The sequence below is a fragment of the Chenopodium quinoa genome, unplaced genomic scaffold (assembly GCF_001683475.1).
Source record: "Chenopodium quinoa cultivar QQ74 unplaced genomic scaffold, ASM168347v1, whole genome shotgun sequence".
Classification (NCBI taxonomy): Eukaryota; Viridiplantae; Streptophyta; class Magnoliopsida; order Caryophyllales; family Amaranthaceae; genus Chenopodium; species Chenopodium quinoa.
The window spans coordinates 131,682-203,770 of NW_018744857.1; the positions used below are offsets into that span (position 1 = coordinate 131,682).

General features: G+C 41.2%; 1 protein-coding gene across 2 annotated transcripts; it reads left to right on the top strand.

The window, feature by feature from the left end:
• Positions 1-6,397: 6,397 nt before the first annotated feature.
• LOC110704662 (DNA-directed RNA polymerase I subunit 1-like) lies at positions 6,398-38,470 on the top strand. 2 transcript variants are annotated; one of them, XM_021882480.1, is made up of 21 exons: positions 6,398-6,730; positions 6,858-7,027; positions 7,902-8,061; positions 8,174-8,449; positions 10,193-10,414; positions 10,552-10,731; positions 10,903-11,065; positions 22,825-23,015; positions 24,589-24,849; positions 27,170-27,258; positions 27,352-27,499; positions 27,596-27,814; positions 27,932-28,336; positions 28,449-28,590; positions 31,782-31,984; positions 33,334-33,536; positions 34,177-34,375; positions 34,503-34,759; positions 35,790-35,930; positions 36,396-37,131; positions 37,708-38,470. In XM_021882480.1, the coding sequence occupies exons 1-21, from the start codon at positions 6,713-6,715 to the stop codon at positions 38,284-38,286; spliced, it is 4,962 nt and encodes a 1,653-aa protein (XP_021738172.1). In that variant the 5' UTR covers positions 6,398-6,712; the 3' UTR covers positions 38,287-38,470. The 2 variants fall into 2 exon arrangements, with proteins under 2 accessions (XP_021738172.1, XP_021738173.1); XM_021882481.1 differs by having other exon boundaries at positions 10,903-11,005.
• The last annotated feature ends 33,619 nt before the right edge of the window (positions 38,471-72,089 follow it).

The following is a 72,089-nucleotide window of genomic DNA, read 5'->3' on the forward strand; positions in this document are numbered from 1 at the left end:
AAAAGCTACGGGAAAACAAAACAAAAGTCTAAATATTTAATCTGACTCTCCCCACTATCTAATGAATACGGCTACTTATAGCCTTCAATTCAACTCCTCACAAGATTGGAAACTGACATTGAAATTCGACAAATAAAAGCCCAAAGCAGCCGGCCCAAATAAAAAGGTGTGTGCCACTTAGCATGCTTCGCTCGATCGGGCTTGGGACTTGGACCTTGTTAACTTGAGCCCAAATTCTCAATTAGCTTGTAAAACTTGGACTTGTTCATCAATCGAGCCCTTAATCAACGAACTAATTTCCTTTAACTCGATCTTGGGAAAATGAATATATGATCATAAATTATGATCCGACTCCAATATCATTGTAGTGGTTCAATAAGCTCAGGAATTATCATAATTTTGCAAATTCCTACAAAATAATACCAACTCTACAAAAACACTAGAAAACGTATATTAGTAATAAAAATAGCTCCGTAGAGCTCAAATAAGCACAAATATGACCGTGGGACGGGGAATAAAAATATATATAAAATAGACTCATCACCAACCATCCTACTAAGGTCTCCCTGGGCCTGCTCTACGCAACTTATAGCCTAACCCATGCTCTGAAGGTCCCAAATAGTCTCGGATTCAGGTCTAGGGGGTGGTCGAGGTACCTCATGCTGTGGCTGTGGTGGCGATGGTGCACATGGCGGAGGTCGTGGAAGCCCCTGGGCATGGGCAACTAGAATATCATAAGTATAAGATTCTTGCCCAGGGGGAAAGGCAGTTAGCTCGGGGTTAGGAAGGGGAAGATGGGTAAAGGGGACGTTCCTACTCTCACATGCCACTCTACAATCTGTTGGCGGTTTGGTTTGACCCAATCGAAGCTTCGAAAATAAGACAAGTTCATGAGAGTCCTGCCCCCACAATTGGTCAACCCCTCGTATCTAGACTCGACAAAACCCGCCCTTTTTAAGTGCAATCCTAGTGATTAGGCCTCCAAAGCGAATGGGGGTCTTGACAGAGCCACTACAAGCGGTGGCATGCCTACTCAAATGGGTAATAATGTATTTGACAATGTTCAATTTCCCGTACCTATAAACATAACGCCCTAGGATAGCTAGCTCGTTGGTTTGGGCATTGTGGGGTTCATGAAGAGCTAGGAAACAAGTCCCCAAAAATCTTTGGAAGATTTTAGGGACCGGGTGGTGAAAGGGTCGTGCACTGGCATGTTGCGAGTTTGGAAAAGGCAAACCCGTCAAAGCAAAATTTATATCATTCGATTTATAGTCCTCATGCCATTGAGTAGGGAGGTGGGGATCAAGATCAAACAATTTGGCAAATTCAACATATGTTAAACTAATATTCCTATTGTTCAACCTAAAATGCATAATTGGTCCATTATTTGTTTGAACAACATTTAAAGATGACAAAAATTCACATGTAATTTCACGATAGGTGGGATAATGCATATCAACAAATTTTCGCATTCCGATGTCATTTATAAACCTCCTAACATGTTCAAACAATCCCAAAGTTTCAAGAGTATCTCGATGTAACCACCGAGAGGGAGTTGCCTCACGTTCGTAGAGGTTGATGAAACATTGATGTTGCATCGAGGTTGTAATCCTGATCATCGGCCATTGTTCTAGTTGCAAATCCGGGTCATACGAAGTACTCGACCCCAAACCACGGCCACTTTGACTTCTTGCCCTCTTTGTAGTCATCTTGAATATGGGTCTTCAAATAAATCGGCTCAAAATCGAACCAAATTCGTATAGGAATGTAGAGGATGAAGAGAGGAGTTAGAGGATGTAATATTTTTTGATTTTGGGTTAGAATTGGAGGAGAGATCTAAGAGAGAAGGTAGAGAAATTTGAGGTTTTTAGAGAGAGAAACAATGGTGGAAAGAGAAAGAAAGAAGAAAGAAAGAAGAAGAAAGGAGAAAGAAGAGAGAGAAGAATGTCGAGTTCCGTGGAAATATAGGCGCACCCGGTCGGGCAGCCTTTCGCCCGGTCGGGCGAATTGTATTCTTCGTCTTCGCCTCCTGTTGCGCCCGGTCGGGCGAAAATTTAGCTCAAAATTAGCTTCTTCTCACGCCCGGTCAGACGGATGTTCGCCCGGTAGGGCGGTTTATAGGCCAAAATCCATCTTTCTCTTGCGCCCAGTAGGGCGGGTGCTCGCTCGATCCGACGCGCTACAACACTATGAGTCCGACTTTTTCCTTCTTTTCTTCAATATCTGGCTAACTCTTTTTTCTCCAACCTATACACAATACTCTAAAACACATTAAATTCCCTCCTCTCTTCCTCTCAAAAGACAAAAATAAGGGAAAAACTATTCTAACAAACAAGAAAGTACGGGTTGCCTCCCGCAAAGCGCTGGTTTATCTAGATCCCGCACGACCCTTTTACCATATGTCGATCAAGATGAGATGGAATCGATTAGGTGAAGTAATTCAACTGCACCAATCGTAGCCCTTCTTGATATAAGACAGGTGGTTTCTTGCTACTAGCTGCTCGAGATTTCTCTTTGGCCTTGGATTTCTTCATAATTTTGCTTGATTGAGCAAATGTCACCCTATCGGGTGGGACTTTCACTACGGGCTCAATTTTTGCAACTTGCTCATTTTTCTCCACTTGTTCATCTTCAAACCCAAGCCCTACACAATTTAGAACTCTTTCTACAGCACCCACTTCATCTTTCCATGTAGTAGTTTTTCCTGCAGAAGATGCAACACAAGATACCGGCTCTAAGGGATCTCTAACGAGAGCTTGGGGCTTATTAGGGTCGAATCCACAGGGAAACAAGTCTTTCTATTCCTAATTAATTAAAATAATCTAAACTATCAAGTAACCAAGTTGTTTTTAATGAGAATTAAACTAATAATTAAACTAAAGCAAGTTGATTAAGGGAGGAAAACAATAATAAAAGGCCTAGAGTATAGGTTCACCAATAAATAATATTCCAAGGTAAAACACAACAATTAATCATCAATGCATCAATTAATCAGATGATAAAGGGCTTTCGATACGTATTACAATCACAGAATTAATCCACCGGTATTAAATCGCATCTCTTGAATCTTGAGTTGACCATTTATAAATTAACCTGCCTATTGAAACTAAGCCTAAACATCAATTCTCATCTCTCGAATCTCGAATCAATATTCATAACTCATACAATTAAACCAGCGCTAATCTAATTGCATAACATTAAATCAATCAATAGGAAATCAATCAAGCATTGACAATCAACAATAATAAACTATCCCTTCATATTATTTATGGATCCCCACAAACCCTAGTATAAAAGTACTCACACATAATTAAATCTAAACTAAGCAAAGCAATTAATAAAAAGCATATTAAATCAAAGCAATTAAATTACTGAAAATAAAGGGAGAAGAAATTGTTACCAAAATAAACGGAAATGATGAATTGAATAATATCAAAAGTGTAGAGAGAAAACAAGAATATTCACTAAAAGCTAAAACTAAAAACTAAGAATTTTTACTAATGAAAAACGTCCTCACTTCCTAAAACAAAAACGTATTTATACTTAGGCTTAAAAAATCCTAATTGAAGAAAACAATTAAAAATGCCGAAATTCCTCTTAGAAAACACACGCCTGGTAGGGCGGAGCTTCGTCCGGCCGGGCGCGCCTTTTTGTTCATGTCTTCTTCACTCGTTCCCGGTAGGGCGCGAGACAGGGAAAAGGCTACTTTCTTCTATATGCTTCGCCCGGCCGGGCGCGCCTCAGGGCGAGGGCTTACCCAGTCGGGCGAGCTCTCGGGTAAGCTGGACCTTTTCACTTGGGCTATGTTCTTGGCCCAATTCGCATTTTCTCTTTGGGTCTTAAGACTCGGTCCAATGCCACAAACTCTTCTTCTTTGCTGAGCTTAATCACCAGTTTGATTACTCCAACGCGGTCTTGGGCTACGGAATACGGTCATAATAATGCGATCCCACTCCAATGCTCGTAGTGGCTCAAATAAGTCCGGGAAAATGCTTCAAATCTGCAATTTCCTATAAGACAATACCAAAACTACAAAAACACTAGAAAACGCATATTAGTAATAAAAGTGGCTCCAAAGAGCCAATAATACTCCTAAATATGACCAAGGGACGGGGGTAAATCTCTATATAAAATGAACATATCAACAATAAGCATCACAATATCCTAAACAACAATTTAAATTTGCTCATTTTTTAAATGATTAGATTAAATTTGCTCATTTGTCAAATAATTAAAATATTTTTGCTCATTTTGCAAATGGTTAGAATATTTTTGCTCCTATATGTGGTGTCATGTACCACTAAACCTCCAAAAACCTTGTAGTCTTCTTTCGTTTTCTTATCCCTCCAAAAAAAAAAAAAAAAAAAACTCGTGAATGATGAATCAAGGTCCACTTCAAAATCCCAATAAAAATCCTCTTCATTAGCTTGTCTTTGCTTAAATATATTAATGAGCGTGTTTGCATCACAACCATCGATTTTTTTTTTCCTCATTTCTCTAGCAACGACATTAATTATACGCATCCACTAAACTAAAACCAAGTGCACGGGAACTTCCAGCTTCTGCCCTTAAACACTTATAACCTTCTGCAACACCTACTACACCTCTTATTTTCCGATGCACAAGTTACCACACTTCTTCATTTGTTATCCCTCTTTGGGAACACACATGATGCACTTGTTCTGGAGGACAGAAACTGTGATTATGTTCCACCCTATGCCTAACTACTTCCCATGCACCATTATTATCTACTTTATATCATAGCCCTGCAATTAGTTCCCTAATTAGTTTGCTATATTTCTTATCTTTATTTTCTTTCTTCAAAGATTCTTTATTCCAACAAAACTCTTGCCCTTTAACCTCCCCATTTGATTCACGCTCCTTGTCTTGTAATATCTAACCCCAAATCCTTTTTTGAAAGTATAGTCATTGTACATCTTGAATGCTTCTTCTACTATATTGACTTTTAAACCAAGTAGCTTTGATTCTACAACTTTTTTTGTGTATGTTGTCCAATGATACATTTTCTGCAGCAATATCAACAATAATACATCTACTGTGTTAGCTTAGCTTGTACAACATGATTTGATCATTAGCAAAATGAGCACAACTATTCAATACAACACTAATTTATGCTATCTGTTAATAATGATCAAAATTTGTATAATTAGCAACAAAATGAAAATGAAACGATACTACTGCCTCTAATCATATAAAATATCAATCTCATTAATTTTGTTCATTTAGGTTTGCTCATATGTTTCAATTTGTTCAATTTTCAAGCATGATTTATGTTAAATGAAATCCAGTATCTGAAAAAATTAGAAGCTCGGTATAGAAAACTTAGAAAAATCAGCAATTAAAATAATTTGATCATTAGCAAAATAAGCAGTTAAAATGACCAATTATGAATTAAGCTAAAATTCAATTGATCAATTAAAATGTTATTACTATGCTAAATTAAATCTGCTCAATCACCAGAATTAAAAAATTATGCAGAATTCAGGATCAATTTATTATTATTCTTTGCAAATGCATCAGATTATGTTCAAAACTTACTTTCATTTGCTCAATTGCAGTACAATTAAAATATGTTAAATAATCAATAATCTGATTATGTTCTTTAATTAACTCAGTTATGCTCATTTAAATTCATTTTTGCTTTTTGATGACAAATTTAGAATTCCGCATGAAGTTACTCAAATTATATCGATTAAGTTGCCCAAAATTAATAACAAATAAACTTAGAAATTGATACCTGGTTGTTGCTGATAATGATCAACGATTGTCTGTATTGGAGTTAAAATCAATTCCGCCATTAACGCTAGAATTAATTTTCGAGTAAGCTTGCGAAAAATTGAAGAATAGAGTTATGAGTTTGATTATCGCATAAAGGAAGAAGAAAGTGATCAAATATGTTACCATGTGTCAAGCACATGCAATTATAATGTGCGAATTTACAAAAATGCCCCTGGGTGTACCTAGAGAAAGGTACATTCGGGTGTACAGAACAGGGGCCCAAGATGTTGAGATATTTATCGGTTGTCTAGTATCAAGTATCCAAGCCATGACTATTAATGTAAATATACCTTCTTTTTTTTTTTCCTCATATATTAAGAAAATACACACATATTAAATATTTAATTATGAGCAGGAATTTGGAGATTACCTTTTAGAGGAGTATTTATATGAACGTCTAATGAATATATTCACTTTCATACTACATGTTCTTGAGATAGGAGATGACGATATCATAGTTGCATCTATTTTACAAGTTAGATTGTAATCAATTTGTTTTTATTTTTGGTGGTTTTTATTGTTACTATTTTTAATTTTATATTAAAGGCTATATGTATATATGTGCTCCGTATATTTTTGTAAAAAAAATCATATCCTTAATTAATAATTATAACTTGTGCATTAGCACGGTCACATTCTACTTTCAAAAATTCGAGAGCTACATAGCAAATCATGGCTGCTGCCTGACCCGATATTACAAATCCACCCATTAAACAAAACAAGCCCTTAAAAATTCTTTCACGGGCTAAAACCTCAACTCACTTCAATTCTTCCACTAAAACCCCGCCTTCATTTCTCTTCCTCCCTTTCTCCCTTCTCCCTTTCTCCCTTCTACCACCACCACTTCCACCACCACCTCCTCTTTTTCCCTCAATCAAACCCTTGCAAAATTTCTCAATCTAAACTTCACAATATGAATCAAACATCCGAGGTATTCCACTTCTTTCTTCAATACAATTATTGTTTGCTGATTATATATTTTGAATGTTTGAAAAACTCGGATAATTTTTGTGTTTTATGCTAATTTTGTTGAATTGCGGTTTTTGTTTTGTTTGTAGTCGGCGTCGGAGACGGTGGCGGCGGTGCATTTCGGTGTTATGACGGATGAAGAGATACGGAAGCTTAGCGTAGTCAAAATTACGAACCGTAATATATTGAATTTGGTTGGTCGACCCGAGCCGGGTGGTCTGTGTGATCCTGCTTTAGGTCCATCGGATGATCATAGTCTGTATGTTCCCTTAATTTTCCAAACCTTATTGTTGTTAGTTTTATCTAATTTGGCTTATTTTATTTTTTTTGGTTAAAAAAAAAACTACATGTATTTGTTGTATCTATAGACAAATGTATGTTGGTGAGTTACGAATTCGGATTATGGAATTGATGCTGGAAAGTTTATATTAAGTTTATATTCGGAGTATCTGTACACGGTTTTTGGGAAGAAAATGTTGTAATGGAAATAATGTAGAGGGAATTGGGGCGTGTGTTACGTTGTTGAATAAACGCGTTGAAAGAATGGCTTACCTTATGCTACGTAATTTGCACTATGTGTTGTCCTTGACTGTCTGTGTTTTGGGGCGTTTTGGATATGGGATGCTAACTATTTGTCAATTTTTGTGCTTAATATGGTAAAAGAAAATGGAAACTCCATTGGCATTTTATTTTAAAATGGACAATAAGAGAGTGAGATAAAAATATTTCTGAACTTTAATCAGCAATAATGGTTGGTGCCATACTGCTCTAAGAACTGTAGAATTGTGATCCAAAAAATCTCTCTCAACGGAAAGATTTGGCTTGTAATAACCCTTGTTTTCTGTCTTCTGTGTGTGTGTGTGTGTGTGTGTGTGTTGCGTGTGTCTGTGGCGTGTGCGTGCGTGCGCGTGCCGCGGCGCCTAAAACCCCTGTATTAGATTTATCGAACTCTTTTTTACCAGTAAGTAATTTTTTATTGGACATGATTAAGGGATAACTTCAATTGTGTAGGAGAGGAGGGAAGGAGATGCTTTACACTTGAGTTTATTTACTCCTTAATCATCTTCATGCTGATTATATTTCGTTATTTTGTTCAGATTGCTATCATATTAATAATCTGCATTTCTGTGCAGCTGCAAAACTTGTGGTCATCGTGCCTTCTATTGCCCTGGACATTGTGGTCATATAGATCTCGTGTCATTGGTTTATCACCCTTTATTGTTTGATATGCTCTACAGAATGCTGCAGAATACCTGTTTGGCTTGCTACCATTTTAAGGCACCTCCAGAGGAGGTAATTTCTATAATTGTGCAAATCTTGCCTTGACAAATTAACTTAAAATGTTTTTCTTTCCTTAGAGTTTCATGGTCATCTTATTTTATAATTTCGTATTTTTAAACTACAGGTTGAGATGTGCATCTGTAAATTGAACCTTATAACAAAGGGTGATATTGTTGGGGCCAGAGAGCTAGATTCTAATTCAAGTGGGTATCCTGATGACAGCTATAAAAGCCTTGGTGGGATTTTTGAGGGCCTTAAGCATCGTAACTTGACTTCTTTTCAGCTTACCGAAGCACTTTCAGTCTTGAAAAGTTTATTGAAGAAACGAAGTCCCAAATGTAATCATTGTGGTGCCAAGAATCCTCCCATTACTAAGCCTACATTTGGTTGGTTTCACATGGTAAATTAATTTATGTCCTTCAGCCCATTAAAAACTGCTTTTTTATCGCTATGGTTGTCTTACTAATTGTTTTGTATAGAAGCTACTTGGTGTTTGAAATGCTAATTTGCCCTTGCCACTACCACAATTTCTGAGAATATTGTCTATTCTTTTGAGCAATTAACTCTTTGCACTTATATAACAATCCTCTCTATTAGAACTCCTGTACTAGTGACTAGTGAGGTGACTTGTCACTTGTGGTATGGAATGTGCTCCATTGTCAGTCTACAAGTCTTTCGGTCTCCATAAGTCCACTTGCTCAAATAAAATGAGAAGGGTTATTAAGTAACAGTTTTGCATCGAGTTGATAAAATTTCAGACTGATTTCCATCCTTTAGGATTTACCATATCTCTTTTTTTATTACTATTACTGTGTGAATTAGGATATTAATCAAAATATTAAAATAAAACAAAGTAAATGAAAATAAAATAAATTTTAATAATTAGAAAACTAAAAATGAAAAGAAAGCGTTGAAATTATGAAATTAAGTTAAAAACCTGATAAAGCTGCAAAAATACTAAAATTAAAAGACAAATGATGGAAATAAGAGAAATCAAGGTTAAAACGAGAGAAATAATTGGAAAATAAACCGAAAGACTATCCTAAAAATACCCCTAAAAGTGACATAATTGTCACTTATCAATTACATCCTTTTCTAGTTGTTTTCTTCATATTTTGCCAAATAATTTCTATAATATAGATTATGCATGTGTTTGAATTTATTAATAGGTATAATTGCAAACTATTACTTTGATAATTTGGCACCAATTCCTGGATTTTTTCTATGCCATGTACACATTCGCCATGGAGAAATAGAAGATCATGTTGTGTTCGACACCATTTTCATTATTATGCTGGAAAACATAAAGAGTAATTTTAGTTAGTAATAACTGATTACTCCGAGAAACAATTGAATGTTTGAACATAGTTGGGTGCATTGCGTCCTATCTTGTATTCTGTACTGAGAGCATGCAGATTGAGTAGAGTCCTTGTGGACTTGTGATTTCTTATTGAAATTGTTTTCTTGTAAACATTTGTCTGTTTTACATTTTCTTTTTATTTTTTATTTTATTTATTTTTTTTTAATTTTTGTGTTTATTTTGCTTTTAAATTTCTGTTTAGTTCATCGGATTTAAAAAACTGAACATTAATTATTAGAGTATATCACCAAAAATTTACCTTTTAAAAAATATAACTATGCGTTTCAGCATTATATTGACACATTTGAGGTCTTATCATTATATAATTAATAATAGATCATGGTAGGTTTTACCAATTTATATCAAAATGGCAAAGCAACCAATTATAATGTATAAGTTTGTACCATAATTATAAGTCTGGTTAAGCAAACATTGAAGAGTATGATGAACAGTCAGGGTGGGAAGGGGTGTTTGTTGTGTTAGCAAAGAAAGTCTTCCGCTCAATAATCAATACCCCCCCTCCCTCTTTTGTGCGATTGTGAACTTCTGCTATCCTATTGAGCTTTAATGGTTAAAATGCGGGACTGTCATATTGCTGTTAACACCATGGAAATGTTAACAGAACAAAATCTATGTTAGTACTTTTAATGAGGAAAGTTTATTCTTGTAGCTTCATCATGGATGCATTAACTTTTTTCACAAAAATCTGATAATATAATGAGATTATTAATTTGATCTCTTTGATTTCTTCTTGATATGTATTTTCACTTTCTTATTTAAAAGGGTGGCTTGAATGATAGCAACATAAAAGCAAATATCATCAAAGGGCATAGGTTGGATGGACCTTTGGCTGAAGGAGATGATGATAATGCTTTATCTGAGGTAGAAAATGCTGAGGATCATGATGATGGAAAATTAGCATCGCATAAGCAAAGGAAAAAAAAAGATGACCTGCACCTAGAATTTATGAAGTGGAAAAAATCACGATCTCTTTTACCAACAGAAGTATGTTATTTTCCTTGTTCATATCATTAATCATTACCATTGATCCCATTTATCTCAAATCTTTTCCATTTTTATACTTTTGATGCAGTAGTTACTTGTATACTTAGAGAGACTGTAATTTCCTCCAATAATTGCAGGTTAGAGGAATATTAGAGCGTCTTTGGGAAAATGAGGCTCGATTTTGCTCGTTTGTTTGTGATATTCAGCAACATCAAGGATTTACATCTGAGAAGAAAGCTGCTTTTATGATGTTTTTCTTAAAAACTCTTCTAGTACCTCCATTGAAGTTTCGTCCGCCTTCTAAGGGAGGGGAATTAGTAAGTTTCAGCTGTATAGTCCCTTGCATTCATCTAATCTGGGGCAGTTTCATTGATTCTTAACCATGGTCAACTGACTTAGGAAGATTGCACTGGTTGTTCATCAATGTAAATTTTTTACCCTGGCTTTTATGCATGCACATCTATAAAGAGTTATAATTGTTTTTTTAGGTGATGGAGCATCCTCGGACAGTTTTATTGAGCAAGGTTTTGGAGTCTAATATATCCTTGGCAAATGCTTATGAGCAGCATGCTGAACATAACTTTATTCTTAGTAGGTGGATGAATCTTCAACAATCTATAAATGTTCTTTTCAATAGCAAGAGTGCAGCACGTGAGTCTGTATTTTTGTTTATTCACCTTTCTATGCATAATATATGACTCATGCTGTCATACATGTTGAAACACTTTGATATACCTTGTGTCTTACCTTACCATACAAGCTGCAGTCCATGATCCTCTGCTAATGAATGTTTGTCTAACCAAGGACTTGTTAGTCATGTTGTTATTTTTGGAATTGTAATAAAAGCTATTATTACGTCAATGGCCAATTAACAATCCAACGTTATATTATTATTTTGGGAATTCATATATCTCGATAAGGCCCACTTATGGGATTAAGGCTTCGATTAATTGATTGATATATATCGATAAGGTCTTTTAGCTAATGGAGAGGATCTTAATTTTATGTTTTACTGCAGTTGTTTGTTATTAACTTATAACCCTTTATGAGAAGTGTTTCGGGGTTTTCTGATGTCCTGCGGGAGAGTTACAATTCCGAGACTGGAACCGGACGCCTGTACCTGCAAAATAACGGAGACTCCTGTGAGCTCCGCCTCCAACGGTCAAGTTAGTACCTGATTAAGGAGTAATTAATGCGGAAATTAAAGTAATAAGGTCTCTCTAGGTGAGAGTGTTTAATGTAGGTAATCTGCTTTGTTAGCGAGATCAGCCGGTTATTAGTGTGTTCCGTAATGTTTCTGTCCTCCCCTTAATGAGGATTAAGGGAGGTATTTATAACCTTGGGAAACGTGCCCATCCTAGGTTTAGGTAAACCTAGGGCCGATTGGGCTTCCCTCGGAAGTTGGGCCTGGGTGGCCGGTTTCTCCATTAGGCATGGAGTATGCCACATGTCGTGACATAACAGGTCCAAGGTGGACGAATAAGCGCGTGCCACGTGGCAAGCCCTGACAGTTCCAACTAGGGGACACTTGGCAGGTCCTGATTGGCCCACGTGGCGCATTCCGATTGGTAGGAGCAAAATCCCCTAATCATTTGCCCCTCACAGGTGGCACGTGATTGGTCACGTGTTACCTGTGACAGGTGTCGCACTGTAACGGGCGACGGCCTGCTACAGGTGTCAGTCGGCGAATGGACGAGAGATTTTCCCGCCCAAATTTTGAATTCTGGAAGTGACCCTTCGCCTTCTCACTTCGCCTATATAAGGGAGAGTTGCCTTGAGTCATTTTCACACTTTGAGAACTATTTGAGAACATTCGGACCCCTGAACTTGCTCTGACATTTTGGACTTTTTCTGCCTACCGCCTGTTCTGACAAGCCGACTGCACCGGATTTCCAGAACTTCATCAACCGTCACTCGTTCAGGTAACTCAGTTCTCTTACTCTTAATTTTCTTTTTATTTTCTGAAATGGCACCACGGAAGTACACGACACGACCTAGGTTAGTGATCAGCCGGTCACCGGGGACGGCTGAATCTAGGACTAGGAGTGCCGCCTGCCCTTTTCCGGACCCATCTTTGCCCTTTATACAAAGTCCGACTGTATCTGTGTCTATGCAGAGCAGGATGGCCAGAACAAAAAAGACAGCTAGGATCTCAAATTCAGACGGCTCCTCCCACAGGGTGCCGATTAGTGAAACATCTGACCAGGCGCCAGATGTTGAAGTGAGACAAGGCGGCCTGGATGCCGGCATTTCTGTGGGGGGAGTCATAGTGACCCCTTCCAATTTAACAGTTAACAAATCTGCTCCTTTTCAAAGAGAGGAGGCGGGCCCCTCCGGGAGAGGGGAGGAGTCGTCCTCTTCAGACTCGTCCGAGGACGATTCCTCGTCAAGCTCTTCTGGCCATGCTTCTTTGGGTACAGAAGAGAAAAACAGCCGCCTGCAAGAGGCGAGACTTTCTCACACAGTTGAGAAGGGGGACAATTGGGCGGAACCATCCGCCTCTTACCGAGAGCTAAATACCCCCTACTACTGCACGGTACCTCGGGGCCGAATCACAGCCATGCAAGAGAAAGTGGAGAGCTTTATTGCAAACCACACCATGGGCCCCGACTTTCTAGTGTTTGTGCCGGATCCAGAAGACACAGTCGTCTGGCCGGCTGGTTCCAGTTATGATAGCGCATGCTTTGGCTGCTACGAGGCGGCCATCAAGGCAGGGCTGCGCTTCCCATTACATCCGGCTGTTCAGCGGATTTTGGATGGGTATGAGTTGGGGTTATGGCAGTTAGCCCCCCCAAACTCCTGGGTCAACGTACTCGGCTATGTGGCCGGGTGCGAACTGCACGGGGTGGAGCCGAGCTTCGAGGCTTTCGCCCATATGAACTATCTCAGCCGGACCCCTAAGACAGGCGGTACCGGCTGGTATCAATTAACAAGCCACAGGGGCTACCTCATGACGAGAGGTAAAGCAAACAAGTGGAAGGACTGGCGGAGCACCTTCCTCATCATTGAGAGTTCAGACATTGAGCTGAACAAGCGCTTCAATAGGTGGAACAGGAATCCGCCCCTTCTTGCAGGCGGCCGCAGCATGCCGCCTGTTCCCCCCAAGGCTAAGAAAGAGATCCTTGACAAAGGACTCTTTAAAGTAGAGTCTCAGGGGTACGAGAGCAAGTACCCCTGCACTGCGTCCCGAGCTTCAAGTGGCTCTATGACGAGTACTTTTTGGCCGCCTGTGGCCTCAGCAGTCGGTGCTCAAGAGGTAGTCGGCCTGTCGAATACTCTGTTGTTTCATACATTTGTTGTTTATCTTTTATTAACTTTGCCGTTTGTTTTTGCAGCTGACGCCATGAGCAAAATCACCGCCTCCAAGACTGCGGCGGCCATGTTGCGGGCCTCTATTATGCAACAAGCTTCAACCGACTCCCCCAAAAAGGGGGCACCCTTGGTGAGCTCCGAACCTTTCACCCTCTTTTTGGAGTGTTTATGCATATACTGACTTTTTTCTTCTGTTTTAGACGGGTGCTCCAAGAGCTTCATCTTCCCAACAGCCGGACCCCAAGGCCCGGAAGACGACTGTTGGGAGCTCTCCTGGTTCTGCCAGGAAACAGGTGGCGGCTGAGAAACAGCCGGCCACTTCTTCTAAAACTCCAACTGGGCCGCCTAAAGGTATGAAGTTGTCCTTGTAAATTTTAGACTTGCTCCCTTTGTTACTGAGTCTAATCCGTTTGTTTACGCTTGATGCAGCCGGCCCCCAGGAGCCTGACTTGGTAGACATGGCCAAGTCTATGATCAGGGCAGTTCCTCCAGCTGAAAGGGAGGCGGTCAGGGGTGTCGGCACCCTTGACCTTGACGGGATTGCAGGGGTCCTTGCTGAGGTATACTTAGCATATTTCTGAGTATTTAAATTTCTGGACGCCTGTTTTCTTTTTTGTTTGGAAACTGACGCCTGTTTTTTTTTTTTTGTACTTAGGCCCTGCTCCGAGTTAACGGCCTTCGCAAGCCGCTTGATCGGAAAAACAAAGAGGTAAAGGCTGCAAAAGCTATGGCCGCCTCTGACTGTGACAAGGCAATGTTTCAAATTGCCCAAAATGAAGTACTGACCATTGATATTCTTTATTATCAGGCGCAGGCTACCGCCGCTGTTCGGGCTCAGTTAGAGGCGGCCCAGAAGAAGAATGACGAGCTGGATGCGACCATCACAAATCTCCAGGCCGAGCTGAACCCTCTTCGCCTAAAAATGTACTCTTACGAAGCCATGGAGAAATCCTTGGCCAGCGTAAAAGAACGCCTGGTGAGCCAAGAGAAGAGTCTTACCAAGGAGCTCTCGGAAAAGGCCGAGCAAGAGAAGAAAGAGCTCGTCCGGGAGATGATGGAAGACTCCGCTCAAATCCAGCGCATGACCTGGGGCCGCCTCTTCCCCAGTGCCGACTTTGCCTCTTGGGAAAGAACGTACCGCTAGTGTTCGGAAACATATAATCAAGAGATCCTGGCGGCTGCTGAAGAAGAGGCGTTGGGAGAAGCGTTGGAGGAGGAGGAGGAGCCGGTTGTGGCGCTTGTGCCACTTGGGGGTAAGGCATCAAAAAAGGATGCAGCTGAAGCCGAGTCCAGCAAGAAGAGTGCTGACCAGGCGGCAGCTGCTAATACTGAACTGCCCCCTTCTTAAGCTTAATGTATTCTTTCCACGGCCTGCGTGCCGTTTGCTTTGTATTTACCCGGCCAGGGGGCCGGGGCTTTGAATATTTTGCTGGTCTTTAATGACCGGCTTATTTTTAATGAATTTTTGTTTGCTTCAAATTTGTCCAAGTATTCCATATCTAATATCCAATTGTTTACTAGACCGACTGTTGTACATGGCCGAACGTTGCAGACAGGTACGGATAGTTAGTACGCCGCCTATGCCCCTGGACGACTGGTTGTCTGTTTCCAGGATAGACGATCAGTCGGCCATTTATTCAATCGAACTATTTTGTCTGGATTCTTTTTAGGCAGGCGTGCCTGTCTTTTTGTAATTTTAACCAAGTTGGAAAGTGGTCCGACCAAGTAAATAGAGTATTACCTAGTCGCCAAGGAATTGAGTAGTAAAGATAACAAGCGGCGGGTACCGGTTGTTTCCCTTTATTGCCAATGTTGTTGGCTTTTAACTCATAATTTGTTAACCTAGCAAGAGTAGTGGTTGAGAGCCCCTGTTTGTTAAAAACAGGCGGACGACTCATACCTTTTAGGCTCCATACTAAGTTTGAGTGACTATTAAGTTAACATAGGGGTTACTTAGTCTTCGTCACAATCTAGATTGAGTAGTAGAGGTACCAGGCGGAGGAGGCCGGCTGATCCCCTTGATTTGCCAATGTTTGTTGGCTATTAACTCAATAGGTTACCTAGTAGGAATAGGGGTTTGAGTGCCCCTATTTGTTAAAAACAGGCGGACGACTCAAACCTTTTAGGTTCCATACCAAATTTGAGGGAGTGACTATGAGTTAACGTTGGAGTTACTCAGTCGCCGTCACTTTTGTTTGAGAAGTAGAGGTACCAGGCGGCGTAGGCCGGCTAGACCCCTTGATTCGCCAATGTTTGTTGGCTATTAACTCAATAGGTACCCCCTGCATTTATCCCAAGTAATACAAGCGGTCATCTGACTCAGATGTCAACTGCTACCACTGGTTTGGTTAGTGATAGAGTTATCCTTGTCTCAAAAACGGCTACGTGGTTGCCCTTGGGGACAGTCGTATTGGTGCCGTGTAATTAGTTTATAGAACAATGTTCCACCCAAAAGGGAGCTGCTCTCTGCGACGAATTTCATCCGGAGGGATGCCGTCGGACGCCTGCTACGATGTTGGGACAGGTCGTATTAGTTTTGTAGATTTGATCAAGGCTTGGCGCCTGGTCTGATCATTCGGCCTGTGGCCTTGGTAAGTTCTTGGTGAACGTAGGTGCTAAATAAAAGGAGGGTAGCCGCCTGTTAGGCACAGGGTCGGCCAGACCCTAATCTTTTTAGCTAAGTATTAGGGGGGTGGCTATGTGTTTGGAACCAGTCGGCCATCTTCTTATGAAGAGTAGCCGACTATAATCCCAGGCGACATGCCCCTATTGTGAGTGAAATACTCAATGGAGAGTAGCCGACTGTAAGGGTACAGACGGCATGCCCCTCTGAAGATAGAGTGTAAAACTCAATGGAGAGTAGCCGACTGTAAAGGTACAGACGGCATGCCCCTCGTAGTACAAAATTAAATAGTAAGTGCAAACTTTTATTAAGTAGCTCTTTACTTTACATCATTCAAAAGAAATATTTCTTAAGATTATCTACATTCCAAGTTCGAGGCAACGGTTGTCCGTCTGGTGTTTCCAGACGGTAGGTACCGTCCCTGACTTCCTCATAGATTCGGTAGGGTCCTTCCCAGTTGGGAGTTAGTTTTCCAGACTCATTAGCCCTACCAACTACTTCCATTTTTCTAAGTACAAAGTCCCCTACTTTGAGTGGACGCCTGTGTACTTTTTTGTTGTATGATCTAGTCATTCTTAGGCGATAGATCTCATGGCGCAAGACAGCATTGCCCCTCTTTTCAGGAAGTGAGTCTAATGCCAGGCGCATGGCTTCCCAGTTTGCCTCTTCGTCATATAGCATTACTCGAAGAGTCGGCTCGTAGTGTTCTATTGGAAGAACAGCTTCCGCACCGTAAGTTAGGAGGAATGGAGTTTCTCCAGTCGCCCCTTTTTCAGTCGTCCTAATGGCCCAGAGAACATGTGGTAGTTCATCCGCCCATAGGCCGCCTGCTCGTTCAATCTTTTTCTTGAGACCGTCTGAGATGATTTTATTAAAGGCTTCTACCTGGCCGTTTGCTTGTGGACGGCCGACAGATGCAAAGTAGTTTGCAATTCCTTGGTCACCCAACCAGCTTTTGAGAGCAGGCGTCTCAAATTGGGGACCATTATCAAAAACCATAGACATGGGAACCCCGAACCGAGTGATGACATTTTTCCAAATGAATGAAATTACATCTTTCGTCTTGATTCCCTTTACAGCCTCCGCCTCTACCCATTTAGTGAAGTAGTCGACGGCAACAAGTATGTACCTCCTTCCGCCTGTAGCAGGCGTATATGGACCCAGAATGTCCATGCCCCACTTAGCAAACGGTAGTGGGCTGTGAATGGTAGTGAGGTCAGTAGCCGGACGGTGAATTAGTTTGCCAAACCTTTGGCACTTGTCACATTTTTTCACCATTTCCATTGCATCTGTTTCCAAAGTAGGCCAAAAGTAGCCCTGCCGCCTTGCCCTTTGAGCAAGCGTCCTACCGCCTATATGAGAAGCACAGTAACCAGAGTGAAGATCGTCTAGTATCTCTCGTCCTTTTTCTGGAGTAACACACTTTAAGAAGGGTTGAAGGTACCCCCTCTTGTGAAGTTCTCCCTTTATCATTTCAAAACAGGAGGCTCGTTTTTTCAGTGCTGCCGCCTGTTGAGGATCATCCGGCAGTGTACTGTTTGTCAGATATGCCCTGATTGAATCCATCCAGGTTGAGCTTCTGTCTAGGATTCCAATAGGGTTTTCCTCGATGCTTCTCTTCTCCATTACTTCCCAAAAAACAGTTCGAGGAGTATCAGAGGAGGCGGATGATGTTAATTTTGACAGCGCATCCGCCTGGTTGTTTTCTGATCTCGGCACTTGGATCAGATGGAAATCCTCAAGGGAGCCGACTGCTTGTCGGACCGCCAGTAAATACTTGATCATGGCCGGATGGGTTGCTTCGTATTCGCCATTGTACTGACTCACTATCAATTGTGAATCGGAACAGACGTCTATTTTTCTTGCCCCTGCCGCCTTGCACATGCGGATCCCGGCTAGTAAAGCTTCATATTCTGCCTCATTGTTTGAAGCCTGAAAACTGAAGCGTAGAGCATACTCGTACCTGTCGCCCTCTGGCGACTGACATATGACGCCTGCTCCACAACCATTTGAAGTAGAGCTTCCGTCCACATATACCTTCCATACTTGGTCTGGAACTTGAGAGTCAGGAGGACGAGTCATCTCTACGATAAAGTCAGCAAAGGCTTGCCCCTTCACTGCTTTTCTAGGCTCGAAAGTAACTTCGAGGCTCTGTATTTCTATGGCCCATTTGATCATTCGGCCTGACGACTCCATGATGGTCAGCGGCCGCTTGATAGGTATTAAGGGAGGTATTTATAACCTTGGGAAACGTGCCCATCCTAGGTTTAGGTAAACCTAGGGCCGATTGTGCTTCCCTCGGAAGTTGGGCCTGGGTGGCCGGTTTCTCCATTAGGCATGGAGTATGCCACATGTCGTGACATAACAGGTCCAAGGTGGACGAATAAGCGCGTGCCACGTGGCAAGCCCTGACAGTTCCAACTAGGGGACACTTGGCAGGTCCTGATTGGCCCACGTGGCGCATTCCGATTGGTAGGAGCAAAATCCCCTAATCAAGAAGTACTTGAGCTGTTTTTTACTGTTCCTCAAAACTGAAGTCTTACAACCTTTTCTAGTTTCTACTGTGATATTGTTATAAAAAAAATCTAATTTATAAACTTCATTACAAGACATGCAAGGCATACCCAGGTGCATGTCCTGAGGTGTGCCAGTGCCATTACGTACATGAAGCATTATTTGTGAAATTTTTTTTAACACTATTAAAGAGTGTGAATCCTAAAACATAATCATTTTTTGGTATCTAGTACAAGTAGTTCAAAAAACACTTTTGAATTTTTCCTTAAAAGTGGATTCAGCAAATGATTTATTTTTGTATAGTTTAATCAATAAATATTGTTAGTATTGAAGGTATTCCTCAAGTTGGAAAAAAAAAAATGGTTCATTAAATAAAATGCAAAAACTTGTCATTGCCACTTTATGCCTCGCATGGCTACTAACCTAAGCAGATATGGTCATGAAAAAAAATAAAAATTAAAAAAGAATCTTAAGATAGAATAATTAAGAAAATCAAAACTGAAAGTATATCATATGGAACATAAGGAACAACAAATGAAGCAGTGTAATTAGAGGGACGAAATGAAGAAGTGTTATCAGCTAACAGGTAAGGATGAGCACTCAGTACTGTCAGGATAAAAAGTAACATATGCATTTTCCCCCTGGTGTGTACTAGGGGTGAGCACAACCGGGTACCCGGTCATATTCTCACTACCCGGATCCGGAACCGGTTATGACCGGGTTCCAAGAATTGGAACTGGTCCTGGAACCGGTTAATACCGGATCCAAGTTTCTTGGAATTGGTCCCGGAACCGGTTCCAAGACCGGGTACCCGGTTCTTATTCTTTAGTTTTATTGTTAATTTTTTTTTAGCTTGTAGAGAGGCATTAACCTCTCATCAACACTTCCCTCTTTATATCTTCAACAAAAAACTGCAGACCAACAAAGATTTACAGACAAAAACACATTTATTTCACCATTTTTGTAAAATTAAGCAAGAAACATTCACCACCCAAACGGCAAATTGCATTCACAACCACGTCGCAATTAAAAATGCCGACCAAGTTGATGCCAAGCCAAATGGCAAACTACTTACCTCGAAAAATACAACCAAACCCAGAAAAAACTTCGATTAGTTTGAGCAATTTAGTTCATCATGGCCTCATTGGTGAATAATTGAAGCAACTGATCTTTGCTTGAGGGTCGTTTAATGGTGGTCGGAGAACGAAAGAGAGGAATGAAGACTGAAGGAGGCGAGTGAGCGGCTGAGGAATTGGGGAACAAAAACCCTAAATGTTAATAACTTTTGAAATGTGAGTAAATGAGTTACTGAAATGTGAGGATTTGGGGAACGAAGACTGAATAGGGAAGGCTGGATATTGAAGCCAGTTGGGCTTGATCCTAATACCATTATCCAGTATAATTTGTTTTAAAGAAATTGTATAGTGTATATTAGTATAACTGTGTAATAGTATTGACATAAAAAAAAAAAAATCTGAACATTTACCGGGTACCCAGTGGGTACCGGGTCTGAAATTCCAGGACCCGGTCCCGGAACCGGTTACAACTGGGGCCGACATTTTGGACCCGGTCCCGGATCCGGTGAGACCAGTTCCGGGTCTGGACCCGACGGGTCTTAACTGGCTCCGGGTCCGGTACCGGGTACCCTGGGTCTTTGCTCACCCCTAGTGTGTACCAAAGTAATGTGTATCTTTGTGATTCCATGCTCCACTAATCATAAGTGTGTATATTGGATGGATTCCAAATTCTTATAGACTTTTCAAGTCTAAATATTATCTGAATATTATATTTTGGACACAAAATATTGAGTCCAAATGCAATTATTGTATTATCATTATTATATTATCAATAGGAAAATTGTCAAAAACAATCTTTTAAAGTGACTACTTTATCAAAAACAACCTTATAATTTTTTTTTTGGTTACTTCAGACCTAATTACAAAATTTATTTGTCAAAGACAACCTAAACCTACTTTCCGGCGTTGACCCTCTGATTTCCGGCATTGACCATAGTGTGCTTGTCACGTGACCCTTACTTTTGCTAACTGCACCCCTTCCCCCTCCTGCATCCTTTGTCTTCAACAAAGTTTCAAGGGTTAATTACTCCCAACAACTAATTGTTTCTACAATTTAAAGTCTTCAACCAAGTAATTCCTCAATTTCGAACCAGGTATTGTGCTTCTCCTTTTATGTATAGAAATTATTTTGAAAATTGGGTATTATTGAAAATTAAGTTTTTTTTCCCCAAATTTTTTCAAATTGATTTAATGCAGTAGCCATGGTTTATTTGAAGGATATCAAATGTGCTTTCTGGTCTCCTGAACCTCCTAGATGATGATGCAAGTTTCCTCTTCCCTTTGTTTTTAACCATGGTCGAAAACGTACAAAAAAAAAAAACCCTATAAAAGAGGAAAGTTTGTATGACTTGCATCAATAAATTCTTACGGTATTTGGGAAGTCTTCATTAATGCTTGTAAGATGAGTTGCAAAATGAATGACGAACACTAATTTTTGTCTCCAAATTGAGGGAGTTAAAGAACATGGGTTTTATGCGAGTGATTTGGAGGGAAAATGGGTACATTTTGGATAATAAGAGGTCATGTGACAAGCACACTATGGTCAATGCCGGAAATTAAAGGGTCAGCGCCGAAAAGTAGATTAAAGTTGTCTTTGGCAAAATAATTTTGTAATCAGGAGTAGATTAAAGTTGTCTTTGGCAAAATAATTTTGTAATCAGGTCTGTAGTAACAATTTTTTTTTTTATAAGGTTGTTTCTAACAAAGTGGTCGCTTTAAAAGGTTGTTTTTAACAATTTTTCCTTATCAATATTGATAGACCAAATGTAATCCGATCAAATACAAAGTGTTGGTCAACTTATTAACTTTCCTTTTGGGTCCAATACTTCAATTTAAGCCATTTTGGCCTAGTAGTAAATCCATAAGAACTTTGTGCTTAATTTGAAATGTCACTCACACAAACATGCACATATACTCTGATTACTCTCCCTCCCTCAGTCCACCTCTTAATTGCCTTTGCCAAGAGACATACTTTAAAAATCTATTTTCTGAAAATTAATAAGTCACAGGATTACAGGGACCTGAAGTTTCTGTGTTAATTATAAAGCATTCCTTTGACCTAAAAAGTAGTGTGAATTCATGATATACTTGTTTGAACATGTGTGTCAGTACTAGCATTTTGGTCTTTTAATCTAGAAAGACAGAGTTTATTCTAATTTTAGACAATCATGAATAGAAAGTGAGAAGTTGATTTAAGAACGAAAGGTGTAAATTACAAGCAGCTATCACAGAATATGAAGGCTATGCTAGTCTGAAGGGAGCAAAATGGACAATGTTATGGTGCGATTAGGGGCCCTAACTCTAATAGCCCTCCAAAAAGAATAAAATGGCCTCTATAACTTTCTTTGTGTGATAATATAATGAATTATGTTTTCCTTTTGAATTGGCTTATTTATCTTTCAAGCATATTGTTGAGATTATGAGCATTAAGATAAATTTTTACTTATGTAGTTGGATCTGCGTGTTGGTTATGAATTTATGATAGGTTTAGGAGGCATATGGGAAGAATTTTCACTGGATATCAGCATTCTTGACCATTTTAATGTAGTGTTTGGAATGAAATGGCATAATTGGAGTTGGTCCTCTGGTCAAGAGTTATTGTTTGATAGAGCATCTTTGTTGTTTCCATTCGATGCTATTCTGTAGGGGTCTGTGGCGTTATCTTGGAATTTTTGTGATGCATAACTTAATAGACACAAAATTTTCTCAGCTCTCCTAGGTATTCATGTATTTGTCCCTTGTAAAAAAGGTTGTGTAGTGTTTTGCTAGAGCATGTGTGAATTCATCTTGTTCATGTTAGAAATAAGAATGCAGCAAAATATTTCATCCCAACCAGGCTATTCTGACAGGAGCTGAATGTATGCCCATTTTGGTCTAAATAACAGGTCCTGGACAAAGAGAATTGGCTTCTGGGATATGTCAATCGCTGGAAAAAAAGGAGGGCTTGTTCCGGCAGAAGATGATGGGGAAACGAGTTAATTTTGCTTGTCGTTCTGTTATATCACCTGATCCATATCTAGCAGTCAATGAAATTGGCATTCCCCCGGTTTTTGCATTGAAGTTGACCTACCCTGAGGTGAGATTTGATCTTATCAATTACCATCATGCTGTTTCATGTTATCTTGAACATCTTGGTCTTTTCCTTCAAACTTATAATTGGCCTACTGATATTTTCTATTGGCTGGGGGCAAATGGTTTCCAGACTTGTCATTCTCTCTCTCTCTCTCTCTATACATGTGACAAGTTGACTTTTAATAAGTGTATTAGCTTGTTGCATGTAATAAGAAATGAAGTATGTTTTTTTACTTTATACATCCATTGTAGTATTGAAAGAAGATTATCATGGATAGTCATTTGCAGGTATCCTTTCTGACCATGTATTACACTCATTCTGATTATTTCTAGTAAGAAGTTCAGGAATAAATGGAAATAACTTTTCACCTAAGAGAACAAGTATTTCAAATGAGGAAAAACCATCAATTGGACTGTTATTCAATATAGATTTTTCCGAAATAGCTCCCAAAACATTTCTTGGGAAATAATCCTCACTTACGCGTTATGCCTACTAAAATACTTATATACTCCCTCTGTTCTTTTATAATTGTAACAATTGGGTATTTAGTTATTTACACTATTGACACACCATCATGTGACAATCTGTTGTGATGTTTACGCAAGTTAAAAATAGTTTAGTGGGGCCTTGTTAGATATGTCTCAATGTATACTATTACAATGTGAACATATGAGAGCCAACTTTAGTTTTCACTTGAATATACGAAGTATATCACCTTTTCCCATTCTTTTTGCCTTTACTGTTCATCTTGTGATGTATTCCATTTCTTATCTTAAGTAGCCAAATCTTCATTAATTTAATTTTTTGATGGGAAGATCTAAGGCAATTTTTGCATAGCATCTTATGGCCAAGAGTAGCTCCCTTGTTGCATTGTGGACTCTAGGACTAGTTCGAGACTTTTCGTGAGTTCGTCACTGATCTCAAATAGGTTTCCATGGATGTACTTAGACATTGCATACAATCTACTATAATTAAGATCACATAAATTCTGTTGTTTTTTCTTTATGATATTGTTGAAGATATTATCCTTTGACGGTGAGCATCAAGCTGTCTTAATTTTGACAAAAGTTTGTTTCTACAAATATTATTGGCAAACTAAACATTTATTATTCAATTTTTTTAATTATATTTCATTTGGAAAGAAAAAAATATTCTCTTTGTTGAGATCCCATGTTTTGGTGTACCTAGGATAGGTCTCTGTAGAATGAACTTTTCATTCTATCTATTTTTTTATTTCATATGTGGCTATACTTTCAATGGTTGTATACTTGTATAAGCCTCTATCCAGCTGCATTTACTTTGAACCTGGTTTATTTATTTATGCTAGAGCTCTGGAATTTTTTTTATTTTTTTATTTAGCTATCTAATGTTTTCTTATCTTTTCTCTTTCTTACTGATTAGGCTACATGAACAATGAATTGAACTTGGTCTAATAAGTCATTAAGTGATTACAATTGGATGTAATTTGGTGACCTGAAGAATGCCTCCCCTTCCCCCTCCTCTTTTTATTTTCTGTTGATCATGCTAAGTGCTATTATTGGATATTAAAGTTGTTCGATTAATGTTGTCTACACAGAGAGTGACTCCATGGAATGTGACAAGCTTAAGAGAAGCAATTGTTAATGGACCTGATATTCATCCTGGGGCCACGCACTATGTTGATAAAGTAACATCGAAATTACCACCTATCAGGAAATCTCGTATTGCTTTTGCAAGAAAATTACCTTCTTCAAGAGGAGTCACAACCCAACCTGGGAAGTCTTTCAGTAATGATTACGAAGGGAAGGTTGTACACCGTCACTTGCGCAACGGGGACGTAGTTCTGGTGAATCGACAGGTATTAGGAAACAACAGTTTTTTGAAAAATGGAATGTGGCAGTGGATCTACTGTTGATCTGTTTGTGGGAAAAATGTGATGATGTGTTCATTTATGTGTACTTATATTTAACTTATTTTAAAACTTGTTAATCCTCTTGTGTATTTGCCTATGCGAGCATATGGGAGTCCTTATGGTTAAATGCTTGTAGTTCCCTTCGAGTTGTTGCTACTTGTCTTAAATGAAGAATTCATGAATCAACTTAATTATTTTGATGTTAAAATTGGATTATTACTTTTGGTTGTTTCAACGGTAGTGTGGTTCTGAGAAGTGACTGCAAAATGAGGAACCTGAGAAGATAAATTAATGTGTTACAAAGGGGTGAATATTAGGCTATAGATTTTCTCTTTTGTTATGTATTTTGCTTACTTTGACTTCCCAGAACTTAAGAAGAATTAAAGTTGCTTGCCATTTGCATAAAGGAGAAGCTATGCGGGTTTTGCTCTTATTCTTCTTTTCTTCTCTTTCTTTTAAGAAAATATAATCAGTATATTCTTACCTGGGATTAATTTTTGGGGGCATTTTCTTCTCTTTATAAATCATGTCAGTGTTGACAGTGAAATAGCAAATCCATTATGGAAGTATGTGTGGTTTCTCAAAGCCAATGCTAGTTCAGGAGGAAGGATTAAGTAAAGCCCTTAAAACTATATAAGACTAACGTCTTTCCCTTTATGCTACCGATATGAGAGTGCTTCTGGCCTTTAGATTTATCGCTTAGCCCGTCAGGCTCAAGTCCCATATCGTGCAATTGGTTTATAATGTAGTGTAACACACAACATGGTCTTGCTTTGTAAGATATCTAGGCTTGGGTGACCAGTGCAACATAAGATCCTCCACCATTGGTATGAGGGCACAAAGGGGGGGGGGGTTGATTGGTTGGATATCAATCGATGCATCTTTGGGTGTGCCTTATTCTGTAAGCTAGCTCCAAAGGAGTCCCCTCCCCATATGATTATGAGGGATGAATATATACCATAGAATTGAATTGTCACAGACCTCCCCACCCTCAGCTATAAGGTAAAAGGGTGTCTATATCTTGAAACTAGATTTGTGGATTAAAGGCACTCATCACAGGTTCAAGATAGTTTTCTACTCTTCTTTAAAACATAGAATGATCATTATGTTGATAAATCAGGGTTTCTTTTAGTTTAAGCTAATAAGTTTATCTTCAATAAATCAAGGTAAAAGAGAAATATAAGAATAGATTTTTGGAAACTGACTGTTCTAGTGAGGTATGGCCTGCCTTATCCAATGAATTTCCACACATGCACCAACACTTCCAGAAAAGAATGAGGATAAATGGTATGAGGAGACTTGCTGATAGTAATTATATGCACTAGGCTTAGAGTAATCTTTGAAGTATTATTATTGTTTGTAAATCATTGCTAAACTTGTTAGTGTGGAAGTGAAATCAATGGCTTGAACTTGTCAGCCTCTCATTGTGTTCAAATTATGTTTCTGTATTGATGTCATCCATAGAATAATCCATTTCCATTATCAGACATGATAATCTTTTTGGTCTTGTGACAATTTTTTGATCTCCTATTCAGAAGTTAACTAATCTGTTGTTTAATCAACAAAAAATTTTAACTTTCCGATTTCTGGAACCACCTTGGTGCTGAAGAAAAAGAAGGGAAAGCATTGCTTGTGAAATCATCTGTTCTGCCTACTAGGTCATAGCATCTGAAATCGGGATGAGTCAGATTCTTTTTGATTTATTCTCATAAAGCCTAGATCTTCTGGGGTGAATTACCTCGATGAATTGCGTTGTAAATGGGTGCTTTTATTTATTTATTTATTTTATTTATATTGCCCCTGTTTTTGTGCCTATGCTTGAAGTAGTTTGGATTTTTTGGATATCTGTGCCATGATTTATGTCAGAATTGTCTTTTTGGTCTTGTAATATTTGGGGTCCTGTTTTTTCTCTTCTATATTCCAATTATAATTTTGTATGTCTTTTATTTATTTATATATTATTATTGTTATTGTTATTGTTATTGTTCTTGTTCTTGTTCTTGTTCTTGTTCTTGTTCTTGTTCTTGTTCTTGTTCTTGTTCTTATTGTTCTTGTTCTTGTTCTTGTTCTTGTTCTTGTTCTTGTTCTTGTTCTTGTTATTGTAAAAAAAGAAGGAAATAAATCAATGGATGTGTCTGACTGTTTAGGGGTTGGTTGGGCAATTAGTCAACTGAGCTTGCCTCTTCAGAATACAATGACTATAATATTTTATGTGATTACTTTTGCCTTGGTTTTTAGTCACTCTAATATTTTATATGCTTCTCAGCCGACGCTTCATAAACCAAGTATAATTGCACTTAAGGTCCGAGTCCTGCCTGGAGAGAAGACTATTCGTTTTCATTATGCAAACTGCGAGTATGTTTCCTACCCCCTACAATATGGCTTTGTGTTATGATTCTGCTAGGTTCTTGCTGCTGATACTTGTCACTACCTGCTGACTTTATGCAGTTCTTTCAATGCTGATTTTGACGGTGATGAAATAAACGTTCACTTTCCACAAGATGAGATATCTCGGGCTGAAGCTTACAACATTGTCAATGCTGATAACCAATATATAGTTCCTACTCGTGGTGATCCTAAAAGAGCCTTAATTCAGGTTCTTATATTAAATGAGGGTCATATGATTGATTATAATTTACCTTAATCTGTCCTCAATATCTTATTTTTCTCATATTTTCATACTTGTGAATAGGATCACATTGTAGGTGCTGTACTTCTCACAAAGAGAGATACTTTTCTTACCTTACAAGAATTCAATGAACTTCTATATATGTCCGGTGTGTGTTCTTCTGGCGCATCATCCCTAAATGCCAAATCTGGAAAGAAAATATCTGTAGTAGATGCAGAAAACGTTATACAGGTTCATCCACCTGCTATAATTAAACCACAGATGCTTTGGACAGGGAAGCAGGTTTGAATTACCCTTATGAGATTTCTCTGTAGTAATATATCAGTCTTCTGTATTTCTTGTTGTTAGCTCTCTAATTTTCTGAATAAAATTTGACAGTCTATAATCGCTCCTGTGTAGGTTATAACTGCCATCTTGAATCATGTAACGAGAGGTTCTTTACCATTTACTGCAAAAAAGCGTGCTAAAATTGCTCGAGAATATTTTGGGAGGGATGAATCCAAAAGGAAGAATGATGAAAATCTTAAGACAGCTGAAGAGGGTTCTCAAAAGAAAAAGAAGAAAAGTCGGACTTCTAAGAAGATGATTGCTGGAGATTCGGCAATAAGCATTCAAAGGGACCCCAGCCATAGCATCGATGAAGATGTTGTGTTCGTTTACAAAAATGAGCTGGTTCAAGGGGTTATTGACAAGGAACAGTTTGGGAAGTTTGGTTTAGTTCATACTGTGCAGGAGATGTACGGGTCTAATGCTGCAGGAACCTTGCTTTCTGTACTGAGTCGTGTATTGACAGCTTTCCTGCAGGTGGCTACCCAACCTTCTTATTAGCCTGATTTTCACCTAATGCGAAATGATTTGTGTACATATGTACGTGTTGCATTTTGACTTATCTTTATAAATTTCTTGTGTCTTGTAGTTGCATGGTTTTACCTGTGGAGTTGATGATATTCTCCTATTACAACCTTATGACATCCTGAGGAAAAAATTGCTTGATGTTTGCCATAATTGTGGCGAGGAGGTTCACCAGCAATTTATTGGCCGCGAGAAAGAAGGTTTAGGTACATGACAATTCTTCAATGCAAAGTTCTTGGCTATAGTATGTAGCTTTGTGTTAATTTATACACTCCCTACTCAAAAAGGAAAAAAAAAAAATTAAATTATTTCTGTCCTAGATCTAACATAATTTCAACAAAATTTCCTTTACAATCTCAGTCAACTCCTTACAACTAAAAGTGGGTGGGAGTATATTAGGCTATCCAATCATATCTGTTCTATATCAGGAAATTTGACAACTTTACTCAAAGTCCAAACATCCAAAAACATTTTTGTGACTATTATCTTAGGATGAAGATAGCATGAAGTGATTAGGTTGAGAATGTGAGATTAGTTTTCTTTGAGATTGTGCACTGTATCTTATCCCTATTTTATACTCCCATTACTTAATTGAAAACTGTGCAAGGCATGTTGTTGAGCCTTTTTATATAAAGAAAAGGTAAGCTTGATAAAGCTGATTTCATTGTCAAATCACATATCACTCTGATGTTTGTTAGAGCAGTACAATATGTTGAGGTTTCAGTCACATTCCCATTGGGTATCATCTGCTTATTCCATATAAGATGGTTTTTAGACTTCCATATATTTTATAGTAGTATTCTCAAATACTCCTTCCGTTTTTTTAAATGCTACACTTCCCTTATTCAGCCGTTTTTGTAATTGACACTTCCTCTTTTGGAGATCCCTTACATTTTAACGTTACCCACCAATGGTCCCCACTCTCACTTATTTTATCATTTCTCACTCCTTGAATGGTCTCCATTCCTTGTCACATCCCTTTACATTTCAATAAATTAAAAACCCCACTATCTTCTCTTACATTTTTTTAGGTAAATACAAGTTTATAACAGAGATAATCAATTCTTGTTTATCACAGGGGTACTTATGTAGTTAACATGACTTTGACTTAACTGCCGTTTCCCATTCTCTCTCTCCTTGACATTCTCTTTCCTGCTTCAACCTTGTTCAATGGCAGAAATTTAATGACTTTTCAGTCTTCACAATCAAACAAGCGAAATCAATAAAGCTTACATATCCTTTAGGGTTAACCATGCCCTTTATTTCTCCCTTTGTTATTAGGGTTTTCTTTTAAGATGCCAGAAATGGTTTTGTTGGCGGAGTCAAAGGTGGGAAGAAGTAGATGTACAAGAAGGAAGAAGAAGATGAATAGGAAGAAGAAGATAGGAGGAGGAAGATGATGAATTTTGCAAACGTTTGCTAATGCCCGTCATCTCCATCTGTCACTGCCATATGACAAATGAAGTACAAAATATATTTTTTTTAATGGGCCAGCGTGGAAACCAATGCATTTGTAGTACACTAATTGTGTGAGAGAAACAACCAGGTTTATCTCTGTTATAAACCTGGGCTCCCTTTTTTTTTATTTTTTTTTATTTATCCTACATCCCTACCTACCCCACTAGCATCTTATTTTGATTTAAATCAATAAAACCCCTAAAACTCCTTGCATTTACAACTCTAGCATTAAAAAAAACAGACAGTGCTTTATTGTGGTTACCATAGGTTTTTTCCATAGAGGAAGGTTTTTATATATATATATATATACTTCCTCTTTTTTTTTTTGGTTGCATCACTTGCCTAAAAAAGAAGTTTTAAAATAATTGCATCAATGTCCTTTTTAACTAATAAGTTCTCTCTATCTCTCTCCTACCACATGGGCCCCATTTATTTTTTCTCTCCACTTTCTGTACCCAAAAATTGTCTAGGAGTCTATGAAAACAAAAGTGATGCAACTAAAAAAAACTGAGGAACTATATGTAGTTAGGATCCGGGGAGAAGTATGCTTATGGTGAGAAGCGTGAGAAATAAAGGTACATTGATTATATAAGACTGATACATCCAATGTGTATTATAGATACATTGAAATAACATCATATATACATCAAGCTCTTTTCCTCCTTTTCCCTTTAAATACGGGCAAATTGGCAATACCCACCTTCACATGCCCATTACAGAAACTCACCTCTTTCTCAAGTCTCCTTAGAACTCAATTAGCTTCATAAACTAGTTAATAAAATTTGAAAAACAAAACCCCCTCTTTTTGTCTTTCTCTGCCAACAAATACATCATGATATTGCTGCAACTAGCTATAAACAATGACCTTGGTTGAAAAAGGCATATAAAATTTAAAGACAATTTATGAGGGGAAGAAGCAGAGATGAGCACAACAAATAAGATGCTAATAAATATAGAAGAATCGTATAGATACAATAGAATTATCTTACACATACATCAACAACGCTCAATAGATACATCAAAATTATTTTAGAGATACATCAAAGTTATTTTGGAGACACATCAATAGCATTTTCGTTTAAAGTTTACAAAAACATTTTCATATCTGATCGTAAAACTATAAAATAAATTTGATGTATAAATTGTTGAAATAAAGCATTGAAAATGGAGGAGAGTATGAAAGAGATTAGGTCAATAGCTTGCAAGGCCAAAAAAAAAAAAAAAAATGGAGGAAAAATAAAGGGAAGAAAGGTAATAAGAAAGGCACGTGTACCCCATATACAGCAAGGTACACTTTGAGCTAAATCTTTCACATAATTACCAGCATGCCATTAATGAATGGATGATATGAGCCATCAGATTAAACTAGTCCAACGGTTGACAGCTCTTCTCACCCTTCTCACATAACATCCCCTTTTCACAATGTGTGTATATATATATATTATGGAATTCTCAAATACTTTATTGCGTTCTGTCTGTTGCTGGGTTTATGTGCCACCGAAGTGTTATAACAGCTTTCATGTATTGTAGTTTCTTTTAAGTATCTTCCTGGCTTTGTTCCTCTGTCTCTTCTCTCGTTAGGACACAATAAGATGGGTATGGAGGAACAGGTTATTGAACATAGATTCACATGAAGGGTTTTCTTTTTTATGTTCCCTCTTCGGCATCACTTTTAGTCCACAGTAGTACTTAACTATAATCCATGAGCTTCTATGTTCTGAATCTTATTGGCCGTTTATCCTAGATTTCTAGTTGAAACATTCAATGTATGTCTGATCCTTTTTCTGGACTTAAAGTCGTCCCTTTAGTTGATGAAATAGCTGTAAGGGGCTTGCTGTTATGCAGTATGTTTTGATTCTGTAATTATGACACTCTAATAATGTTAGTTGTTTTGTTTCTAATACTTTCTGATTTCATTTGTGTACCTCTTTCTGTCCAGAATTTTCAGAGATGCAAATCGAAATTGAAAAAGCAGTTCGGCGTAATGGAGAATCTGCAATAGCGCTTCTTGATGGGTTGATGAGAAGTAAGCTTAATACACTGAGCTCTGCGGTCACTAAGCTATTCCCTGAAGGACTAATTAAGCCTTTTCGGAAGAACTGTCTTTCTCTCATGACACTCTCTGGAGCTAAAGGTGGCACTGTAAGTTGTTGACTTTATTGACTTGCTTCAGTTTGATTTTCTTAGTGCTTGGATATTTTTCTACTTTCTCTAATTTAATATGAATGTAAAAGCCCGATGTAATTTGAGGCACAAAGCATCTCAAAGGCTATGGTATAGGGAGCAAGCGAAAGGTGCAGCATCGTACTTGCTGAGCCTATGCTTATAAATGATTCTGAAATTTAATACGATGAATGCTTTTTATCCAGCATCGTAATAATATTAATATGAGATGCTTATACTCTGATATACGTATCCCAATAATAAAAAGCAAAGAAATTAGAATGAGAATAATTGTTGTTTTAATAAGTCTTTACCTCATCTCCCCCCACCCAGCACATCATATGTTTTATGGTGGACTAGAGATGTGTGTTGTATAACGCCTCACACTTCATTCGAGGCACGCTGAAGCTTTGAAGTTGAACCCTAGGGGCCTGTGATGATTTTGTGCCTGGAGAAATTAAATTTTTAGTGCTAACGACACTGTTGCACTGTGCCATAGTCACACACTAAGTAAGGCGTTTGGTTTTACCGCTGCCTTGCAACTCTCAGATCCTCGATAAGTTTTAGATGTCTAAACTGTATTGAATGTCCTTATCCTTGGATAAATTACAACTTTTTAATTTGTCTAATGAGTCAAGATAGGTAGTTGCCTGCTACAAATGGGTTCACTGGTTCAGCATATAGCTAATGTTCATGGTTTGTATATAATTAATTACACAATAAAGGTTCATAAGGATGTTACAACCTTGTACAATTAGAGGTGACAACAATTGCTGAATTATAATGTATTGTGAAATGAAGGAAGAATACTTGTTGGACAAGAAAATGATGTCATTTAGTTTGCTTAACATAGCAATTGTTTCATAAGTACTATATTTGATTTTATATTGTATTTGGAGTTACAAAGTTTGCATTCCCATTTCCCATAGTGGTATTGTGGTATATATATAAAGTAGAGTAGACCTCGTAGAATAACTGGTTAAGTTTCCAACCAAAATACACTCAGGGATCCCTGTAGAGTTTTTGTGTTACTTGGTAACTTGAGAACTTGAAGGCATCTCACTATCTCAGTGTGTATGTTTGGAATATTGTAGTGCTCGGGCTTTGCTATCTCATATGATGAAAGATAATGGGTGGAGCTATGCAATAGGCATAGTTCATTATGATGGATTACTGCTTTGTTGTTTATTTATTTACATGACCCTTACATCCTTCTAAAATTGCGAGTTTCTCCTAGATTCTCCAAGACTGCTGGTTTCTACACTTGTTGCGTTTGTGCTGCTGTCATATTAATGCTGATTGATTCAATTTTCTTTAACTTTTGGCAGTTCAACTTCCAACAAATCTCTCTTTTGTTGGGTCAACAAGAGTTGGAAGGGAAACGTGTGCCTCGAATGGTTTCTGGAAAGACGCTACCTTGCTTTGTCCCTTGGGACTGTTCAGCTCGAGCTGGAGGATTTATCAGTGATCGTTATCTTACTGGTCTTCGCCCCCAAGAATTTTATTTCCACTGCATGGCTGGTCGTGAAGGGTAAATTTGTTCAGTCCTTGCTTCTCAGGTGTACAACACTAGTTTAAAATAATTCCTCTCCCGCCTCCCTTAAAAAAAAAAAAACAATCGTGTGGAAGTTTAGAACTCTTAAAAGTATCTTAAGTAGCAGGAAAATCCACTTATCAGGAAGTAAACAGGCTAAGCTGATTTTGTATTGCTTTTAAGAAAAAGTCACCTACAGGCTTTGAATCTTCCCCTGTGGGACCGAAAAATTCCAGGCCTATGTTTCTGGAAAAAAATGAACATTAATTGGATTGTTTTCCTTTTTGTTCCCCAAAGAGATCATATAATATAAGTAGGAATCTAGTTTTTCGTTGGGTAGGACGATGCAGTTCCGAGTAAACTGTTATCAAATAAAGTGAGCTAAAGTTTCCTTATTTGTTTAGAATTTAGATAGTCCATTGTATATGTGTGACCTTGTTTTTCAGAATGGACTGCGTAGCACATTTTCTCTTGACTGCGACTTAGGGCTCTGATGAGGGTGTTAGTGGAGACATTAATGACAAGATTGAACAGTTATATTTAAAGAACATGCCACTCATTATTTTTTTTTTTTTTTTTTTTTTTTTTTTTTTTGTAAATGGTTTGCTTTTTATTCATGTACATTATGTTTATGTAGGTTAGTGGATACAGCCGTCAAAACATCTCGCAGCGGATACCTTCAAAGGTGCTTGATTAAAAATCTTGAGTGCCTCAGCGTTCAATACGACTACACAGTTCGTGATGCAGATGGTTCTGTCATTCAGTTCCGCTATGGAGAAGATGGAATCGATGTTCACAAGAAGAACTATATGCATGAATATGAAGCATTAGCATTGGTTGGGCTTTGTTTTTATCCTACAATGTTTTATTTTAATTTATTTAAATGTTATTTTTATATATTTATTTGTTATTATTTTTGATAGACTAGTGACATGTTAACATTAATTTTTGATTCCCTTCCAGAATCAATCGCTGATTGTTAGCACAAATCCTTTAAGTCAAATCGATGATGGATCCTTATCCAAGTACATTGATGAAGATAATGAAGTACCAAATCAACTTGCCAAGGAAGCCAAAGAATTCTATAAAGGTCACCCAAAGGACCGTTTGAACTTTCTAAAATTGGTTAAGAACAAATATTACATGAGTCTTGCACAACCTGGGGAGCCTGTTGGAATAATTGCAGCTCAGTCAGTTGGAGAACCATCTACACAGATGACGTGAGTTCTTTATTCCTCCTCATAGTAGCTATGTGTTTGAAATTTTTTGTTGTAATCTGCAGTTAAAAAGCTTTTAATATGTGATTCAAAAGTTTCTACATTGCATTTAAGTTCAAGATAGTTGAAGCAGATATATGGGTTAAATTAGCTCTTTATGAGCATTTGGTTTTCCGAACATGCAATCAATGCAACAGTAGATATAATGAAATTGCTCTATAATACATTACTTTATTCGTACAAAGAAATGCTGAATCCCAATGGACCTGCAGTTCACTTGCAGAAGAGGTATGTACATTATTGATGATACTCTGCTTTAACCTGCTCCAAGCCATATGCCAATGTCCTTCAAAGGAGTTTGATTGGACTAAATTTTCTCAAATAAATCTGAAATTAGATTTTAGTAAAGAATCTTCTGATAAAGTGCTAGATTTTTTTCAGTACTTCTTGGATTGATGTTTTGGAGCTGAGATTTCTACTCGGGTAAAACTCGATGTTTGGAAATAATATTAATGGCACCACGATTCTGAAACTCAAAGTTAGCTTATTATTGTCACCTTCTTAATCACAAGAAGTTTTTGAATGGATGTCTGAGTCTTGAGAGAATCGTATATCACTTTATTAAAAAAAAAAAAAAGAAAAAAAGAGGTTTGAATGGGTATCTGCAACTACTCATGTCCATGTAGGATCAATGTTCTTTGATTACATCTTTGTTCTTCATAAGCTGACTGCCAATAGATTTCTCTTTAATTATCCTTAGAAATTGTGTTCAGATTTTGATCTTTGTAAACTTTTGTATGAATGTATTTTTCTAATGGTATTATTATAGCCTCTTATCTGAACCTGTTCTGGCTTCTGACCCATTGACATTGCCTCAAAACTATGTACTAGAGATTTAGCTTGAAATGGACAAAACATGCGTAGTTATCTAAATGTTTTATTGCCTAGTTATAAGTAACATTCATACTATCCTTTTTTTCATAGGAATCTTCTAATTGATGCACTTTTTGTATCTGTGATTATGAAACTTCAGATTGAATACATTCCATCATGCCGGTCGAGGTGAAATGAATGTGACACTGGGAATTCCACGTCTGCAGGAGATATTAATGACTGCATCAAAATCTATTAGGACTCCAACTATGACGTGTCCTTTGCTTAAGTGCAAAGCTAAGTGAGTTCTATTTTCCTGTTTCTCCTGTTTTAATCTCAGTTCACTATGCATTGGTGGAAAGTTGGAGACAGGTATGTATTGATGTGTAAACATAACCATAGCAAAGCTAGACTTAAGGTTATAAAAGGTGAACAAAGTACAGAAGGACTAACCTAGGGGATTGAAAACTTTTGTGCCTGTGGAAACTTTTAGACAGAGTTGGATATGTTTCAAAATATAACATATACGCTTCAGTAATAATTAAATACATAAAAAGTAATTCTTTTCCTAGCATTAACATTTTTAGACTTCTTCAAATTCACATTTTCCATGCAGAAATAGAGAATTAATTCCTGTTTGTTCTGCTGTCACATTCCTAGCTCGAATTTCTTCTGAACAACTTATTGCGTATAATGTTGCAATTGTATATCTATTGATATCCTTCTTTCTGGAAGTTTTGCTGATTAGTATATTTGACATTTCCAGGGATGATGCAGAGCAACTTGCTGCGATGTTGAAGAGGATCACAGTTGCTGACTTGATAGAAAACATGGAAGTTAGCGTTGTGCCATTTGCAATTGAGAAACTTGAAATCTGCAGTATATATAAGCTTAAAATAAAGCTCTATGATCCTGTACTTTATCCCCCTCACACTGATATAACATTAAAAGACTGTCACAGTACCCTGGTAGACGAGTATATGAGTGAGATGGAAGTTGCTATAAAAAGTCATTTGCTTTTGCTTTCTAGAATATGTGGTATCAAATCTGAAGCCCAGCCAAAAGGTTCAACAGATATGGATGAAGATGGCTTTAGGAGCCAGTCACAGACAGAAGAAGATGATGATGATAATGAAGATGATGATGATGACAATGATTGCAATGAAGTGGGGGGAGATCATTCGTCAAAGGTACGAAAAAGGAAACAGCAAGATGAGATTGACTATGAGGATGACTCAGAAGAAGTTGAGGAGGGGAATCCTGTAGCTGATCGGGAGAATGGAGATGAAGATGGAGATGAGGATGAAGATGGAGAAGTATTTGAGGAGAATGATGTACTGAAAACCTCTTCTGGCCCTGATTCTGAAGAACAAAAGGACAAACCAGAAGCTAGTCAAAGAAAAAAATCAGATAATGACAAAGCAATATATGTTGACTGTGACGGACTATTTTTTGAAGTCCATTTTAAGTTGTCAAATGAACCACACATATTGCTGGCGCAGGTATGCTAAAATTGAAAGTTTTCTTTCCATTAATTTTTATTATCCTGCCTTAGTAATTGGTTTAAATATGATTGTTTATGACTACCTTTTGAACATAGCTGCTCTTCGATTTGAAACTTAATGACGCTGGCATTGGAGAATCTTCATTTATTGTACCATTTGTATGTGACTAACATTAGTTATGCAGGGATGCCATAGTTAAAAGATTTTAGTTATATACAACCCTTGTGCCAAGTATAAGAGGCTAAAAATAGCATGTTAATTACACAAACCAACATGTGAATTTGTCATAATTTTTCATAACTACTAATATCTAAGGGTATAAATATTTAGGGATGCATATATTATAACTGTAGGTGAAAAGCAAATACTTGCATTTCCAGTATGTGTCTTCAGGTGAGCACTAAAACTGCAAGTGCAAGAACATATTAGAAGTGTGTGCGCTGTAGTAATTTCCTCCAAACTTGAGTATATCCCTCTGAGAAGTACGCATATTGTAGTTGGATCACTATCATCCACAAGATATTCCCTGGATATAACTATGTTTCATTTTCTCATTTATGGTTGTTGATGCAGATTGCGGAGAAGGTAGCTAAGAAAGTTTATGTTAAGACTGCTGGCAAGATTGAGCAATGTAAAGTAGTGGAGCTTCATTTGGACGACTCTGGGAAGGGAGGAATCCCAATGCTTAGAAAAGGTAAAGAATCTCGTCCTGCTCTTCAGACTGCTGGTGTGGATTTTGCCGCTTTTTGGGATATGCAAGATGAGCTAGATGTCAAGCTCATTAGTTCCAATGACATTTATGCGATGCTTAGTACTTATGGGGTTGAAGCTGCCAGAGCGACCATTATAACAGAGATCTTCACAGTTTTTGGTCACTATGGAGTCACAGTAGACATGAGACACTTAACCTTAATTGCTGATTACATGACATATACGGGCGCGTATAGGCCATTGAGCAGAAGTGGGGGTATAATTGATTCGATATCTCCGTTTAGCAAGATGTCTTATGAAACTGCTTCCAAGTTCCTTACTGATGCAGCAGCCCATGGTGAAGTTGATACCTTGGAGACTCCTTCGGCTAGGATTTGTCTCGGCTTGCCTGCTAAAGTTGGTACAGGATGTTTCGACTTGATGCACGATTTGGATGTGTAATATGTCACATTTGATGGCGTACAGATTCCCAATTTTGAGTCCTCACCTTAGATGCAATTCAGTTTATGTGATAAATATGCGTGTAAAACTGATGTAATTTTGGGTTATGTATCCAAATTATGTATTATATTATTATTATTTTACTTTATTTTAATTTTTGCCAGTATAATTAAATTTAAAATTATGTCGTGTATGATCTCTACAATTTAGCCGTTCTAGACAAAAGCAATAATCTTAGTTTTAGGATAATACGCCTGTCAGCGAACAATTACCAACCGCTAGTATAGATTTACCGACTGGTTTCGCTTTTTTTAAAAGGTTAGTAAAAATAAAACTTCTTTTAGTATTTATTTATTTTGACAAGTTCTTACAAAACATCAAAAATCTCACCAAAGAAACAACGCCAAACTAGACCACAAACGTTGTCATTGTCGAGCCTTCACAGCCAACCAATGAGTAGGAGTTATCCACTGACGAGCAACTTTATAGATTCGACAAGCTGAGATCTTGAGAACTTCACTAGAGGAGAAGCTCATGTCCTGAAGTAATCAAACATAGGAGGCGACCAACACCTTTCTGAAAAGCCGTATGAAGACCCTCCAAATAGTGGCGGTTCTAGAAATTTTTTATTATAAGTGTATACACCAAATTAAATATTATCATTAATTTTATTATTTATTATTTTTATTATTATAATTGTTATTTTTGCAACAATTATTATTATTTTGCTATAGTTTTTTTTTTAATTATGTGGTAATAATACAAGTATATGCTAAAATATTTTTCTAAACTTAATGACAATATTTAAGCTATTTAAAACGAAAAAACACGAGTAGTAATAATATTTTTTTTATTCATAATATCCGAAATGCATGTTACAATTTGTACTTCTAAACTACCAAATTACAAAATATTGAAGTACATCCAACACCACATGCATTTTTATCCTGCTTCACCGAAGCAATTTCGGGCTTCACTTATTAATTAGTAAGTAAATTAATGCGGCCATTAGGAGGACCGCTAACCCCACAATGTACATAAAGTACACCCTTATCATCCTCATGTCTTCTTCGAATGTGAAGACGAGTTGATCTTCTTGGTTACTTTGGAACGTGGTGGCCGAATTAATGGTGGTTTTGCTTGGTTTTTCGGGTAAGAAGGAAGATAGAAGGAGATAAGAAATAAGTGGTGAGTGAAAATTTGGATAAGGGTAATGTCCTTTTTTATAGTAAAATGTGTGTACAAAATACCGTATTTTATATGTATATGTATGACTATCGTATAGTATAAAAATACAACATTTTGTCTCGCCAGGAAAATGTGTCATCTTTTTTATGGAGCTATTGTTTAACCCTTTAAAGTATGATTAGTGTATTAGTATTTTCATTTAGAGTGTTAGAATACTTTTTTTTTTATCTAGTAATTTTTACGACCTGGGCACAATACTGAAATTTGGCCAGCTTACCTATAAAGTCCACTACTCCAAAGTCTAATGCCCAACAAAGGTAGGGAAATGACAAACATTCTTTTTTTCCTACAATAAAGATTACCAAACCTAAAAAGGTATTACACGTCATAGCGCTAAAAGAGCCTCCTTGGATGTACACTTTTTACCACTACGAGCCGCAGACTAATATAATACTGCCTTTTCATCCCTTAGTTAATATCAAGTCGGACCAATTGTATCAATAATTATCTAACGGTAATTGAAACAGCTAGATGATATACGCAATTCACACATCACCACCCGTAACATTGCATGCTACTATTCACAAATTACTATTCCCCTTACTATACAAAACACTATTTGCCACTATTCGAACACTATTTGCCACTATTTATAGTACTATGCACTCTGCACCATTATGATCAGTTTTTATTTATAACATTATGCACTCTGTACCATTATGATCAGTTTTGATTTTGATGCGAGCGTCGGCGTAAATTTAGGATCTCTGTTTTATGATATTATTCGCAATTTTGTTATTTGGAACTAGTTTTGTATCCTTTATCAAATTATGATCGATAGTGAATAATACGACTGTGATAAATGTAACTTTGTGTTTTAACAGAGTAAGACAGGATAAAGATTTACACTTTTAAGGTTGTCCGATTAAGGAAATAATTTTTACCCTTGACCACGTCAACTTTATGTTGTTATGACTTTAGGTAATTCACATTATGTTATACCTCACCTTTGTTAGTAAGGGTCATTTTTTCCATTGTTTTTAATACTTGTGTTTATAAGATTTTGTCGTATGATTAGATGTCCTTTTGTAAATTTATATGTACTGTCTAACAAGGGAAAAAGTTAATTTCTTATGAATACATAAGCTCTGAAAATATTTTGTCTGACCCTACTAGTATTGTAACCTTATACCCTTGAGTAAATTTCAGAGCTAATATCTTTGGGAGATGTTTATTTTATAAGTGTTGTTTCAGTACCTTGGTGAGTGTAATGAATTAGAAGATTCATGAATAATCACTTAATTGGTTTAGGTACTCCGTCATATGTATACCGCATGAGTATTTTTGAGTTTTGACATGACTTGGTTGTATATTTTGACATGAATTAGAAGATTCATGAATAATCACTATGACATTTTAACCTTTTTACTATATGATTATTAGAGTCTAATCTAATTACGGTTTTCTTTATTTTAACGGTTTAAGTTTCTTAAAACAGATTAATTAGTTTGTTACACATAAAACAAAAGAATTTAATAAAAAGATTTTCATTATTACCAAAATCTAGATATATACAATTTAAACCCTTTAATTATCGTTTATTTATTTATTTTATTTACAAATTAACCCTTTTATTTTCCTATAAATACCACCCTAATTTTCTCATTTAAACACACCAAAAAAATCCTACAAAATCTCTCTTTAAAAAATCATTCTCTAATCTCTTGCTTTAGTTAAAATCTTTCTAATTTAGCTTTATTTTTAAGTTATTAGCTTATAAAAAATCATCATCTAGTTAAGCTACTAAGAGAGAAGGGCGAGCCCTTCTCTCTAAAATCATCTCCTCTGTTTTTCTCTTTTGTGTTCCTCTTTCAAGTTCTCTTCTCTCCTAGGATCTCTTTCTGCTTCTCCGATCCTCTCTCCTATGATCCTTCGTTTTGGTTTATTTTTTCTTTGAATTAAAGCAAGTACTCCTCGCTCCGCCTCCGCTGCCACCGCGTCGCCTCCAACAAGTTTTTTTAGATCTTGTTTTTTTAACTCTTGCATGCAGCCCTTTGCCGCCTCCGTTTCGATTCTCAGCCTTCCCATCGCCTCCATCGCTTTTTTTGGTCAGCTACCCACTACGTCGTCGTCTTGCAATCTGCGGCATTCGATTGTGGGCGTCCTTGGGTCGCCTTTGTTGTTATCGGGCTCCATCGCCTTCACGCCTCTATTTGGTCAGGCTTGCTTCGTCGCCTTCACCGCCTCTGTACGACCGCCTTCACCACTCGACCGCCAACTTGATTGTCGGTCATCCTTGTTTGTTTTTGTTTTAATGTTTTTTACTCTAAGCTTCTTAGAGAAGCTTTTAGTGTAGCTTCTTTACGAAGCTTTGTGATTACACTTTTGTTTGTAATATTTTTTCCCTTTTTTTTAGTTGCTCTTGTACTTAATCTACTTAGTCTTTCCTGTGATAGGAGACAGGTAGATTCTAATGATCCTTTTCTGTGATAGGGGGATTATTAGGCCGTTTATTTTTCCTTTATAAAAAAAAATCAAGTTAAGCTACTATTTCTATTTTTATTTAAGTATTGTTATTATCTCTAATTCCTATTAAAAAAAAATCAACAAAAAATATTTTTTTTTAAGTTCAAGTATTATTGTTGTTTCGGGGTGTTTTCTGTGTCCTGCGGGAGAGTTACAATTCCAAGACTGGATCCGTGCGCCTGTTACCTGCAAAATAACGGAGACTCCGGGTGGTAAAAGTTCCGCCTCCGCCGATCAAGTTAGAACATGTTCGGATGTAAAAGATGCGGAAAGTAAAGGGGATCAGGCTCCTCTTAGAAGGCAAGTGATCATCCGGCTATCTTAGACAGCCTCGAAATCCGAGCCTTAGCTCTCAAGAAGTGCAATTAAAGCGGGATTTAATGCCCAACAATTAATGTACACGTGTGTTTTATAATTTTCTTAATCCCGTTCCCCAGGGGGTGCAGGGTTTCGTAGTGACCTGACACTACGCGGAAGGAAACCCACCAAGACCCGCCCCTTAATTAAAGCAATTAAACAAGCATAATAAACTTAATCAAACAAGATTAAGGACAAGAATTATACCTTTGACGCGTGCTTCGCTCCCAAGGAGCTCTTACTTCAAAATCCCGAAAAGACGAGATCTCCGACGGATAGTACCCTCGACCCGACCAGAGCGTCCTAAGTCTTGAAGGTTAGTCAAGACCCGGACAAAATAACTATGAGTTTTACGAATCAAAAGTTTACTCTTTTCTAGAGTTGCCTTTTTAATTCCACTCAAGGTTGTATTCTCAAAATCCCAACCAAGTGGGTATTTATAGAGAATGGGGACTTGAAACCCCTTTTCATGATCAATGTGGGATCATGTGCAATTGCAATAATTTATTTAATTCTAAAATAAATAATTATGCAAAACAATCACAAGCAAACAAGTGGCAAAAGGAGAGAATGGGTTAGGTAAGGACCATATCCCATGGGGGGGACCATTGCCTTGCTCCCCAAGGGAAGCTTGGTGGCTTTGGTCCCCACTTCCCCTTCAAACCGCCACTTGCAAGGCAGCTAGGCTGGCTGCCACCTGGCGCTGCCAGCACGCACAGCCAACTAGCTTGCTTGGCTGGCGCACCAAGCATCACACACCAATTTGCCCAGCGCCACTATCGCACGCACACCATGCATCGCCCTGCTAGCACTTGCTGGGCATCACTGGCGCTGGTGCCTTGCTACCGCAGGCATACGCACACACATATGCGTGGTGCTGCCTTGTTGCTATCGCAGGCACACACACACGCATATGCGTGGTGTTGCCTTGCCATCGCATGCGCAGCCATGCATCGCCTAGCTTGTGCCTGCTGGGCATCGCTGATGCTGGCCCTCGCATCCCACGCATTGGCTGGTTGCACATGCCTCACATCAGCCATGCCCCACGCACCACACATTGCTAGTCCACACGCATCAATGCGCCTGTGGTGCGAGGCTGCTTGTGCGAGGCCTGGCATCACGCTGGCGCGCAGCCTCTCGCATGTGTTGCGATGCTTGGTGCTGCCATGCGAAGGCTAGCACTCAAGCACACGCACATGGCGCGCCATTGCCAGGCAGCCAAAAATGCCAGCACTTGGTGCTTGCGATGGTGCTGCCAAGCCAGGCACACACGCACGTAGCACCTAGTGCTTGCCATGGTGCGCCTGGTGCTGCCATGGCCTGCGATAGGCGCCATATGCACCCAGGCACCACGCTAGCATGCTTGCTAGCTGCTATGGGCTGCCTGGTGCTTGTGTAGCTTGCGATAGCTGCCATGCGCACCCAGGCACCCATGCTAGCATGCGATGGGCTGCCAGGGCGCGCCAAGGCTGCGATGGTGCACCTAGGCATGCTATGAGCTAGCCTAGCCTAGCTACGGCTACGCTTATACTTGTTGCCTGTGATTTTGCGACGCTCGGTATCGACGCCCTAGGCTCGATTTCCGACGTTTGTATTCGTAAAACTCTGTCGACTCATTAAATCCTTTCGGATTAATTCGACGTCTCGGATCGGAGATTTGATTGGGTTCGACCCGAAGGGTTCAGTTAAGATTAAGCTGTAATATCAATTGTACCTCGATATTACTGATCGGAAGCGGCCTCCACCTAGGCATTCCGATCACTTGACCTTACTGAAGAATTAGCTCTGTAATAATTCTGAACCCTCTATCGGAATAATACACTTGTTGGAAGGACACCATTCCTTTCAATCTCCCACTTGTCCTTCCGGACAAGTGTGTATATTGTGTATAGCTCATTTCCTTTATCACTTAGTGTTTCTTCGTGAACTGTAAGGTAAGATTCTTTGTCATCCTTATTACGTTCAGAAGTGTTTCTCGATCTCCGAGTTCGACTGTCAATAAGCAGACGATTTCTAAAATCCATCTGAGCATGGCCATGCATTTTACAGTCTCACTCTTCGAGCGGCCTTTTAAACAACAAAACATTTTTCCTATTGTTAGTTGGGGGACAATCCCAGTCTTGTATTGTAAGTTCTTCTTACTAAGAGGACATAGACTCCCTAGTGTTCCCGTTATGATCCCCAGTTACGGCAGACGTTTGGAAGCATCAAAGAGCCTAGTTCTCAAACAAGAAAACTTCACAGTACTCATGGTCTGAGGAAATAAGTTCCGATAGCCATAATGAGAAATGTACTTGATTAGGGGATTTTGCTCCCACCAATCGGAATGCGCCACGTGGGCCAATCAGGTCCTGCCAAGTGTCTCCCAGTTGGAACTGTCAGGGCTTGCCACGTGGCACACGCTTATTCGTCCACCTTGGACCTATTATGTCATGACATGTGGCATACTCCATGCCTAATGGAGAAACCGGCCACCCAGGCCCAACTTCCGAGGGAAGCCCAATCGGCCCTAGGTTAACCTAAACCTAGGATGGGCACGTTTCCCAAGGTTATAAATACCTCCCTTAATCCTCATTAAGGGGGATTACAAAAAAACACATTAATTACACACAGTAATAACCGGCTGATCTCGCTAACAAAGCAGATTACCTACATTAAACACTCTCACCTAGAGAGACCCAATCACTTTAATTTCCGTATTAATTACTCCTTAATCAAGTACTAACTTGACCGTTGGAGGCGGAGCTCCCACCACCAGGAGTCTACGTTATTTTGCAGGTACAGGCGTCCGGTTCCAGTCTCGGAATTGTAACTCTCCCGCAGGACATCAGAAAACCCCGAAACATTTGGCGCCGTCTGTGGGGAGAGTACTTATGAGATGGCATCCAAGTCTGTACCGACTCCTGAAGAGAGGCGTCCCCTAGACGACCCACAAGTTCAGTCGGACCATGATACCGAGAGTGAATTTGAAGTTGAAGCTCACACAGCTTCAGACGGGACTCTAAGGGCCCGACGTACCCGTCATACCGAAAGGAGGGAACGGGAACATCTTCAAACTGGAAGTGAGCCAGCAGGCGTACCGCCTGTTCGGCAACAGCCGACTGATGGGTCTGCTCCCATCACAAGGAACGAACTCATGACCTTCATGAGGAACTTCAAGGGAGATATTCAAGAGTTGATCAACAAGAAGCCGCCTGCTCCAGTCAAGGAGCAGTCGGCTAAGAAACCCTCCACTTCACTGAAGAGGAAGCCAGTTCAAGGGCGAGAGGCGACTCCTCATCCTAAATCTAGGAAGCGGGAGCCGCCTGCCCTTGATTTCACAAAATTCCGTTTTCCTACAGGAAATAGGAAACGTGTTCGTCATATTCAGGCGGACGGGTCGAAGCAAACATTCACAGACGCTCGGCTACTGCTAGAGCAGAAGAAGAGTGACCGATTGTCAGAGTCGGCCTCTACTTCAAACTTTCAAGACAGTCTGCGAAATGCCTCGATGGGGCATACTCAGTCGTATCATGAGAGTCAGTCAGGCGGTACCTCCCGTCAGTCCGGCTTTCATAGCGACCAGGCGGTACCAAACTTACCATTTGTGCCGCAACAACAGTATTTTTTGCAGCCACCTCCGTTTGGTGGACCTGCAGCAAAAAACGTCCAACCTATGGACTGGCAGCTACGGTTGCTTAGACTTGGTGAACAGCCGTCGGCCTTCTCCAAGGAAATTACTGAAGCCGCTCAGCCGGCCAAAGTGAAAAATGTACTAGTAGGCGCCTATGACGGCACTACTAACCCAGAAGACCATCTGATGGCATTCACCAACCTGATGTACCTTCAAGGGTTGGATGATCCCACTTGGTGCAAGTGTTTCCCAGCGACTCTCAAAGGAATCGCACAACAATGGTTCGGCAACCTGTCGACTGGTTGTGTAAATAGCTTCAGGACGCTTGCTTACTTATTCAGCTCCAACTTCGCCATGAACATCCCTGCGAAGAAAACGACCCTTGATTTAGGAACAATTCAGCAGGGCGAGAAGGAGGGGCTTCGTTCTTACATCAGGCGGTTTAACCTGATGAGAATACAGATTCAAGGGTTACCGGATGAGGTAGCCTATACTGACTTTTTCAGAGGTCTCAAAGACGGGTCTACCTTCAAATTTGATTTGGTTCGAAAGAGGGTGGCGACTCTTCAAGAGGCCTTGATTGAAGTAGAAGCCTATATACAGGCGACTGATCTTTGTACGGTAAAACAGTCGGACGGGAAAAGGTTCGACAAAAGAGAAGGACGACAGAAACAGTCGTCAAACAAAGATGAGAAGAGAAAAGAGGTCTGGGCGGCTGATTCCTCTAAACAGCCGGCCCAGAAAAAGAAAAAAGAATTCAAACCATACTCCCCAAAGTATGCGTTTAACAAAGATAACCAGTTTATCCTAAAAGAAATCAAGGGACGGATCTCAATTGAGAAGCCGGTCCCCATGAAGGGTTCTGCAAACAACCGGAACCAAGATAAATTCTGTGCTTATCATGATGATGTTGGTCATCACACCAATGACTGCATCAGTCTCATGCGGTATCTGGACCGCCTGGCTGAGCAAGGTGATCTTGACACTTATGTCAAGAAATCTACGGGGAACACTTCCTCAAAAAAGCAGTCGGCCAAAAAGAATCAACAGGCCGACAGCTCCGATACAGATGATGCAGTCGTCTACACCATTGCAGGCGGCTTCTCCGGAGGCGGCCCCACTATTAGGGGCAACAAAGACAATATCAGGCGGTTAGATGTAAATTCCGTTCACCAAGAACGGCCGTCCAAATATTCATTTCCTGAGATTGTCATCACTGAAGAAGATCTAGGAGGGGTATGAGGGCCGCATGACGACCCTATCGTTATTGAATGTAAAGTGGCCAACCAGAGAGTTGGCCGAATCCTCATAGATACCGGAAGCTCCTCAGATCTCATCAGTAGCAAATGTCTGTCGAAACTAAAATATCAGACTAATTGCATACATCCGACCTCCCACCCTTTAGTAGGGTTTGGAGGAGGAGTCGTCCACCCACTGGGACGAGTGGATTTACCCATCCGCCTGGGCGAAAAAGGGGAAGGACGACACATGGTAGTCCGGTTCCTGGTAGTAGAAGAACTCTCGGCCTACAACATGATTCTGGGTCGACCAACCCTGAATAATTCCAAGGCCAATGATTGCTATCTCTCGGATGTCAAGCCCACTGTTATGGCCACTGGGTCAAGCGGTGAAAAAACAGACCTTGACAATGTCAAGGAGAGTGCGCCTGTTCAAGAAGCAGGCGGCAAGAAGAGAAAGGCACCCCAGACAGGGGCCGCAAGAAAAGAAAGAAAATAGCAATCATTGGCAGAGGAGCGGTCGGATGAGTTCCGCCCTCAGCCGGCTGGTGAGCATGCGGACCTGATCTTGGACGACTCACGTCCGGACCGAACAGTCAAAGTTGGGACGACTGCTCTGAGAAAACTTGGTGACGACTTTCACAAAATATTGAAAGAATACAAGGACATCTTTGCATTCGAAGTCCATGAAATGCCAGGCATTAGTCCTGATCTGGCGGTACATAAACTGGCTGTGGATCCGAAAAAGAAGCCAGTACGACAAAAGAAGCGGAACCATGGCGAAGAAAGAAGTCAGGCGGCAGCCGCCGAAGTTAAAAAATTACTTGATGCAGGGTTCATTCGGCAATGTTACTTCCCAGACTGGGTTGCAAATGTGGTGCTTGTTAAAAAGCCAAATGGCACCTGGCGAATGTGTGTAGACTACACAGACTTAAACAAGGCGTGCCCCAAAGACAGTTACCCTCTGCCTAAAATTGATAACCTGGTCGACTCAACAGCCGGCCATGCTTTGATGAGCTTTATGGACGCCTATTCTGGTTTCCATCAAATTCCTTTATGGAAGAAAGATCAGGAGAAGACGGCCTTCGTCACTGATCAGGGGTTATACTGTTACACGGTCATGCCGTTTGGTCTTAAGAATGCCCCGGCTACCTTCCAGCGAATGATAAACACTGTGTTCTTTGATCAGATTGGGAGAAACGTCGAGGCATACATTGATGATATGATTGTCAAGACTAAACTTCAGAAAGATCATCTGTCGGACCTCCGAGAAACTTTCGCCACACTCAGGCGGCACCATGTCATGCTCAATCCCAAGAAATGTGTATTTGGAGTTGAGTCTGGGAAATTTCTCGGATTCCTTATCAATCAGAGAGGAATAGAGGCGAACCCTGAGAAGGTGCAGGCGGTCATTGACATGCAGTCGCCTCGTACCATCCGAGAGGTTCAGAAATTAACAGGTTGTCTGGCGGCCTTGGGAAGATTTCTAAGCCGATCAGGCGACAAATGCCTATATTTTTTCCAGGCAATTAAGAAAAAGCCAAGGTTTGAATGGGGGCCGGATGCTGAGGCCGCCTTCTAGAAATTGAAAGTTCACTTGCATTCCTTGCCGAGGCTGGTCAACCCTTTGCCCAAAGAAGTACTCTACATGTACCTGGCCGTCTCTGATCATGCGTTAAGCGCTGTTCTCCTTGATGAAAGAGACGGCTGTCAGCTCCCGGTCTACTTTGTCAGTCATGTACTGAAAAATGCCGAGTTGAGGTATCCCTTAGTGGAGAAATTTGGTCTTGCACTCTTCATGGCTATTAAAAAGTTGAAGCCCTACTTTTTGGCACATGCAGTCGTCGTGTATACATACCAACCTATCAAGCGGCCCCTTACCATCATGGAGTCATCAGGCCGAATGATCAAATGGGCCATAGAAATACAGAGCCTCGAAGTTACTTTCGAGCCTAGAAAAGCAGTAAAGGGGCAAGCCTTTGCTGACTTTATTGTAGAGATGACTCGTCCTCCTGACTCTCAAGTTCCAGACCAAGTATGGAAGGTATATGTGGACGGAAGCTCTACTTCAAATGGTTGTGGAGCAGGCGTCATATGTCAGTTGCCAGAGGGCGACAGGTACGAGTATGCTCTACGCTTCAGTTTTCAGGCTTCAAACAATGAGGCAGAATATGAAGCTTTACTAGCCGGGATCCGCATGTGCAAGGCGGCAGGGGCAAGAAAAATAGACCCCTGTTCCGATTCACAATTGATAGTGAGTCTGTACAATGGCGAATACGAAGCAACCCATCCGGCCATGATCAAGTATTTACAGGCGGTCCGACAAGCAGTCGGCTCCCTTGAGGATTTCCATCTAATCCAAGTGCCGAGATCAGAAAACAACCAGGCGGATGCACTGTCAAAATTAGCATCATCCGCCTCCTCTGATACTCCTCGAACTGTTTTTTGGGAAGTAATGGAGAAGAGAAGCATCGAGGAAAACCCTATTGGAATCCTAGACAGAAGCTCAACCTGGATGGATTCAATCAGGGCATATCTGACAAACGGTACACTGCCGGATGATCCTCAACAGGCGGCAGCACTGAAAAAACGAGCCACCTGTTTTGAAATGATAAAGGGAGAACTTCACAAAAGGGGGTACCTTCAACCCTTCTTAAAGTGTGTTACTCCAGAAAAGGGACGAGAGATACTAGACGATCTTCACTCTGGTTACTGTGTTTCTCATATAGGCGGTAGGACGCTTGCTCAAAGGGCAAGGCGGCAGGGCTACTTTTGGCCTACTTTGGAAGCAGATGCAATGGAGATGGTGAAAAAATGTGACAAGTGCCAAAGGTTTGGCAAACTAATTCACCGTCCGGCTACTGACCTCACTACCATTCATAGCCCACTACCGTTTGCTAAGTGGGGCATGGACATTCTAAGTCCATATACGCCTGCTACAGGCGGAAGGAGGTACATACTTGTTGCCGTTGACTACTTCACTAAATGGGTAGAGGCGGAGGCTGTAAAGGGAATCAAGACGAAAGATGTAATTTCATTCATTTGGAAAAATGTCATCACTCGGTTCGGGGTTCCCATGTCTATGGTTTTTGATAATGGTCCCCAATTTGAGACGCCTGTTCTCAAAAGCTGGTTGGGTGACCAAGGAATTGCAAACTACTTTGCATCTGTCGGCCGTCCACAAGCAAACGGCCAGGTAGAAGCCTTTAATAAAATCATCTCGGACGGTCTCAAGAAAAAGATTGAACGAGCAGGCGGCCTATGGGCGGATGAACTACCACATGTTCTCTGGGCCATTAGGACGACTGAAAAAGGGGCGACTGGAGAAACTCCATTCCTCCTAACTTACGGTGGTGAAGCTGTTCTTCCAACAGAACACTACGAGCCGACTCTTCGAGTAATGCTATATGACAAAGAGGCAAACTGGGAAGCCATGCGCCTGGCATTAGACTCACTTCCTGAAAAGAGGGGCAATGCTGTCTTGTGCCATGAAATCTATCGCCTGAGAATGACTAGATCATACAACAAAAAAGTACACAGGCGTCCACTCAAAGTAGGGGACTTTGTACTTAGAAAAATGGAAGCAGTTGGTAGGGCTAATGAGTCTGGCAAACTAACTCCCAACTGGGAAGGACCCTACCGAATCTGTGAGGAAGTCAGGGACGGTACCTACCGTCTGGAAACACCAGACGGACAACCGTTGCCTCGAACTTGGAATGTAGATAATCTTAAGAAATATTTCTTTTGAATGATGTAAATAGTCAAGAGCTACTTAATAAAAGTTTGCATACTTACTATTCAATTTTGTACTAAGAGGGGCATGCCTACTAACAAACAGTCGGCTACTCTCCATTGAGTATTTTACTCTATTTTCAGAGGGGCATGCCGTCTGTACCTTTACAGTCGGCTACTCTCCATTGAGTATTTTTACTCTCTTCAGAGGGGCATGCCGTCTGTACCTTTACAGTCGGCTACTCTCCATTGAGTTTTACTCTATCTTCAGAGGGGCATGCCGTCTGTACCTTTACAGTCGGCTACTCTCCATTGAGTATTTTACTCACAATAGGGGCATGTCGTCTGGACATATAGTCGGCTGCTCTCCATAAGAAGATGGCCGACTGGTTCCAAACACATAGCCACCCCCCTAATACTTAGCTAAAAAGATTAGGGCCTGGCCGACCCTGTGCCTAACAGGCGGCTACCCTCCTTTTACTTAGCACCTACGTTCACCAAGAACTTACTAAGGCCACAGGCCCAATGATCAGACCAGGCGCCAAGCCAACTGATCAAATCTTCAAGACTAATACGACCTGTCCCAACATCATAGCAGGCGTCCGGCGGCATCCCTCCGGAGAAAATTCGTCGCAGAGAGCAGCTCCCTTTTGGGTGGAACATTGCTCTATAAACTAATTACACGGCACCTATACGACTGTCCCTAAGGGCAACCACGTAGCCGTTTTTGAGACAAGGATAACTCTATCACTAACCAAACCAGTGGTAGCGGTTGACATCTGAGTCAGATGACCGCCTGTATTACTTGGGACAAATGCAGGGGGTACCTCTTGAGTTAATAGCCAACAAACATTGGCGAATCAAGGGGTCTAGCCGGCATCCGCCGCCTGGTACCTCTACTTCTCAAGCAAGAGTGACGGCGACTGAGTAACTCCAACGTTAACTCATAGTCACTCCCTCAAATTTGGTATGGAACCTAAAAGGTTTGAGTAGACCGCCTGTTTTTTGGCAAACAGGGGCACTCAAACCCCTATTCCTACTAGGTAACCTATTGAGTTAATAGCCAACAAACATTGGCGAATCAAAGGGATCAGCCGGCCTCCGCCGCCTGGTACCTCTACTACTCAATCTAAAATGTGACGGAGACTAAGTAACTCCTATGTTAACTTATAGTCACTCCCTCAAACTTAGTATGGAGCCTAAAAGGTATGAGTCGTCCGCCTGTTTTTAGCAAACAGGGGCTCTCAACCACTACTCCTGCTAGGTTAACAAATTATGAGTTAAAAGCCAACAAACATTGGCGAATAAAGGGAAACAACCGGTACCCGCCGCTTGTTATCTCTACTACTCAGTTCCTTGGCGACTAGGTAACACTCATGTTTACTTGGTCAGACCACTTTCCTACTTTGTTAAATTTACAAATGACAGGACCGCCTGCCTAAAAAGGATCCAGACCTTAAAATCGTTCGAATACCGATTGGATAAATGGCCGACTGATCGTCTATCCTGGAAACAGACAACCAGTCGTCAAGGGGCATAGGCGGCGTGACTAACTATCCGTACCTGTCTGCAACTATCGGTCATGTAAAACAGTCGGTCTAGTGAACAATTGGATATTAGAATATGGAATACTTGGACAAATTTGAGGCAAAACAAAAATTCATTAAAAATAAGCCGGTCATTAAAGACCAGCAAAATATTCAAAGCCCCGGCCCCCTGGCCGGGTAAATACAAAACAAACGGCACGCAGGCCGTGGAAAGAATAAATAAAGCTTAAGAAGGGGGCAGATCTTCAATATTAGCAGCTGCCGCCTGGTCAGCACTCTTCTTGTTGGACTCGGCTTCAGCTGCATCCTTTTTTGATGCCTTACCCCCAAGCGGCACAAGCGCCACAACCGGCTCCTCCTCCTCCAACGCTTCCTCCAACGCCTCTTCCTCAGCAGCCGCCAGGATCTCTTGATTATATGTATCCGAACACTGGCGGTACGTTTTTTCCCATGAGGCAAAGTCGGCATTAGGGAAGAGGCGGCCCCAAGTCATGCGCTGGATTTGAGCGGAGTCTTCCATCATCTCCCGGACCAGCTCTTTCTTCTCTTGCTTGGCCTTTTCCGAGAGCTCTTCGGTAAGACTCTTCTCTTGGGTCACCAGGCGTTCTTTTACGCTGGACAAGGATTTCTCCAAGGCTTCGTATGAGTACATCTTTAGGCGAAGAGGTTTCAGCTCGGCCTTGAGATTGGTGATGGTCGCCTCCAGCTCGCCATTCCTCTTCTGGGCCGCCTCTAACTGAGCCCGAACAGCGGCGGTAGCCTGCGCCTGATAATAAAGAATATCAATGGTCAGAACTTCATTTTGGGCAATTTGAAACATTGCCTTATCACAGTCAGAGGCGGCCATAGCTTTTGCAGCCTTTACCTCTTTGTTCTTCCGATCAAGCGGCTTGCGAAGGCCGTTCACTCGGAGCAGGGCCTAAGTACAAAGGAACAGGCGTCAGTTTCCAAACAAAAAGAAAACAGGCGTCCAGAAATTCAAACACTCAAAAATATGCTAAGTATACCTCAGCAAGGACCCCTGCAATCCCGTCTAGGTCAAGGGTGCCGACACCCCTGACCGCCTCCCTTTCAGCTGGAGGAACTGCCCTGATCATAGACTTGGCCATCTCTACCAAGTCAGGCTCCTGAGGGCCGGCTGCATCAAGCATAAACAAACGGATTAGACCTAGTAAAAAAGGGAGCTAGTCTAAAATTTACAAGGACAACTTCATACTTCTAGGCGGCCCAGTTGGAGTTTTAGAAGAAGTGGCCGGCTGTTTCTCAGCCGCCACATGTTTCCTGGCGGAACCAGGAGAGCTCCCAACAGTCGTCTTCCGGGCCTTGGGGTCCGGCTGTTGGGAAGATGAAGCTCTTGGAGCACCCGTCTAAAAAAGAAGAAAAAAAAAGAGGGTGAAAGGTTCGGAGCTCACCAAGGGTGCCCCCTTCTTGGGGGAGTCGGTTGAAGTTTGTTGCATGATAGAGGCCCGCAACATGGCCGCCACAGTCTTGGAGGCAGTGATTTTGCTCATGGCGTCAGCTGCAAAAACAAACAGCAAAGTTAATTAAAGTCATAACAAGAAATGTATGGAACAACAGAGTATTCGACAGGCCGACTACCTCTTGAGCACCGACTGCTGAGGCCACAGGCGGCCAAAAAGTACTCGTCGTAGAGCCATTTGAAGCTCGGGACGCAGTGTAGGGGTACTTGCTCTCGTACCCCTGAAGTAGAGTCGACCTTCGACTCTACTTTAAAGAGTCCTTTATCAAGGATCTCTTTCTTAGCCTTGGGGGGAACAGGCGGCATGCTACGGCCGCCTGCAAGAAGGGGCGGATTCCTGTTCCACCTATTGAATCGCTTGTTCAGCTCAATGTCTGAACTCTCAATGATGAGGAAGGTGATCCGCCAGTCCTTCCACTTGTTTGCTTTACCTCTCGTCATGAGGTAGCCCCTATGGCTTGTCAATTGATACCAGCCGGTACCGCCTGTCTTAGGGGTCCGACTGAGATAGTTCATATGGGCGAAAGCCTCGAAGCTCGGCTCCACCCCGTGCAGTTCGCACCCGGCCACATAGCCGAGTACGTTGACCCAGGAGTTTGGGGCTAACTGCCATAACCCCAACTCATACCCATCCAAGATCCGCTGAACAGCCGGATGTAATGGGAAGCGCAGCCCTGCCTTGATGGCCGCCTCGTAGCAGCCAAAGCAGGCGCTATCATAACTGGAACCAGCCGGCCAGACGACTGTGTCTTCTGGATCCGGCACAAACACTAGAAAGTCGGGGCCCATGATGTGGTTTGCAATAAAGCTCTCCACTTTCTCTTGCATGGCTGTGATCCGGCCCCGAGGTACCGTGCAGTAGTAGGGGGTATTTAGCTCTCGGTAAGAGGCGGATGGCTCCGCCCAATTGTCCCCCTTCTCAACTGCGTGAGAAAGTCTCGCCTCTTGCAGGCGGCTGTTTTTCTCTTCTGTGTCCAAAGAAGCATGGCCAGAAGAGCTTGACTCGGAATCGTCCTCTGACGAGTCCGAAGAGGACGACTCCTCCTCTCTCCCGGAGGGGCCCGCCTCCTCTCTTTGAAAAGGAGCAGAATTGTTAACTGTTAAATGGGAAGGGGTCGCTATGACTCCTCCCTCAGAATTGCCGGCTTTCAGGCCGCCTTTTTTCACTTCCACATCTGGCGCCTGGTCAGATGTTTCACTAAGCGGCACCCTGTGGGAGGAGCCGTCTGAATTTGAGATCCTAGCAGTCTTTTTCGTTCTGGCCATCCTGCTCTGCATAGACACAGATACAGTCGGACTTTGTATAAAGGGCAAAGATGGGTCCGGAAAAGGGCAGGCGGCACTCCTAGTCCTAGATTCAGCCGTCCCCGGTGACCGGCTGATCACTAATCTAGGTCGTGTCGTGTGCTTCCGTGGTGCCATTTCAAAAAATAAAAAGAAAATTAAGAGTAAGAGAACCGACAGTTACCTGAACGAGTGATGATTGATGAAGTGCTGAAAATCCTGTGCAGTCGGCTTGTCAGAGCAGGCGGTAGGCAGAAAAGGTCCAAAATGTTAGAGCAAGTTCAGGGGTCCGAATGATCTCAAAAAGTTCTCAAAGTGTGAAAATGACTCAAGACAATCCTCCCTTATATAGGCGAAGTGAGAAGGCGAAGGGTCACTTTCAGAATTCAAAATTTGGGCGGGAAAATCTCTCGTCCTTTCGCCGACTGACACCTGTAGAAGGTCGTCGCCTGTTACAGTGCGACACTTGTCACATGTAACACGTGACCAATCACGTGCCACCTGTGAGGGGCAAATGATTAGGGGATTTTGCTCCCACCAATCGGAATGCGCCACGTGGGCCAATCAGGTCCTGCCAAGTGTCCCCCAGTTGGAACTGTCAGGGCTTGCCACGTGGCACGCGCTTATTCGTCCACCTTGGACCTATTATGTCATGACATGTGGCATACTCCATGCCTAATGGAGAAACCGGCCACCCAGGCCCAAATTCCGAGGGAAGCCCAATCGGCCCTAGGTTAACCTAAACCTAGGATGGGCACGTTTCCCAAGGTTATAAATACCTCCCTTAATCCTCATTAAGGGGGATTACAAAAAAACACATTAATTACATACTGTAATAACCGGCTGATCTCGCTAACAAAGCAGATTACCTACATTAAACACTCTCACCTAGAGAGACCCAATCACTTTAATTTCCGTATTAATTACTCCTTAATCAAGTACTCACTTGACCGTTGGAGGCGGAGCTCCCACCACCAGGAGTCTCCGTTATTTTGCAGGTACAGGCGTCCGGTTCCAGTCTCGGAATTGTAACTCTCCCGCAGGACATCAGAAAACCCCGAAACAGTACTTATGACAAAATTTAAATTTTCTTAAAGTACTCTCATAGGTCTTATCCAGTACAGTTCTAAACTGTACCTGTGCAAATGATTTATGATTGTCACGTCCTCGCAGCACAAGAAACGGTGCTGTAAATCATACTACACACTAATCTATTGCGGTCATCAATCGTCCATCTGTTAGATGACCTCAATTAGGGATACTTTTCGATTTAATATTCAATGTTCACTTAACAGGTCTTTCTTTATCCTAGACATGGTCTTGATACCCTGTTTTGAATATTTCAGTAAATAGAATGGACTCATTATTTAATTCTAAACCACAATTAAATAGTAATGGAGTGAATGATAATTTTGCACAAAAATTAATTACTCCATTAATGAATGGTTTTAGTACAGTGTCTTACATTAAATCAACCCTGTTCAATTAAAACACTTGTACAGGGAATATCAAAGCCAGTCTCCAACATGCTTGATTCCCATTGCCTCAACGTGTTTGTTGTGTTTCACTTGAGGCAGAGGTTTAGTCAAAGGATCGGCCACATTATCATCCGTGCCGATCTTACAAATTCTGATTTCACCTTCGGATTTCCATTCCCTTATCATGTGAAATCGCCGTTGCACGTGTTTGACCTTCTGGTGTTCTCTCGGCTCCTTGGCCTGAGCGATAACTCCATTATTATCACAATAGAGGTCAATCGGTCCCTTGATTGAGGGTACAACACCAAGTTCACTGATGAACTTGCGAATCCAAACAGCTTCCTTGGCAGCTTCCAAAGCGGCCAAGTACTCGGCTTCAGTTGTAGAGTCTGCAGTGGTGCTCTTCTTGGCACTCTTCCAGCTGAACGCTCCTCCATTCAGACAGAATATATACCCCGACTGCGACTTAAAGTCGTCTCTGTCAGCCTGGAAGCTAGCGTCGGTGTAACCTTCAAAAACCAGTTCTTTGTGGCCTCCATACACCAGGAATTTATCCTTGTTCCTTTTCAGGTACTTAAGGATGTTTTTGGCCGCAGTCCAATGCGTCTCTCCTGGGTTCGATTGGTATCGACTCGTTGCACTCAGGGCATACGATACATCCGGCCTTGTACATATCATGGCATACATGATCGATCCGATTAGCGAAGCATATGGGATCTGATTCATTCTTTCTCGCTCAACAGGTGTCTGTGGACACTATTTCTTGCTGAGAGTTATGCCATGGGACATGGGTAAATGCCCTCTTTTGGCATTCTCCATGTTGAATCGAGCCAGTACCTTATCAATGTAAGTACTCTGGCTTAATCCAATCATCCTCTTAGATCTATCCCTGTAGATCTTGATGCCCAATATGTACTGTGCCTCTCCTAAGTCCTTCATTGAAAAACACTTTCCCAACCAGCCCTTTACGGACTCCAACAATTTTGTGCTGTTTCCAATGAGAAGTATGTCATCTACATACAGGACTAGGAATGCAATATCACACCCACTGACCTTCTTGTATACACAAGACTCATCTGGATTCTTGATAAAACCAAACTTGCTGATGGCTTCATCAAATCGCAGATTCCAACTTCTGCTGGCTTGCTTTAGTACATAAATGGACTTCTTCAGCTTGCAAACCTTTCCAGCGTTGCCTGGATCGACAAAACCCTCTAGATGTGTCATATACACAGTTTCTTCCAAAATCCCATTAAGGAAGGCGGTTTTGACATCCATTTGCCATATTTCATAATCGTAATATACAACAATCGCTAGGATGATCGGGACGGACTTTAGCATTGCAACTGGTGAAAAAGTTTCATCATAGTCAATCCCGTGGACTTGTCTATAACCTTTTGCCACCAGTCTAGCTTTGTATACCGATACATTTCCATCTTTATCTGTCTTCACTTTGAAGATCCATTTGCAACCAATGGGTGTATAACCCTCGGGCAAATTCACCAAGTCCCAGACTTGATTTTCAGACATGGAGTCCATCTCGGATTTCATGGCCTCTTGCCATTTTGCAGAGTCGGGGCTCGTCATAGGTTGCTTGTATGTCGTCGGATCATCACCATCCATAACTAGGATGTCCTGATCATCAGTTAAGACAATACCGAGGTATCTGTCTGGTTGAGATCTTTGCCGTTGCGACCTACGTAGGGTAATCGGTTGAGCATTTACATTGTCTGTTTGACTCTGACAAATCTTCTCAAATGCTTCCAAAGTATCTAGATTGTCAGTTTTGTCAGGTTGACATTGTTGCTCGTCCTCTCGAACTTCGTCGAGTTCGATTTCCCTCCCACTTGTCATTTTGGAAAGGTGATCCTTCTCCAAAAAGACACCATCACGACCAACAAACACTTTGTTCTCGGATTTATTGTAGAAGTAATACCCTTTGGTTTCTTTTGGATATCCCACAAAGAAACACTTATCCGATTTGGGGTGAAGTTTGTCCGAAATTAATCGCTTGACATATGCTTCGCATCCCCAAATCTTGAGAAAAGATAACCTTGGAGGTTTCTTAGTCAATAATTCATATGGAGTCTTTTCAACAGCTTTTGACGAAGCTCTATTTAGTGTTAGTGCTGCTGTTTGTAGCGCATGTCCCCAAAACGAGATAGGGAGTTCACTAAGACCCATCATTGATCGAACCATGTCTAACAAGGTCCGATTCCTCCGTTCGGACACTCCGTTCCATTGAGGAGTTCCAGGAGGTGTCAACTCTGAAAGAATGCCACATTCTTTCAAGTGATCGTCGAATTCATGGCTCAAATATTCGCCACCTCGATCCGATTGAAGTGCTTTAATTTTCTTGCCAAGTTGATTTTCAACCTCTTTCTGAAATTCTTTGAACTTTTCAAAGGATTCAGATTTATTCGACATGAAGTAGATATAGCCATATCTACTATAATCGTCGGTGAAGGTGATGAAATATCGGTAACCTTGCCTTGCGGGTGTGCTCATAGGTCCACATACATCTGTGTGTATTAGACCTAATAAGTCACTTGCCCTTTCTCCCAACTTAGAGAATGGCTGTTTGATCATCTTGCCTAATAAGCATCCTTCGCAATTTTCAAACGACTCTAAGTCGAATGAGTCAAGAACACCTTCTTGAAGAAGTTTCTTGATGCGTTTGATGATGTGGCCAAGACGACAATGCCACAAGTAGGTTTGATTCGACTCGATGGTCTTAGCTTAGTGGTATCAACTTTTGTCATATGTAAAACATGCAATTTAGTTGAACATAAATTTGTAAACTTGAAACAACTATTTTTAAAAGTTTTACACTTGAAGTTCCTAGGTGTCCAACACCATGGATAATATGTTCAAAGCATGATAAAACTAGAAATAGTTTTAATTACATGTCATAGACAAAATAGTGCATGCAAGCACGACCGAAAAACCATCTTCGTCGTCTTTTGTGCATGCACCAACACTTGATAAGCTTCTCACTTGGTCCCTGAAGAGGCAACATTAAGTGAGTCATACTTGGTATCCAATACCTTATGATAAGCTTAATCCACAAGTGTTAAGGAAGAACCTGAGGTGGTCGGAGTGATCCCCTCTTCCTTGATGAGAATGCATTCCCTCTTGTAATTGCCTTGCATGCCACAATGGAAGCATCTCATCTTTGCCTTGACCTTCTTGAACTCCTTCTTCTTAGCTCTCAAGGGCATTTTGGTCATTCCATAGGCAGTGGCTTGGCTAAGTAGTTGCACCACCTCATTGAGGGAGTGTGTCTCCTTTCCCGCAGCGATATGCACTCTAAGTGCATCATAGCCCGAGTGGAGTGAAGCAAGCAAGATATGCCCCGCCATCTCATCTTCCAATGGAATTCCGAGAAGCTGCATGTGCTTGAAGTGCCTAGTCATACCAAGCACATGAGGTCGGAGGGGCATGCCTTGTCTCAATTTAGCATTGTAGACCTTGGTCCAAAGCCGTTGCCTTTCCTTAGCAAGACACCCAACATTTGGTGGCTTAATTCTCATGTTTGAAAGTGACCTGGTCAAGTCAAACACGAGTCCATCAAAGTTGCCATTGTCACTCTTGGTGACTCTTACATTGACAACGTCCTCAAGTGCTTTGAGGAACATGTCCGGAAGGTAGGAGGAAAGAGTTTCCTTCCAGTCTTCCGGGATGGAATTTGCCATGAGTCGCGAGACCCTTTTGCAATTGGAAGACCATTCTTCATGAGCCTCGTCGGTCATGATCCCTTTAGCAAAGAAGCTTGGAATGGGAGTATCAAGAGTATACTCCAAAGAACAATTCCGAAGAGTTCTCCTGAGTTCCTCTTCCCATTCCTTAAAGTTGACCAAGTTTAAGGGAAAGGCCAACTTTTCGGGGAGTTCCGGGCACATATGGTTGTTGTTCGAGTTACTTGCAGACATGATTTCTACAATTGAAAGAATTTGAAGTGAAAAACCATTCATACATCAATAAGTTGAAATTTAAAGCGTTCATGCACTTATTCACACTTATTGAACATTTTATCCACGCATTTTAAGATTGTCCCTTATGGGCGAGAATAAAATGATTCCGAGATCCCAAAGATCAAGAAATGGATAAGCATGCTTTGGCTTGTCTTAACCATTAAATATCTTAAGGTAAGCAATCCAATTGCTAATAGCTCCAAGCTACTCTCGGTTTGATAAAATGTCGCATCCAATGCATACTTGACATTTTATCTCTTTTTCCACGACATCTAAGGACTCCTTATTGATATCGTTGAGCTTAACCAAGACAACTTGTATACCTAGTATACCTTACGTTCCTAGGGAAGTAGTGATGCCTCTCTTTGGCGTAATCCATCACGTACGCGCATTAGTTCGGTAAGTGTTGTCCTTGGAATGGCAAATTTTAGCTCAACATTATTAAGGGACCTAGGGTTTCTATGTTGGTTGATTTAAGTGAACTTAACTAATCATCGCAACATCATAGAAATCCTAGACATGCATCTAGCAAACATATATATATATATATATATATATATATATATATATATATATATATATATATATATATATATATATATATATATATATATCAATATATAAGGCATAAAAATAGATGCATTTGGCAACTAGCATGACCCCTTGAAATCATAGCCCTTGGTGGGTGCGCACCATGGCTCGATGTTAAGAAAAATCACCCAACAAAGCCCTTGGTGGGTGTGCACCATGGCTGCTAGGTAGCCCATGGCATGGCGCCATGGTGCGTGGTTGAGGCCTGCTGTGCCTAGCAAGCAGCGCCTCAAGCCCAGCTGCCTGCTAGCATGCATCGCATGCCTGCCAGCGCGCTGGTGCCTGCGAGCATCTGGCCTGCTGGGCAGGCGCATCATGATGCTCGTGGTGCGCTGGCTGATGCTTGCTGCCCTGCTGCCCAGCAGCTTGCTTCGCAAGCCAGCCCAGCCACCTCACGCACCCTTGCCATGCATCCCAGCCACACACACATAGCGCATAGCAGCATTCAAGGCTCGCCCTTGTGCGCACCACAGGCAGCCACATGTGGGCTGCTAGGCAGCCCGGCTAGCCTTGGTGGCACTTGGGTGTGTTGCCTTGATTTGCGTGCTATGACTCGGGATTTTAATCCTGATTTGCGTGTGACATGAATTAATTCCAAATTATATTTTAGAATTAATTTTAGGGAAAATAAAATAAAACAACCATTAAGTCTAACTTAAAAAAATTTTATTTTAATTGGTGCACAAGCCTAAATTTATCCAAAATTTCAATTTTGAACAAAATTAGGTCAAACTTTATGCTTAAAATAAAATGAGCTATGTCCAAAATTAATCTTGCCAATATGCAAATTAATCATGGATTTGACAAAAGGGAGTTGGAAAAATAAATTAATCATCCAATGATAAAAATTTTCCAACTTGCATACTTGTGTAAAATACCAAGATTACATCTTCCAATATGAAGATTAATCAAATTTTACTCACAAGTAATTGAACTTAATGGATATTAATCAACCAAAACATGAAAAAATCCAAACTTTGTTCAACATGGAATTTAGGGTTAGGGTTCCAATCATTTAAACACTTAAAGATTAGAACTTTAACAATACTTGGGAACTTAAAATACAAAATCACAACAAGTTTTCACACCTTATTGCAATTTATTTGCAAAATTGTGAAAAACAAGTTTATGTGATAACTTGGTATATCAAATTAAGCACTAATAAACACTCCATTATTATGCTCAAGGATATTTTAAAACCAGTAGATTAGTGATGCAAATGTGCATTTAATCTAACCTTGTAAAGCTTGCATTAATCAAGGCTTAAAAAGAATTAAAACTTTCGTTGAAAAACAAAAAACCCCAGAAAAATTGGGTTTCTGGTTCGAATTTGGCTTCTGGACGACCCAAAAATGTCCAGAATGTCGATTCCACCCAAAAATCACTATTTTTGAGCAAAAATCTGGGTTCGACAGCCAAATCGATAATAAAATCGAGTTTTAAAATTAATTAAAACGAGCATCTAATCTAATTAGATGAACATGAACCAGAAAAATAAATTCTTTAAAACACCTTAATTAAACAATAATTGCAAAAATTAAAAGGAGCGTGGCTCTGATACAACTGTAGGGTTTCGTAGTGACCCGACACTACGCGGAAGGAAACCCACCAAGACCCGCCCCTTAATTAAAGCAATTAAACAAGCATAATAAACTTAATCAAACAAGATTAAGGACAAGAATTATACCTTTGAAGCGTGCTTCGCTCCCAAGGAGCTCTTACATCAAAATCCCGAAAAGACGAGATCTCCGACGGATCGTACCCTCGACCCGACCCGACCCGAGCGTCCTTAGTCTTGAAGGTTAGTCAAGACCCGGACAAAATAACTATGAGTTTTACGAATCAAAGGTTTATTCTTTTCTAGAGTTGCCTTTTTAATTCCACTCAAGGTTGTATTCTCAAAATCCCAACCAAGTGGGTATTTATAGAGAATGGGGACTTGAAACCCCTTTTCATGATTAATGTGGGATCATGTGCAATTGCAATAATTTATTTAATTCTAAAATAAATAATTATGCAAAACAATCACAAGCCAACAAGTGGCAAAAGGAGAGAATGGGTTAGGTAAGGACCATATCCCATGGGGGGGACCATTGCCTTGCTCCCCAAGGGAAGCTTGGTGGCTTTGGTCCCCACTTCCCCTTCAAACCGCCACTTGCAAGGCAGCTAGGCTGGCTGCCACCTGGCGCTGCCAGCACGCACAGCCAGGTAGCTTGCTTGGCTGGCGCACCAAGCATCACACACCAATTTGCCCAGCGCCACCATCGCACGCACACCATGCATCGCCCAGCTAGCACTTGCTGGGCATCGCTGGCGCTGGTGCCTTGCTACCGCAGGCATACGCACACACATATGCGTGGTGCTGCCTTGTTGCTATCGCAGACACACACACACGCATATGCGTGGTGTTGCCTTGCCATCGCATGCGCAGCCATGCATCGCCCAGCTTGTGCCTGCTGGGCATCGCTGATGCTGGCCCTTGCATCCCACGCATTGGCTGGTCGCACATGCCTCGCATCAGCCATGCACCATGCACCAGCCATGCCCCACGCACCACGCATTGCCAGCCCACACGCATCAATGCGCCTGTGGTGCGAGGCTGCTTGTGCGAGGCCTGGCATCACGTTGGCGCGCAACCTCTCGCATGTGCTGCGATGCTTGGTGCTGCCATGCGAAGGCTAGCTCTCAATCACACGCACATGGCGCGCCATCGCCAGGCAGCCAACCATGCCAGCACTTGGTGCTTGCGATGGTGCTGCCAAGCCAGGCACGCACGCACGCAGCACCTAGTGCTAGCCTTGGTGCGCCTGGTGCTGCCATGGCCTGCGATAGGCGCCATATGCACACAGGCACCACGCTAGCATGCTTGCTAGCTACTATGGGTTGCCTGGTGCCTGTGTGGCTTGCGATAGCTGCCATGCGCACCCAGGCACCCATGCTAGCATGCGATGGGCTCCCAGGGCGCGCCAAGGCTGCGATGGTGCCTAGCACACCAAGGTGCGCCTAGCACACACATGGTGCACCTAGGCATGCTATGAGCTAGCCTAGCCTAGCTACGGCTACACTCATACTTGTTGCTTGTGATTTTGCGGCGCTCGATATCGACGCCCTAGGCTCGATTTCCGACGTCTGTATTCATAAAACTCTATTGACTCATTAAATCCTTTCGGATTAATTCGACGTCTCGGATCGGAGATTCGATTGGGTTCGACTCGAAGGGTTCAGTTAAGATTAAGCTGTAATATTAATTGTACCTCGATATTACTGATCGGAAGCGGCCTCCACCTAGGCATTCCGATCACTTGACCTTACTGAAGAATTAGCTCTGTAATAATTCTGAATCCTCTATCGGAATAATACACTTGTTGGAAGGACACCATTCCTTTCAGGGGGAACATCTCCCTTTATAGGGTCTCGTAATGTGTGCCAGTCCTAGGTTTACAGAAAACCTAGGTTTACCTAAGCTTCCTTGGAGTATGGGCCTTGGAAGGCTGCTTGTCCAAGTGGGCAATCTGTCTGCCACGTGCCATGCCCTGATTGGTCCACTTTGGACTCTTCACTGAGTGACACGTGGCGGACTCTGGTTGGTCCACGTGGATGACACGTGGAGGGTCCTGACTGGTCCATATGGAGGCCACGTGGCAGAACCAGATTGGTCCATGTGGCGGGGTAAAAATCCCCTAATCATTTGCCCCTCACAGGGGTAACGTGGCTTGCCACGTGGCACCTGTGACAGGCGTCAACTTGTGTGTGGAGGACGGTTTTAACCGTTTTTCCTGCTCTTATTGAATTTTTGAATTTGAAGGGTGACCCTTAGAATTCTCATGCCCCCCATATAAGGGACATGTCCTAATCATATGTTCACACCTTTGCAAGAATTTTTGGACGTAGAACCTCTGGATTTTTAGAACTTGAGATTTTCTGAGAAAAAACTTTGTACCCCCTGCTCCCTGATCGCCTGTTCGTTACAGTCGACCGAGATACTTTGCAAGCGCCTCCAACACCTTCAATTTAAAGGTAACCTCCTGTTTTATCTTGTACTTTAACTTGTTCTTTTTCCTTTTTGAAAAATGGTTTCCCAAAAGCACACGGCACGGCCTAGGTTAGTGATCAGCCGGTCACCGGGGACAGCTGAGTCTATAACTAGGAGTGCCGGCTGCCCCTTGAATAGACCTCTCTTTGCGAAGTACCTCAAGTCCGACTGTCTATGTGTTTGTGCAGGAATCCATGGCCAGAATCAAGCAAACTTCCAAGCAGACGAACCTAGATGGCTCCTTTAGGGCGCCTCTTAGTGAGCTGTCGGACAGGCCGCCTGGAACCCCAAGTACCCCAAGTGATTCTATTTTAAATGAATCAGGGGATGAACTTCAAAATGAGGACTCGGGCTCTGTTGGATAGGCCCCCTATGCGGACGCTAGGTCTGAGAGCTCAGGCAGTGACTCTGAGCCAAGCACTTCAAGCAGAGTTTCTGATGACTCTAAAGAGAAGCACTCTCGGCTGGAGACAGCGAGAGAATCCCTTTCAGTAGAAATGGGAGAAAACTGGGCGGAGCCGTCTGCTACCCGCCAAGAGAAAGTATGCCGCCTATTATCATCATGTTCCCGCAAGCAGGCGAAAAATGATGGCGGACAAAATAGGGAGCTTCAGAGCTGACCATGTCATGGGGCATGGTTTTATCTTATGTACGCCAGATGCCGATGACACTGTAGTCTTGCCAGAGGGGTCCAGCTACGGGAACGAATGTTTTGGCTGCTATGAGGCGGCTATTAAGGCTGGCCTCAGATTTCCTCTACATCCGGCTGTGGAACGAATCCTGGAAGGATACCAGTTCGGTGTCTGGCAACTGGCCCTAAATTCTTGGTTCAACATCTTAGGCTATGTTACCGGCTGCGAAATGCATGAAGTAGACCCCAGCTTTGAAGCATTCGCCCACATGCACTACCTCAGCCGAACCCCAAAAGCAAGCGGGTCCGGCTAGTACACTTTGTCTAGCCACAAGGGCTATATGATGACTATAGGGAAGGAGAACCAATGGAAAGACTGGAGAAACACCTTCTACATTATCTCCTGGCCTGACAAAGTTAAAAATAAAAAGTATAACAGGTGGAACAAGAACCCACCTTTTCTAACAGGCGGATTAGAACTGCCGCCTGTTCATAGGAAAGCCAGGGAAGAGATCCTGGATAAGGGCCTTTTCAAGGTGGACATCCAAGCCAATAGAGAGACTGGGGCGAGAGAGTTCATTCCCTAGAGCTACATTCCCAAGTATGACTGGCTATATGATGGGACCTATCTGGCCGCCTGTGGCCTTAGTGTAGAAGAGCCGAGAGGTAGTTAACCGCATGTTTAAGTGCTTAGCAAAACTTGATTTATTTTGTGTCATACTTAACCTTTTGAATCTTCTTATGCAGATAAAGCTATCTTAGAAGTACTCTTAGAAGTACTCTCCCCACATACGACGCCAAATGTTTCGTGGTCTTTTCTGTGTCCTGAGGGAGAGTTACAATTCCAAGACTGGATCCGTGCGCATGTACCTGCAAAACAACGGAGACTCCGGGTGGTAGGAGTTTCGCCTCCGACGATCAAGTTAAAACGTGTTCGGATGTAAAAGATGCGAAAAGTAAAGGGGATCAGGCTCCTCTTAGAAGGGAAGTGATCATCCGGCTATCTTAAACAACCTCGAAATTCGAGCCTTAGTTCTCAAGAAGTGCAATTAAAGCTGGAGTTAATGCCCAACAATTAATGTACACGTGTGTTTTATAATTTTCTTAATCCCGTTCCCCAGGGGAGAACATCTCCCTTTTATAGGGTCTCGTAATGTGTGCCAGTCCTAGGTTTACGAAAAACCTAGGTTTGACTAGGCTTCCTTGGAAGGATGCTTGTCCAAGTTGGCAATCTGTCTGCCACGTGTCATGCCCTAATTGGTCCACTTTGGACTCTTCATTGAGTGACACGTGGAGGATTCTGGTTGGTCCTCGTGGATGACATGTGGAGGGTCCTGACTGGTACATATGGAGGACACGTGGTAGAACCGGATTTCCATGTGGCGGGGTAAAAATCCCCTAATCAATTGTTATTTCTTATCTTTGTTTAAACAAAAAAAATTAGTTTAATTGCTTAAGTATTCCTAGTGCATATTTAAAAAATAAAAAAAAGTTTATTTCTCAAGATCTTGCTTTATTTTTCAAGAATTAATTTAAGTTTATTTTCTTTAATCAAAAATCCAAAAAAAAGGTTCATTAGCTTTATTTTCACTAGTTTCTCTTAATATCTCAAAAATTCCAAAAATATCACTTAGCCTTATTTTGACTCACTTTAATTAAGGAGATCTCATCCATTAATTTTGGTAAACCAAAGGTGTTATAAAAGATAGCTACATCTAGCTCAAGGTATTATTCTTCTTCCTTTCTCAATTTCCTTAATTATTTTTATCATGCTAACTAATGTGTTTGTTTCCTTGTGATGTTACCAATAGGAGTAATGACGATATTAGGTGCTAAATTAGCCCTAAATCTTTTATTACTCCATATTAGAAAACCAAGCCTACTGGTGAGGTGATAGGGTATGAAAAAAGGGGGTTTAGTTGCATTTGCATTTTATTTTTGTGTAATGTATTAAAATATAAAGTGTTAATGCATTCATGTGTTTGTCCAAAATATATAGTCAGAATGATTTCCTTCTTAAGGTGAGTTTAAAGACTTAAGGAATTAAGAGTTTATGTAAAGAATGTTCAAGGATAAGAAGTGACCTACTATGTCCTAAAGATCTCCAATGTAACATATCTGACATCCTGAATTAGTTCCCCTTCTTTAGCTCAAATGATAGGATTTTTCAAGAGCTTTCCAACCGTATCTCACAATATTTTTTCGATTTTTCTATGATTTTCTATGATATTTTTCGTTCAAGCTAACTAAAGTATAATAAAAGGCACGCTTTTCCCCTTAATTATTTTTTTTAGAGAAATATTAAATTGTATTAAATTATTTATAAGAAACCAATGTGTTTAGGGTAAAAATACCCCTAAGACACGTGGCCCTATAAAGGCTTGCCACGTGTCCAGCTTGCAACGGTCAGCAAGGGCCCAATCCCTTTGCGACACGTGTCATTACACCCTAATTGAGGTACAGCTCTCCCCTACTATAAATAGTAGGGTCAGACCTCATTTATGGGGATCGAGAATATTATCCAACAACCAACCAAACACAAAACCCATTGCAAAACGCTCTCCAATCGAGAAGCATTTATTGTTCTTTGTACCTCTTTCAAGAAAGATTCTAACTTAATCTTCGGAGGCAAAAACTCCCACCCCCAGCCGGAGTCTCCGTTATTTGTGCAGGTACAGGCGAAGGAAGGAGCATACTAGGAAATTGTAACTCTCCCGTAGGACACATAAAAAACCCACAAACATCTGGCGCCGTCTGTGGAGAGAGTAATTTCTAGATGACTTTAGAACCTGTACTACCGGGTAAAGATAATCAACCTACTGTTGAGGTTGAGGTCCACTCGGACAAAGATACAGCCGATAATTATGAGGTGGAAGCTTACACAGCTGCCGACGGTTCTTTTAGAAGCAAGCATACTCGTTCCAAAGACAAAAGGGAAAGGGCAGAGCAGCAGGCAAGCCAAAGCCATCCCACTAGGGGACCGCTTGGATTAACTCCTGCTTTAGAAGGAGCCACCCTAGTCTCCAGGGATGAACTCATAAGTTTGATGATGAGTTTTAAAGGGGAAATCAAAGGCCTTCTGGATAACTCAGCCGGCTCCCGTAAGGGTCAGGCGAAAGAGAGCTGTCTTGGGAAAAAGACGACCAAGACAGTGAAAGGTAGAGCGTCTACCCCACACCCGAAGTCTAAGCCGGTTAGGCCGATTTATTTCTCAAAAATTCACACTCCCATGGAGGGAGCCAGAAAACCCTTCCGACACATACAGCCGGATGGAACGAAGAAAGTCTATTCTGATGCTCAGACGCTTATCTAGGATAAAAAGACTCAGTAGCGCTCCGAGTCGGCATCAACGTCGACCTTTCGAGACAGCTTCCATGTCACATCAGGGAGACACTCAAGAACAAACATTGACAGCTGGACGAGCGAGGTTTCCGCTCGATCCGGCCCTCATATCATCAAACCGGCATTACATGGGTCACCATAAACGCCTTTTGGATCTCCTTATTCGTAGCCAGGTCTTTTTGGGGGGCAGCAACAGCCGCCTGTCCAGCCTATGGACCGGCAGCTCCGGCTGCTCAACCTTGGGGAACAGCCAACGACATTTTCCAGGGAAATCACCGAGATGGCCTAGCCGTCAAAAATTAAAAACGTGTTGGTTGGTGCCTATGACGGTACCACCAACCCGGAAGATCACCTCATGGAATACACCAACCTGATGTAATTGCAGGGTTTGGATGATGCCTCGTGGTGTAGGTGCTTCCTGGCAACGTTGAAAGGGATTGCTCAACGTTGGTTTGGTAACTTACCTGCCGGATGCATCAATAACTTTAGAACGTTGGCCTACTGGTTCACGTCCAACTTCTCTAAGAATATTCCTGCTAAGAAAACAAGCCTTGATATGGGGGCAATACAGCAGGGAGATAAGGAAGGGCTCCGGTCATATATCAGGCGGTTTAACCTGATGAGGATCCAAATCCAGGGGTTGTCAGATGAGGTTGCCTATACTGACTTCTTCAAAGGCTTAAAAGATGGGTCAACTTTCAAGTTTGACCTGGTTAGGAAGAGGGTCTCCACTCTTCACGAGGCATTAATGAAGGCGGAGGCTTACATCCAAGAAATGGAACTCTACGCTGTTAAACTTTCGACGGATTACAAAAGATCCGATAAAAGAGAGAGCCGACCTACCCAGCTGGCCAAAAGGGAAGAAAAGAAGCGAAAAGAGGTCTGGGCGGCAGAGCCACCCGGACAACAATTCCAAAAGAGAAAGAGGTCGGATCCGTATGTTCCAAAGTACGAATTCACCAAGGATTGCGCCTCCATTCTCAAGGAAGTTAAAAATCGGTTGAGTCTTGAAAAACCGGCACCAATGAAGAGTCCCGTGAGCAGCCGGGATAAGAGTAAATATTGCCTTTTCCATGAATAAATAGGCCATGATACTGAGGGCTGTTTTAGCCTCAGGCGACTCTTTGACCGTCTTGCTGATAAGGGGGCTTTAAAATCCTATCTATCCAAATCAAAGGGTGCTCCCAACCAGGCCAAAGGGCCACCTCCAAAGACACCGGAAAATCAATCTGATACGGATGAGGATACCATCCTAACCATAGCCGGTGGATTTGCGGGCGGCGGGCCTACCATCCGGGGCACTAAGGATAACACTAGGAAGCTGGTCAACTCAGTCGATGAGGGCCAGTCGTCTAAAAATTTATTCCTAGAGGTCCATATCTCCGAAAAAGGATAGAGGAGAGGTCATGCGGCCTCATGATGACCCACTAGTCATCGAATGTAAAATCGCCAATCAACGAGTTGGCCGGATCTTAATTGATACCGGGAGCTCATCTGACCTCATAAGCTACCGGTGCTTGGAAAAACTTGAATATAAGCCAAGTAGCATGCATCAGGCCCCATACCCTCTTGTAGGTTTTGGGGGAGGAGTAGTACATCCGGTGGGCATGGTTGACCTACCCATCCGGTTTGGAAAGAAGGGGAAAGCCCGGCACATGGTTGTCAAGTTTCTTGTTGTAGGGGAACTGACGGCCTACAATATGATCATTGGCCGCCCAACCCTTAACATTTCAAAGGCTGTGATTATCCCGTCTCTAATGTTGAATAAATTTGAGAGGGATGATGGCACAGTCGGTTCCTTGAGTGGGAACCAAAAGACGGCGAGAGAGTGTTACCTCTCGGACGTCAAACCCACATTGGTCACAGACGGTCAAGACAAGGAAGTAGTTAAACCTGACGAGTGTGATCAAGAGTTACCGACTACTAAAGCAGCCGGTAAAAAGAGAAAGGCGGACCAACTACTGGCCCCCGTCAAAGAAAAACAATAGCAATCACTGTCATGGGAGAGGTCAGACGACCTCCGCCCCCAGCAAGTAGGGGAAATCATTGACAATATCCTAGAAGACAGCCGGCCAGACAGAACCGTCAAAGTTGGGACGGTTGCATTTGACAACTTGGGAATCGATCTGCTCCGATTGCTGAGAGAATTCAAAGATGTGTTTGCCTTTGAAGTAGAAGAAATGCCGGGAGTGTATAAACTCGCCGTGGATCCTAAAAAGAAGCCGGTCAGGCAAAAGAAAAGGAACCATGGCGAGGAAAGGTCTCAGTCGGCAGCAGCCGAGGTCAAGAAACTTTTAGATGTCGGGTTCATTCGGCAATGCTTCTACCCAGATTGGGTAGCCAATGTTGTCCTTGTGAAAAAGCCGAATGGTACCTGGCGGATGTGTGTAGATTACACGGACTTAAATAAATCTTGTCCGAAAGATAGTTACCCGCTTCCAAAGATCAACCACCTGGTCGACTCTACAGCCGATCATGCTCTGATGAGTTTTATGGATGCCTATTCCGGCTTCCATCAGATACCCTTGTGGAAGAAAGATCAAGAAAAGACGACTTTCGTCACAGATCAAGGGTTATACTGTTACATGTTGATGTCGTTTGGGTTGAAGAATGCGCCTGCTACCTTCTAACGAATGATAAACTCGGTCTTTTATGATCAGATTGGGAGAAATTTTGAGGTATACATTGATGACATGATAGTCAAGTCCAAGTTGCAGGCGGATCATCTAGCTGACCTCCAAGAAACCTTCACTACCCTCAGGTGGCATAAAGTCATGCTTAACCTAAAA

What these genes read in the sequence shown, in the direction of transcription:
- LOC110704662 (XM_021882480.1), top strand. An exon ending in CATTTGGTTGGTTTCACATG is followed by an intron (nt 8,450 to 10,192) that starts GTAAATTAATTT and finishes CTTATTTAAAAG; the next exon opens with GGTGGCTTGAATGATAGCAA. An exon ending in CTTCTAAGGGAGGGGAATTA is followed by an intron (nt 10,732 to 10,902) that starts GTAAGTTTCAGC and finishes TTGTTTTTTTAG; the next exon opens with GTGATGGAGCATCCTCGGAC.